The 72,089-nt window shown below is 34.1% G+C and overlaps 3 protein-coding genes and 1 long non-coding RNA gene across 5 annotated transcripts; 3 read left to right on the top strand and 1 right to left on the bottom strand.

Annotated features, from left to right (window-relative positions):
- Nucleotides 1-15,919: 15,919 nt before the first annotated feature.
- Nucleotides 15,920-16,519, bottom strand: LOC114755990 (uncharacterized). Its single transcript, XM_028944899.1, has one exon. It carries the CDS (start codon nucleotides 16,517-16,519, stop codon nucleotides 15,920-15,922), a length of 600 nt encoding a protein of 199 aa, XP_028800732.1.
- An 18,704-nt stretch (nucleotides 16,520-35,223) lies between these two features.
- On the top strand, nucleotides 35,224-55,593 carry LOC114755980 (uncharacterized). The gene is made up of 4 exons (XR_003741383.1): nucleotides 35,224-35,234; nucleotides 37,369-37,371; nucleotides 38,046-38,203; nucleotides 55,580-55,593. It is a non-coding gene; the product is annotated as an uncharacterized LOC114755980 (long non-coding RNA).
- A 948-nt stretch (nucleotides 55,594-56,541) lies between these two features.
- Nucleotides 56,542-61,297, top strand: LOC114755979 (ankyrin repeat domain-containing protein EMB506, chloroplastic-like). The gene is made up of 8 exons (XM_028944887.1): nucleotides 56,542-56,552; nucleotides 58,112-58,551; nucleotides 58,785-58,864; nucleotides 59,078-59,176; nucleotides 59,265-59,363; nucleotides 59,449-59,547; nucleotides 59,633-59,731; nucleotides 60,881-61,297. Exons 2-8 carry the CDS (start codon nucleotides 58,149-58,151, stop codon nucleotides 60,983-60,985), a joined length of 984 nt encoding a protein of 327 aa, XP_028800720.1. The 5' UTR covers nucleotides 56,542-56,552; nucleotides 58,112-58,148; the 3' UTR covers nucleotides 60,986-61,297.
- A 640-nt stretch (nucleotides 61,298-61,937) lies between these two features.
- Nucleotides 61,938-69,912, top strand: LOC114755998 (peptidyl-prolyl cis-trans isomerase FKBP62). 2 transcript variants are annotated; one of them, XM_028944906.1, is made up of 13 exons: nucleotides 64,991-65,188; nucleotides 65,286-65,372; nucleotides 66,262-66,522; nucleotides 66,606-66,680; nucleotides 66,764-66,844; nucleotides 66,960-67,154; nucleotides 67,238-67,324; nucleotides 67,411-67,586; nucleotides 68,439-68,561; nucleotides 68,653-68,799; nucleotides 68,905-69,032; nucleotides 69,168-69,288; nucleotides 69,577-69,912. In XM_028944906.1, the coding sequence occupies exons 1-13, from the start codon at nucleotides 65,008-65,010 to the stop codon at nucleotides 69,625-69,627; spliced, it is 1,713 nt and encodes a 570-aa protein (XP_028800739.1). In that variant the 5' UTR covers nucleotides 64,991-65,007; the 3' UTR covers nucleotides 69,628-69,912. The 2 variants fall into 2 exon arrangements, with proteins under 2 accessions (XP_028800740.1, XP_028800739.1); XM_028944907.1 differs by lacking the exons at nucleotides 64,991-65,188; nucleotides 65,286-65,372; nucleotides 66,262-66,522; nucleotides 66,606-66,680; nucleotides 66,764-66,844 and adding an exon at nucleotides 61,938-61,945 and having other exon boundaries at nucleotides 67,068-67,154.
- The last annotated feature ends 2,177 nt before the right edge of the window (nucleotides 69,913-72,089 follow it).

Below are 72,089 nucleotides of genomic sequence, written 5' to 3'. Positions count from 1 at the left end.
CATCTGTCTCGTTGAGGCTTCGGCAAACAGAATTAGGTCGTCAGCAAAGAAAAGGTGTGAAATTTCTAGTCCATCATTCTTAAATTTGAGCGGTTTCCATCTTTGGGCTTGACATTCAGTTAAGATCAAATGTCCTAGCCTCTCCATGCAAAGAACGAAAAGGTAAGGGCTAAGTGGGTCACCTTGTCTCACCCCCCGTGATGGCTTAAAGCTTGTACCTTCGGCTCTATTCCACAAAACCTTCAAGGTTGATGTACTTACACATTACATAATGATCTCTATCAACCTATCCGAAAGCTCGATAATTTCCAGAGTATTCTTCAAGAAAGTCCAATCCAGGCGACCATAAGCTTTCTCTATGTCCACTTTAACGGCCACTAGACCTTTCCTACCTGGCTTGGTCCTCATCAGATGGATAGCCTCTTAGGCTATAATAATGTTATCACAACTTGATCTTGAAGCGATGAAGCTACACTATTGTGGTCCAACTAACTCATTCATGATATATTGAAGTCTCCTTGCAACTAGTTTAGTGATAATTTTCAGACTAATATTACATAGAGCTATTGGACGCAGTTCCCTCAAGGAACTCGGGTGATTCACTTTGGGAATAAGCATTATATTAGTTTGGTTTATTGCTTCAATCCTTCTTGGTTCTCTAAATACTTCCTTGACCATCTCACACAAACTGTTAGCCACCTTATCCTAGAGGGCCTGGAAGAAGTGTGGTTGTAGACCATCAGGACCCGGAGCTTTGAACACTCCCATAGAGAAAGCTGCATTCTTAATCTCTATATCAGTTACCTTTCTATTGATCCAGTCCACTTGTTGTGGCTGAAGAATAGGGAACAGATTGGGCCAGTGGGGGTCTTCTAGAGTCTGTCCATCTTTGGTGCATAGAGGTCTTCATAGTAATTGATTGCCATCTGGTGTAATCTTTCTTCCTTTATAACCCATGTTCCTGCTTCATCCTTTAGATCCTCAATTCTCTGTTTTTTCCTCCTAAACATTGTTGAGGCATGAAAAAATCGGGTATTCTTATCGCCCCATTGTAGCCATTTACATCGAGACTTCTGGTAGCACATCAACTCTTGTAGTAGGATCTTGTTATAGTCAGCCCATAATTTTCTCTATAATCTGTGAAGACCGTGGTTTGACCTTTGCTTCCTGACCCTTTCAATTCCTTTTAGTCTCCCCAGGATCTCCTTTTTCCTCTTGGGAATGCTACCTACCTTTTCTATGTTCCATTGCAAGGCCATATTTTGAAATTTTTCCACACCACTGCACTAGTCTTGATTCTGCTAGGCTTGGGACACGATCTCTGGAAAGTCTTTCTCTACTGTCCATGCTGCTTGATATTGAAGTCTTCTGTTTACTTTTATGGGAATTTCCCTCCTATCACAGGAAATTACTATCAGTTTGTGGTCTGACTTGTAGGCTAGATCATGTTTCACAACAGTATGAGGAAACATGTTTTCCCATTGGAAGTTGCAAAAAACCCAATCAAGCTTTTCTTTAATGAACTCTTGTTTCCAAGTAAAATGGTCATGAGGGTCGCTTAGTTCAATCAGTCCTGTTGCTTCAAGATAACTATTGAAAGCATCCATTGAATTCATGTTTGGTACAGCCCCTCCAACTCTGTCTCTTGGGTGCCTGATCGCATTAAAGTCTCCTACTAACAACCAAGCATCTATAGTATGCTCAACTATGGTCCTCATGGTCTGCTGCAAATTTCCTCTCTTAAGATAATTTGGCTCCCCATAAATGAACGAAACAAAACCACACTGATTTGAATTTTTTCTTCCCACTTTACAGTGCAGCAGTTGTTCCGTAGAGGAAATGCACTCAACATTTATGTCTCTTTCATTCCAACAGACCCAAATTCCTCCCGCAAAACCCGTAGCTCCTACTCTGATCCAATGCGAGAAACCAAATTTTCTAACCACTCTGTCAACTCTTTATCCGCTTATACAGGGTACAATGATACACAAAACATCTACGTTATTCCTTCTTACTATATCTTTAATGAGTTGAGGGAAGGCTCAGCTTCTGGCTCCCCCACAATTCCAACTAGCCACAATTATTTAAAACAAATAAAATGAAGGAAAAAAGACGGGGTACTCATATGATCTCTCCTGTATTGGGCACATATTCATCTTCGTCCCAAATATCTTCCGCCAGTTTAGCAGTATCTTCTTCCTCCCTCCCTCCCTACCAGTCCTCCTGTTTGGCCATTCTGGGTGTCTGATGGTCTGGTATTCTGGTAATCAATATACTTCTCCCTTCCTTCTGTCTCCATGTTTTTGGAGTGTAAAGTGTTCTGTATCTCAACTCTATTTCCCTCCATCTTATTTGGTTTACTGTTCATTTTATCTGATTGGGCTTCATCTTTAGATCCCACCATTTGACCCATTTGTCCTACAACTACCTTGTGGATCCTCTGACTAGCCATTTTGGGCTGGTCTTTGCTCACTCGGCCTACCTTCTCCACCACCTGAGCTTTCTTTGCTTCCTTGGGCTTGTTGACCATGACTGGACCATTTTTAACCAATATGTTGGGCTTCTCATTTTCTTTACCCTGTGGTTTATGCATTTTTTTGACTTTCAAATTCAGATTACCTCCCTGCTCCCTTCTATTTATATTTATAGAATCTCTTTGTAGGTTCAGAGTTTTCCTCTTTTCAAGCGGCATCATCTCAGCACCCTCGCCACTAGTTTTCGCAGGAGTCTTCTCTTTGGTATGGTTCACTTCCTCTCTGTCTCTTTCCTCATCTTCGATTTCTGTGAGGACTACAAATCGTGATTTGGGCAGCTGCATTTCGGCTCTCCTGTTGCCTTTCGTAATCAATCCTGTCTCCGTATGATTTTCCCTCAGACCCCTTGCCCTGATAACTGAGACTTCTTTGTCCCAGAGACAAACATCCATGGACCAAAAGGTCTCTTGATTCTCTGTTACAGTGCCATTGGTTCTTCGTTCCGGTGTGCTTCCTCTGATGATTTTTCCGATGAGCCCCGTTGGTGGTTTTCTGGGTAGGAGGAGCCTGTCGCTATTTAAGAGTTTTGGCAGATCAACGCATATCGAGGCATATCGAGCGCATTCTACCTTGTCCCCTGCATTCTCTGCTAGCGTGTGTAGAGGTCCACTTGAAGAGGCTGACCGATTCTATCCCCAAGTCGAAACATGCAATGTTTATTGTAGCACATCATAGGGATATTAGGGACTCTGACCCACGAGAAATTCCTTCGGAGCTGGTTTTTGAAAGGATCGAAATAGGGAGTCCATCTCTGCACCAATATACTATGCTAGGCTATTACAAAATGTTTTTGAAAGGCTCGAAATAGGGAGTCCTTCAGAGCTGGTTGGTGAACTTGACTATATAATAATTATTGGGGATATCTATTAGCTCAAAATCTATAATGCCCCAAAGTCGTGTGAGATGAGTTTTCAGCATATAAAGATTAAATTGTTTTCCCAGTACCGTGATAACCAAGGAGTAATTCCATGGTTTACACCATTCATTGTATTCCTCTTGTGTGATCAGAACTACTGGGTAAACCTTCATCAGTTCTTTTACCTCTTTAGACGGCTCCGGCATCTTCTAGAAGATTTCATTGTCTTCCACGAATAGCTCCTCAGTTTCCAACCATTCCCCTATGGCGTCTTTGACCGGCTAGTGCTGCAAACACATATAGAAAAAGACGCAAATAGAAAAACTCTCTATCTAGGTTTTCTCTCTCTTGGGAATTGTGCTTGCTTTTGAACTGTGATTGTGTGTGTATAGAGGACACAGGTCAATGCAAAAACCCACTGGACCGGCTAGTCGAACTGGTTGAAGCTGACCGGAAAAAGAAAAAGAAGCTAGCTGAAGCTATGAATACCATGATAGACGACCAGATGAAGGACGAAGAGGTGGAACAGGGGGCTGAGGAAACAGAGGAGACACCTCAAGGGGTACAGACTAAGGAAGCTACTCCGAAGGAAACAACCAAAGCCCCGTCATACAAACAATCATTGATGGGGTTTAATAGAATCATAGCAACCCTTTATTTGAGCACCCACTCGTGCTTTGATTGTTATTACTTCTGTAGGAGCTACATGTGGCTTGCGGCAACCACTAGAATATTACAAAATGATCTAAATAAGGTCATATCTTATTCAACTTACCCAAAAAAATTTTTGACTAATTATTCATAGGTTTGATTTAGGGTTGGTGATTCATTCCATGTCAAATGACCAATTGGAGGAGGTTCCTTCACTGCTTGATAGTTGATGGAAGGCACACTTTTATAGAGTCAGATGGAGGATTATCTTATCTTCCTTACTGAATTGGTGTGCTCTACTATGACAATGCAGGCATCATATTCCTTGTTTGGAAGTTTATGCACTAGAGATTCCTAATATACCTACTAGAAAATTAGCATGTTTATTATCCAATGTTGTCTCAAAATGCCCAAGATTTATTATCCATGCATGTTTTCTTATTACTTACTTATGATATATGTCTAATGCCTCTTGAGTTATTTTCTTATCAGTATCCATACTCATGAGTTATGCAAATAACTTGTATTCCGTACTTAGTATGAAGACAAAAATAATTATTGAATCAAAATTGTAGTCCTTCTTATCATCATGGACTATTTATTATGTTAAGGTACTTTCTAAGTCAAAGACAACCATTACTAAACCAATACTAAACCATCACTAACAGTCAAATTCTTTGACATAAAGTTAAGATCATAAAGCGTCAATTTGAACTTTGAATTTTCAACTTAGTAGTGATTACTTACCTGTTATTTGCCTAACAAACCCAAATGTTGAGGTACTTTCAACTTAGCCAATTGGGAATCGCTACTAATAGTCAAATTCTTAGTAGTAGCAGTTTGAAATTAACGGGCAAATTTTTTACTAAGTTGAAATTTTGGTACGACAACCCAAATGTTGAGTTTTAAAACATGTTTGTACAACAACCATGTCACGTTTTCAAACTTTTAGACAAATTTGTATCTAAAAAAAATTTCAGATGTGTAGCACTTTTGTGTGATAATTTCTAAAATAAATTTACATCTTAACTCTATTTTAAATTAAAACAAACTCATTTGTTAGTTCTTACATACAAATATGTCAGTCATCTCATATTAAAGTACTTAATCAGTAAAGCATGATCCCCTGGAAATTGCATTACCTTTTTACAGGATGTATGGATCATTCTAGCAAACTTTTCATGTTATTACTTTTTAGCTTATAGTGAAGTTCAATATTTTAGTAAAAACCTTATTAGCTCCCACATTACGAGTAGATGGAATATTATTTTGTTTAAATTCCTTATTGGACGATACAATTTAGCACCTCCAAATTAAATCCTCATGGACATGAAGACTAAATCTGTTGGTTGGATGATACATTTCTATTAGCATGCATATTTGAATTCATAAGAATTGAACTAACTTTTGTTGGCTTGATATTGGATTATTTATTAAGTTAAGGTGCAAATTTATCTTATAAGTTTTCACTCATAAGCAATAGGCACTTAAGTTTTTCAGTACAAATTTATCTAGAAAGTTTAAAATCGTATTAATATTATCCCATAATATTAAAAAACTAACGTTAACAGTTAAAATAATAACATTAATCATTAACATTTTTAACGGTAGGGTCCCTACTATAATTTTAAATTTTCAAGACAAATTTGTACGGAAAAAAATTTAGGTGTCCATCATTTCAAAGTGAAAACTTTTGAGACAAATTTACACCTTAACTCTTAATTATTGCTCCCTCTGTTCCTTTTTATAAGAAATAATTTATTTCACAGTGATGTCCCTAAATATAATAAACAAATTTTTTTGTCTAAAATTTGTAGTATTTTCACTTTTCCTCCATTAAGTATATGCCACTTATTATCTCTCTACAATAAATTTTCACACATAGTCTCTCATGTGTCCTCCCTAAAAAAAAAAGGATATAATTGGAAATATATATATCTCATACATTTATTGTTTTTAACTAAATGTTACTACTATTTTGAACTGTTTGATTTTGATAGTTGTTTCTTATAAAAACAAAGAAGTTATGGAATATTGGAATAATTTGCATGTATGATTAGAAAATCATTTTCGTGTTAAAAACTAAAAATGAATTTTAAAATAGTCTCGCGTTAGTTTCAGATACCGTTGGCTTCCGGGGTTGTTTATGTTTGTTTTTTCTTTCTTTTCTTTTTTATTTATTTATTTGCCAATCTTTTCTTTTTAAAAATGGAAAATACTAACTTAACTAATGGTTGCAACTTGCAACTATACAAGTCTTTTTCTCTTCTCTTCACTTGATCCAAAATATGAGTCTAATTTAATACTCACATCAATAACATTTAATATTTTCCCCATATTTTGCCCTTATATAAAAATTAAACCTCTTACAGTTGTTAGAAATTTTTTGTGAATTGTTTAATATAGTGTTGACTTTTGGAAATTTTTTAAATTGTTTAACATATTCAACAATATAACTTTTTTTTGGGCTCACAATCTTATAACTTTCTTTTTAAATATATTCCGTAATTTAATACTTAGTATAAAAACTAGATAACTAATTTGTAAAAAAATAAATTTAAAAATTTTTGTTACTCTTAACTGAATTTTTAATTCTTTGTAATTTAATTATTTGTTTCCTTAGGTTTCAGTCACTGCTGATTTCTTTTTATTTTAAAATTTTTATATTTAATGATCTCCTTACACCTTACAGCTTACAAGTAACTAATTAGAGTATTAGACCATTGGTGCGTTAGATTCTAAAAATATTCCGATATTTTTTTTACCATCCTAAATAAACTTAAATTTAGGCAAGGAGCCGTTGGGTTATATGCCTATGAAAGTGAAACACGTGGCATTGGGTCGTCAGCGTTTTTTGAACTGAACAGAACTTAAAATTGCAGGTGGCCGTTGGCAATTTCGATTCCCGTAACAGAGGTGTGCAGCGAAGGAACATTGCCCCAAAGCCTGCGATCCCGCAATTCTATCCCTCTTCACTGCCTCTCCTCCTTTCTCTTCTCCGAGTTCGGATCACGCCTCGTTCCATTGCAAGAAAGCTCTGCAACCCAAGGAGTCTCGTTCATCGCCTTCTTTTGGGTCATTACCGTGAGGAAAGTTCATTTGAAATAGATATCTGAAAGGTACGTTTTCAATCTCAGTTTGCTCGTTTTGCTCTGTTATAAAACGAAGGGACATCAAATTGCTTGTTACCATGCAAGAGTGATAGTATGAGGAACAGAGAGATTGAAGAGGGCACAGAGAAGAGTAATTCCAAAGTGCTCGTCACGTACGTTTCTCTGTCTTCTTTTGTGCTTCTTGGGTGCTCTTATCCGACAGTGCTAAATGATTATTATACTCTTTACTGGGTTGCTCGGTGCTAGCCAATAGTTTCTCAGAGTATAGTTCACATTATATATCTTCGTTGTCTATCTCGGTTTGTTGCCTCAGCATGAATTTCGTTGGGTTGTTTATATTTACTAGTAATATAGGATTAAGATTCACGATTGAAGAAGCAGCTTAGTTTCATTTCTAATTGTTCTTGGCATTGGACAATCATCAACTCTTGCATGTAAACCGCAGATCCTCTAATTTCTGTGGCTTGTGCGGTAAGCCAATATTGTAATTTCTTGGGCTCTGATTCTGTTATTGTAGGAATCTCTTCTTTTGGCCCTTGTGCTTGGTAGTTAGATCTGTTCTGTGCTTCTTGCGTGATCTTATCCTGGTGACAGTTGTTCTGTGAAGAGCTATCTAGTGCTCAATGAATATAAAATGGATTTGTCTTGCAAGTTAGCTCTGTGATGGTTCATTGATTTTCATGGCAATCTAATTTCAGGCACATGGCATAAAGTGGGATCATCACGAAAGCGAAAGTTTATGGAGCAGGTAAAAGTGATCTAAGCTGCTAGACTAGAATGTTTGTTTTCTTTTTTTCTGTTGTGGGTGATTCACATATATAAAGAATTCCCATTTGGGCTAACCTATCTATGGTTTGGGAAAGAAAGTAGAGAATGTATCCTTACCACTTTGCCTGGCAACACTTTATGGTCCAAACCTTTTGACTCATATAAAAATGAGAAATGGGTTGGTTTGTACCCTGAACTTACTCTCTCTAATCTAGGACACCTTTGACCTTTGAGACTTATGACGAGGTAGCTTCTTAGTGTGACAGATTGAGAGAGACAACATGTATGTATGCGAAGGATAATTAAACCATATTAAACCATAGAAATCCTGGACTTGGCACTAGGGTGAGGAAAATCAAATCTTCTTCTTAGTATGAGAGATTGAGAGAGACAACGAATGTGCAAAGGCTAAAGGCGAAGCAGAAGGTGAAGGAAGAGAGGCACAAATTCGATAGTGAAGGAAGTTGATGGTAAAGATGAGAGGTAGTGTTACAATGAGGGTAGTGAGGCAAAGGTGCAGTCTCGTCTCATACTTACATAGCTTAGGCATTTTGGCTTTTATATAATAATTTCAAACTATAATTTTGGAAGAATGACAAAAATTGCTCGCAATTAAAAAAAAGATTGACAAACTTTTGACTCATAAAAATGAGAAATGGGTTGGTTTGGTACCCTAACCTATATAAGGTTCAGGAGGAAAGTAAGGAATTTTCCCTTCCGTGTCAACCAGAACCTAGAATCCAGGACACCTTTGACCTTTGGAGTCACTTATGACGTTCGAAACCCCAGTCATGATTCTTGGCACTGGTATCCTTGCTTCTTAGTGTGACAGATTGAGAGAGACAAACATGTTTGTGTATGCGAAGGATAATTAAACCTTAGAAACCCTTGACTTAATTTTAGGCACTAGTGTGAGGGGGAAAATCAAAGCTTTTTCTTAAAGAGATGAGCGGTGGTGTTACAATCTCGCAACATGAGGGTAGTGAGTGAGGCAAAGGTGCAGTCTCTCGTCTTTCATACTCACAGGTGCATTTGGATTTTATATTATGATAGGTTAATTTCAAATTATAATTTTAGAGGAATGACAAAAATTGCTGGCAATAAAAAAAGAAGATTTGACAAAAATTAATAAATTTAGGTGGGATAAAATAAAGAGACTTCGTTAAAAACAAATAAAGTTGTTTAAATTTTTTTATTACGATTACTTATTATGAAAATTTTGTTTGGAAAAATATATAAATTCAGTCCAATTCTCTGAATTTTAAAAGAGTTTTAAATAATGGGTGGCATGTGAGCCCACACACATCTGTCCTTCATCCAGTGACCTGCATCTCGTTTCTTTTGACTTCTTTTGTACTTGTTGTCCTCCCTTCAAACTTCCCCAATCGATAAGCAATAAATCTTCCTGTGAATAATCCAGATTTTAAAATTATTTTAACAGGTTCAAAGTATATATTGAATGAAAATAAATTCTTAACTGGTTGGTTTCTAAGTTGAAATATTTGCTTGACATGCTTATATTTTCTAGATCTAAATGACCTTTAGCTTCGAGTTTATGTTAGGATTAGTGATGTTCCTAAACTATAATTCTTGTCTCTTCTCTCTTTATTTATAGTAATCTCTAATTGGGTCTTTTCTGTTTTTCTTATTTCAAAAACTATGTATGGTGGTCTTTTTGGTTCTATGTTTTTTTCAAACTCCTAAATAATTCTGCACGTCTATTAGTTCTTTAACAATTAGATCAATATAAATTTATTTGTTATTGTTTAATTTAACAATTTGAGAATTTTTTTTACAATTTATGTAAATATTCAAGTTATGAAGCCGGCCTTGTTTTTGAAAGGGTAGCTAAAACGTGCTATTAATATAAACATGTGAATATCATCATTCAATGTTTGATATAATCTAGAATATGTCTAAAGATAGTCATGATTTTTTTTTGGTAGGATTTTATTCAACATGGCTAATGAAGAGAATTATTAGATAGAATTTAAAGAATTCAAATTGCATATTTATCATACAACAGTTTTTAATGTTAGCAATGTTCATGAGGAAAATATGATAATCTTCTAGTTTTTGTTAAATTGAATGAGACAAATGTGGAATAGGAAGTTAAAATATCTAAAGTTATGTCCAAATATACCAATATCATTTATTTTTATACTGATGTATATGATATTAATAGAAAATAATATTTGGTTCTTGAGCATTACGATTATACTTTAAATTACTTTTGTCAAAGAAAAACAATATGGAAGAGTTTTACTTTGATGACAAATCCCACAAGGTTACTGTTAGGTAATAAGGTATGCATGAATTTATTATTTAAAAATTTTATGAGAGCATATATGTATGTGTGTACATATATTATTTACTCTGGATTTTCTTTTCTTTCTCTATGCAAGGATATGATTCAATGTTTATATGATATGCACAAGTTAAGAATAATTCATGACAATCTACAGCATTGATGCTGATAATGAACAAATGCAATTTTCTGTAAAAATATGCAACTTTTAGAAAAGTTAAAACAGCTTAGAGGAAGAAGTACTCATTTTCATCCAAATAATTATATTCGTAACTAGTAATATGAAGTTTTTCATTAATATTATTTAACAGAGTTTGAAGTCAATAAAGGTAGCTATTACTGGCAACATCCGGAGCAGATTTGGGGTCATACAGCTAAGGGCTAAAAGTGGATGTTTTTTAATTTAGGGTGTATATATTCTTTTTTTACATCATGAAGAAACATCCATTTAGTTGTGCTTTTCCTTAAAGGATGTCTCTGTCCATTTAGCAGCAACAACACAGAGACATCCTTTAAGCAAAAGCACAACTAAATGGATATTTTTTCATGATGTAAAAAAAGAATATATACATCCTAAATTAAAAACATCCACTTTTAGCCCTTAGTCGTATGACCCAAATCGTTGCTCTGGACATTGTCAGTAATAGCTACCTTCATTGACTTCAAACTCTGTTAATAATATTAATGAAAAACTTCATATTACAAAGTATAAACAAATGTTTAAAAAAAAACAAAAATTTTATTAAACTACTTACGAATACAGTTATTTGGATGAAGATGAGTACTTTTTCCTCTAAGTTGTTTTGACTTCTCTAAGTTGTATATTTTTGCAGAAAATTACATTGATACCACAATGATATTTAATCCTAAGGTTACTAGGAATTATTCTTAACTTGTGCATATCATATAAACCTTGAATCATATCCCTGCATAGGGAAAAAAAATTCAGAGTAAATAATATATGTACACATATACATGTATGCCATCATAAAATTTTTAAATAATAAAGTTCATACACATCTTATTAAATCTAATAGTAACCTTGTGGGATTGTCATCATAGTAAAACTCTTCCATATTGCTTTCTTTGACAAAGTAGTCTAAAGTATAATCGTAATACTCAAGAACCAAATATTGTTTTCTATATTAATATCATACACACAGTATAAAAATAAATGATATTGGGTATGTTGACATAACTTCCTCTTCCACATTTTGTCTTATTTAATTTAACAAAAACTAGAAGATTATCAAATTTCCCTCTTCCACATTGGTAACATTAAAAACTGTGGTATGATAAATACGTAATTTGAATTCTTCAAATTCTATCTAATAATTCTCTTCATCAGCCATATTGAATAAAATCCTATCCAAAAAAAATCATGACTGTCCTTTGGACATATTCCAGATTATCAAACACTGAATGATATTCTATTTTATATTCAAGGTTTAATAGCACGTTTAGCTGGCCCTTTTGAAAAATAAAGTTAGTCTCATAACTTGAATAAAAAAAAATCTCAAATTAATTTAAAGTGAAATTATATACAAATTAAACGATAACAAATGACAATATATTGATCTTAATATATTGATCTAATAACAATATATTGATCTAATAAATTGTTAAGGAACTAAAAACGTGCAGAATTATTTAGGAGTTTTTGAAATAAGAAAAAGAGAAAATATCCAACTAGAGATTACTATAGAGAGGGAAAGGTAATACAAGAATAGTTTAGTCCTAAACCCTAATATAAATTCGAAACTAAATGTCACCCAGATCTAGAAAATAGAAGTATGTCAAGAAAATATTTCGACTTGCAAACCAACCAATTAAGAATTTATTTTTATTCAGTATATACTTTGTACCAGTTAAAATAATTTTTTTAAATTTGGATTATCCACAGGAAGATTTATTGCTTATCACTTAGTGATGGGGAAGTTTGAGGGGAAAACAACAAGTGCAAAAATCTTTAAATTAACAATGTCATGAAGGTTAGATAGACATCAGTTGGCCACATTTATTATCATGTAGGTTACGGGTAAACTTTGCTAGACAAATATCCAAGAATCTATGCACATAGCAAAAAAAAAAAGCTACGAAATTAAGAATAACAAAAGAATAGAGACAAACTCAAGAGTTGACAAGAAGAACGAAGTGTAGAGGGAGGGAGGGAGGACCGAGTGAGCACAAATTCAGTCACCGGAGAGAGACGGTGGTGTCAACTGCTACTGCCGAGGTGGGTCTGGCAGGTTTAAGGGTAAAATGTTGAGGGAAGAAAGCAGGATTGAGGGTGAATGAGTTTGAAGGGCCTATTGAGTTTGAAGGTTTGGAGCAGACGACTTTTAGGGGACTATGGAATATGGAATTCTACGAAGAAAAAATTGTAGCCTTGGCTTCTTTATACTTCTATGCCATCTTCTTTTTCTGCAACTCTCTACTTTGTTTCCATTCTCTTGTTATTTCTTCCATGCCATCTCCTTTTTACTGCAGCTCTTTGTTTTGTTTCCATTCCATGCCATCTCCTTTTTACTGCAGCTCTTTGTTTTGTTTCCATTCTCTTGTTATTTCTTCTGTGTCATCTCTTTTTTCTGCAGGCTCAGCTTCTCTCCTCTACTACCATAAACAGTAGAGGAAGCAATGTGCAATGGCTCTAAAATCCTAAGCCCTGAATTAAAGAAAAGGGGGAAGCCAATCTCGTCTTTGATGCGGTGATTGTTAGATGTATATTGGGGATATTTTCATCTTAAAAAACTTATTTGTAAATAAACAAATATTCCTGTTTAACCTAATTCTCTGCTAAAAAAGCCATAATAAACTAAGTAATGAATCCCATTAAATAATTTTTTTAACAATAGTTAGATCAAATTTTTTATATTCATTAGTATTTAAAAATATTTAATTATAATTATAAAGACATAAAACAAAAAAAAACATATAATCATATATGATTGTAAAATTTGACACATAGATATAAGAAATTTGATCTACATTTTCTCCATTTTTTAAAAAAGTATATATCTTCAATTCCTAAGTAATTCCTATGATAATAAAATAATATTTAACTAAATTAGTCAAAATTAATTGTTACACATATGAAATCAGATTTATCAAAACTATAGAAATTACGTTAACATAAAAGTCCAAAAAAAAAATGGAAGTTGAAAGATATTAATAAGTTAGGTCAATAAAATATGAGATATTATGATTTATTAAAAGATAATTATATTTATTAATTTCATATTTTCATTGAGAATTTCAGTAACTACCCAAATCCTTAATATAAAAACTAAATAACTAATTTGTGAATTAGTTACTAAGTTAATTAATAAATAGATATTGTCTGTTTTAACATACATTATTAATTATGTATATCTGAATTACCTCTTGATAGTAATTTCATATAAGGATTATTTGAAGGCAAAATGAATAAATATTGAAGACAAAGTAAATTGAGATATTATGTTTAGGACCAAATTAAATTTTCAACTAGCTCTTATATTAATAATTAGAGGTGATATATTTTTAAAAGCTTTTTACTAAATAGGGTTCACTACTTGATTCAGAACTTGCGTCTTAGAGCCGCAACACATCATTCCTTCGGCGTTTCCACAAAATATTCCAAACGTATTGCTGTTTATCAGTGGCAGAGGGGCAGCCGAGGGTAATGTCAGCGGAGGGAGAGTCCTGTCTTTTCTATCTATATATTGTTGGATTTGTCTCCTACTAAAGAAGGCTTTCCACTAATTATTAAACAAGGATTTGTCAACCTTTAATTTTGTTTCAAGTTGTCCCTATCTGGATTTTGTTTGATTTTTCTTGACACTATAGATACATTGTTGGATTTGTTCATAAAACCACAATTTAGGGTCTTTTATAATCTTTCCATATTTTAAATAAAATTTTACATTTTTACATCTTGCTCTTTGTCTAGACTGTGCAGATTAAATGATTAATCATATTTTGCTCGAATGGTTTGTGGAGGAAGAGTCCTGTCTTTTCTGATCCATTCGATATGTGCAATTTCTTTTTATGGCCTTTTTCATTCTTTCTTTCTTTTTAATCACTGGATTATGCGTGTTCCCATCATTTCTTATTCTTCCCTTGTCTTTCTCCCCTTCCAGGCACTCTCTAGTTATGCAATACTTTTCCTACCAACTTCTTTTGTCATTGGATCAGCAAGCCTTTTTTAATTAGGCCTGCCCATCAAGCTGGTGTCTGCGTTCCTAAGTTCAACTCATTTTTAAATAGCTGTTGGTTTGTTATGGCTTTGCCCAACTCATTTTTAAATAGGCCAAAATGTTAGGCTGCGAGTATGTGTCCAACAGCCAACTTGCCCAATTTTAAATGGGCCAAAATTGGTTAATGGGCAAGCAAGGCTAGGCTGAGTGTTTAAATGGGCCAAAAACGATTTTGTATAAGAACGGACAAAAAATCATATATTTTTACCTAAATAAGAACTAAGCAGAAAAGGTTTATTAAAGTGTAAAAACCCATATTTTAGTACCCCGTCAATGTTGCGAACAAGGGTTATAAGAACTGAACAAAAAACTATATTTATCAAGAGCAAGTTCAAGATTAAAGGGGTATTTGAAAAAAACCAAACTATGATTTGGAAAATAGCTTCTGGGAGAAAAATGATTTTTGAGAATAAATTTTGAAAGAATAAATTTTCTGAAAAAAGTGATTCTGTTTGGATAGTTGTTGTCAGAAGTGCTTTTTTATATATGAAAAAATTACTAAAAAGGACATAAGTTTAAATGATATTTATTTCATAATATATGTTTTATTTGAAGTATTATATATGTTAATAATATATATTTTTCCAACATAATAAATGAGACATAAATAATGTAAATAATAAATAATTATTGTGTATATATATTTATAAAATAATTAAATATACGTTTTAGGAAAGTGATTTTATTTTGCTAATGAACAAATATTATTATAATCAGATCCTTAAATGAAAACTATGGCATAAATGCATGGTTATGGCACGTACAACACTAGGAGTGAGCAAAACCGAATCGTAACCGAAAACCGAACCGAACCGAATTCAATTTCGGTTTTTCGGTTCGGTTATTTCAGTTTTCGGTTATATATTCGGTTTTTATTTTTTAAACAATTCGGTTTCGGTGTTCGGTTCGGTTAGTAGAAAAAAATTTCGGTTATAACCGAATAACCGAAATAAATATATCATATAGTTATATTTAATAAATATTATCATAATAAATATATATATGTGGGTATATATGAACTTTTTAAATATATTTATATTCAATAAATATGGTTGTAATTGTGTTTTATTATTATTTTTAATTTAAAATCATTTTTCATATTTATATATTGTTAATCGGTTAACCGAACCGAAATTTTCGGTTAATTCGGTTTCGGTTAGTTCGGTTATTCAGTTTCGGTTCGGTTTTTAAATTTTACTATATTCGGTTATTCGGTTAGTTCGGTTATTACCGATAACCGAACCGAAAAACCGAATACTCACCCCTATACAACACTGATCAGATAAACTCCTCACAAATATTTAAAACTACGTTAACTTGTCTCACAATACTGGGAAAACAGGTGGCGAACAATTGATGACCAAGTCCAGAATGGCTTCCCAATCATCTTACCATCATCACGGAGATCTTCCATAGAATTTTACAGTTATAACCTGTTGGTCTGAAAGCTTCTACGGCCAACATGATATTGTGTCCCCCTTTCCCAAGCTTTGCACTTTGTTTTCACTCTCATTTGCGACGTCAACGGTGGGGCTGGTAGAGGATGAAGCTGGAAGTAAACTTTGATTGATTTGCCTAAAGGCATGACATTTGGAGTTGGTAGGGACGTCGTACGGGAAGCTCAACGTGGATGGTGGCGACTCAAGGTTGTCAGTGGCGAGCACAATGGCATTCATGCTATGCATTCTGTGGGTGTTCTCTATTGAGGGCTTCAACATGGAAGACCAAGAATTTTGCCATACTTTGAGCACGTCGAGGCAGGCAGGTAGTGATGGCCGAGGTGTGACATTGTTGACGACGAGCCGAGTCAATGAAGGCTGGGAAGAGGAGTAGGGGGAGTCGAGCTGGTTCTGGAGTTGCAGCTCCAAATATTCGTTTACTTGCCGGGCTTCAACTGCGTCGTTGACGGTGTCGTTTATGGGCTTAAGGGTGGTAGGGTTGATACCTATTCTGATGAGCCTCTTCTTTGGCAAGTGATGTGCTATCACCGACCATCTGTACATGCAGAATGGGAGAAGAGGCTTTCGTGCTTTTTCACTATTGGGAGCCATTTGACAGGAGTAATTATTACTCCCATGACCATTTTTCATTCTTCAGAAGCGACCCCCTATGCTTATTCTCAAACCATGGTTTGCTTTGGCCAAAACCAAGGTTTTGCCGTAAACTATGGTTTTTAAAAAAAGTGGGTGTTTGGCAATCAGCCTCCTCAAACTATGGTTTGGGGCCCTGAAACACTTTTGGAGCAATTGCCAAACACTCCCTAAGCGTTTTAGTTTAAAATGGGGTTGGCTAGGTTTGGGTGGGCAACAATCTCTCAAGCTAAGTTGTACCTATTTCTACCTACACAAGCGTGATTTCTTGTATAAGAACTTATAGAAAACCATATTTTTAAATGGGACCTATTGTGTTGATGGGTAGGCTTATATATATGAGTTACCCATATTTGAACAAGCAAGGACAAGTTTAAGATTGAGTATTTATGCTAGGGGTGTTCAAACTGTCTCGTCCCAATCGGATGGGACAAAAAAATTTCCGAGACTGGACAAAAGACTGAGCAGGACAGATGCAAGACGAGGTTGTCCTGTCCTGGGATATATAATTTTAAAAAAAATTTTACAATATGACAGATATGCCCTAAATTTATTTTTCTAACATCATTCAGCCATTCCAGATTCTCCCTGCCTCTCACAATTCTCTAGACTGTCGATCACTGAGACTGAGCTCATTCTCACCAACTCGTTACCTCATGACTTCTCCCTGCAGCGAGCTGTAGCAGGTCCAAATCTTGACTCCCAGCAGTGCTCAATCGTCGTCGTTCACAAATTTAGTGGACTCCTGAGTTAATCTCCCCGCCTCACACGTTCGCTTGTATGTCTCCCCATGCCGTCATGAGAAGCTTAATCCTTCTTACGGCTTCGCTAGTACGCTTGTGCTTTAGCTAAAATTGGCGTAGGGTGGTAGCTAGGGCTGCACATGGGCAGGGCTGGGCAGGGCAAGCCCCTTGCCCGATGCCCAGCCCGAAAGATGAACGCAGCCCGTTGCCCGGCCCTGCCCAGTAGAAGCCCTAATCATTTTGGGCAGGGCAAGGGCGGGCTGGGCAGGGCGGGCTTTTCTGCCCAGCGTAATGACACAATGCCCTATGTCATATGTAAAAAAAAAAAAATCAATTATCATGTTTTGAGACAAATGAGAGGAAAAAAATTATCACGAATGAGTCTATCACTCATATATATATATATAAGGCCTATGTAGTCTTATTCTTTAGCTTTTGATTTCTTATGGGAGGTAAAAAAAATATATTTAATAATTAGAATATTTAATAATTAAGCTAAATCAGTATTTCAATTTCTTAGTTTATCCATATAGTTGGTGGATTCTTATAATCATGTGAAAGCACAAAATTTGAAAGGTGGTTTTATTTTTTTTTTTTGTTTTAAAAAATTGGATGTAAGAGAAAAAGAAGAACATTTGACTTGGAGTAATTTAGCATATTGAATCTTATATTTTGATATTTAGCTCTTTTATATAATTATAATTTTTATGTTCCTTTCATTTTTTCTAATTTTACCTATTTTTTTTAGCTAAAATAAAAGAGATAATTGCTTGAAATAATATTATCTTATATATATAATTATATATTTTTTCGGGCAGGGCCAAATGGGCAGGGCAGCATACCCTGCCCGCGGCCCTGCCCTGCCCGTGAATCAGCCCGGCCCGAAGATGCCCATTTTTGCTTGGGCAGCTTTTTACTGGATTGGGCTGGGCATTTTTCTTGCGGGCTCGGGCAGGCTTATTGGGCATGCGGGCCTCATGCACACCCCTAGTGGTAGCTTCCAGGAACTGTCATTGAACATGTTTCAAAAAAAAAGAAAGAATGGACCATATTAGGAAATTTATGTTAAATGAAGAAATATCATCGCACAGAATTTTTATAGATGGACTGCTTACGCTTTTTAGTTTTTCCAGAGGCTTGTTATGCAGAAAAGTGGGCTAATTTGTTACAAATTAAAAGTATTGTCGATTAAATCAAAGGCCCAAATTTTAAAATAATCATAGTTTTTGATTCACTTCTGTTAGGCCAAAAAAAAGAAGGAAAAAAAAAGAAATTTTAATTAATGACAAGCTCAATAAAAAATAGAAGGCCCAAAACAAAGGGGCAAAAAAAAAAGAGGGACGGGATGGATACGGGACAAAAGTCCTGTCCCGTCCTTGTTCACCTGGACAGGACCAGGACGGGCCTATCCTGGTCCCATCCTGTCCTATGAACACCCCTAATTTACGTCAAAATGGGTTGGCTAGGTTTGGATGGGCAACAATCCTCTCAAGCTCAATTGTATCTACTACACAAGCAAGATTTTTCATATAAGATACAAAAAACCATACTTTTTAACCACAACAGGTTGGGTAACATGAGGTCCCTCTCATATTATGCGTATCTATTTCGCATGTTGCTTATGCAATAAAAGGAAAAAGGACAACAACATGGTAGTTGGTTTATTACAAAATCTCCAACCAGTTGGTTTATATATCAGTTGATGTTTCAATCCTATTTTCCTTTTCCCTCTAAAGGACACCTAAAAATCTCTCTTACTACACACCCCATCAACAAAATCGATAAAAATTACGAACATAATAGAAAACAATGTATAGAACTAGTTTCCCTCCAACATAAAACACGGGTGTCTTTTCTCAATAGAAAAAGACACATAAAGTTTTTATATACTAAGCATATTTTCTTTTCAATGAAAAATCAAATTCATGAAAGAAACGGCAATAATATAGTATATGAGGGGAAAAATCTGTTTGCGAGATGTATAGTGCCACTTTATTATATATGCCTTGTGCCATGAAATAGTATCACAGACTTCTTCCGCACACAAAAAGCTCTAGATAAATAGCAGCAAAAGCTCTCAGCCTTTTTCCACATAGCAAAGAAAGCATGGCAAGCTCTCTCAAGCATCCTCAAGCTCTAAAAGACAATTCACAGAACCAGTTCCCAATTACATCCTCAAGCTCTAAGAAAACAATCATATTGACATCGTTACAAGCCAACAATAGAAATGAAACTAAGAAGTTAATCCTCTAAGACAAAATTAAACCGAGACAGACAATAACCCATAAAATGAAAATATATTTTGAGAACCTATTGGGATAAGAGCTGGCAAGAGAAGCACAGAAGAAGAAAGAGAAACGTACGTGACTTGTTCGGAGATTCTTCTCTATGTCTGGATTCCTTCCTCTCTTTGCACTTTTCAACCTCCCTCTGCCTCTCTGCTCTCTCTTTTAGTTCCTTATTCTATCATTCTGATGGTAACAAGCAATTTGATGTTCCTTACAGGTCTTGATATCAAATATTTCACATGATAAACATATTTTCTTTTGAACGAAAATCAAACTCTATTTGCAAGATGGATAATTCTCACCTACTCCTATAAGCTATCATTTTCGAGATGGATCCACATTCCCTAAATGGACTTGCTCCCACTTTTAGCCTTTGTGCCTGAAATTATAATGTCATAAAATTAATGAACCATCGCAGATTTCAGCACAGAGGCTTAATCCTTTAAGACTAAAAAACCCAAAGCCGAAGAAACAAACTGAGATGGACAATGACCCAGAAAATGAGGATATAAAATTCGAACTATATTTTCTGAGAAACTATTGGATATGACCAAGCAACCCAGTAAGGAATTGATTTTGCACGCAAAAAGCACAAAAGAAGAAAAAGAAACGTACGTGACTCACACTTCATAGCTTCTGCTCTATATGTCTCTTGTCTTTGAGCTCTTCAATTTCCCCTTACCATCAATCTGACAGTAACAAGCAATTTGATGTCCCTTTGTTTAGGCTATTTATGACAGAGAAAAATGAGCAAATGGAGATTGAAAACATGCCTTTCGGATTTCTATTTCAAATGAACTTCCTCACTGTAACGACCAGAAAAGAGAAGGCAGTATACGAGTTTCCTTGGTTTACAGAGCTTTCTTTTAATGGAACGAGGCATAATCCGAACTCGAAATCGAGAGAAGGCTCAACGTTGTTTTCTATTTCAGGGCTTTTGTACGTTAGAATTACACAACTGGGAGATTTTAAAAGCAATGTTTCTACACTCATAAGCGATGGGCACTTGGAAATTTTTTAGTACAAATTTACCCTAAAATTTTAAAATCGTATTAATGTTATCTATACATTAAACAACTAATGTTAATAGTTAAAATAATGACATTAATCTCTCATATACTTTAACTTTCAGGATAAATTTGTACTTTAACTTTAAATTATTATTCCCTCTGTTTCTTTTATAGGAAACAATTTCTTTTATTGTGTTTGTCCCTATATACAAGAAACAAATTTCCTTTGTCTAAAATGTCTAGTATTTTCACTTTTACCTCCATTAAATATATGCTACTTATTATCTCTCCACAATAAATTTCACACATAATCTCCCATGTACCCTCCTTACAAAAAAGGTATAATTGAAAAAGTATTATATATCTTATACATTTATTACTTTTAACTAAATTTAACTACTATTTTAAGCTGCTTAATTTTGATAGTTGTTACTTATAACAATGAACTTATGGAGTATTAGAATAATTGCATGTATGATTAGAAAATCATTTTCGTGTTAAAAATGAAACTTAAAATGAAATTTAAAACAGTCTCGCGTTAGTTTCGAATACCGTTGGTCCCCAAGATTGTTTACGATTGAGTTTTCTTTTTTTTCTTTTCTTTTTTTTAAAATTTATAAGCTAATCTTTTCTTTTTAGAAAGGGAAAATTTTGACTTAATTAATGGTTGCAACTTGCAAATATATAAGTCTTTTTCTTTTCTATTCACTTGATCCAAAATATGAGTCTAATTTAATAACATCTATATAGCATTTAATACTTTCCCCATATTTTGCCCTTATATAAAATTAAAACCTCTTATAGTAGTTAGAAATTTTTTGTGAATTATTTAATGTAGCGTTGACTTTCATATAGTAGTTGGAAATTTTTTAAATTGTTTAACATATTCAACAATATAACTTTATTTTAGCCCACAATCGCATCACTTTCTTTTTAAAAATTAGATAACTAATTTGTTAAAAAATAAATTTAAAAATGTTTGTTACTCTTAACTGGATTCTTAATTCGTTGTAATTTAATTATTTGTTTCCTTGGATTTCAGTCACTGCTGATTTTTTTATTTTAAAATTTTTATATTTAATTATCTCCTTACAACTTACAGCTCACAAGTAAGGGCCTGTTTGGATTACCGTTGCCAATGGTAAAAAGCACAAGGGAAAGCGCGAAACTGAGGTTTGTAATTTATTGTAACTCAGAAGATTGTTTGGGTGGGGCTTCTTTTCTAACTGACTTATAGAAAAAAGTAACTTTTCTAACTGACTTATCCAACGCAATCTGGATCAACTTTTCTAACTGACTTATAGGAAAATCATGCAAAACTTACGATCTAATTAGTTATGTGATTCCATTTACTTTAATTAGAGATCAAATAAATTTTAATTTATATTCATGTTTGTCCATTATGTATATTTAATTAATTATCTATATAATGTATTTTCAAATTTTTCTTCGTAACAAATATTTTTATTCTATAATTTCACAAATAAACTATTTATATTTTATCATAATAATTTTATGTGTTTTTTAAACTATTATCACATTAAAAATATAAAATTTCAAAAATTACTCCATACCCTTTTCAGTCATTTTATAACTAAACTAAGTTTTCTATAATCATCCAAACAACTTTTAACTTTTTCAACTGACTTTTTAAAAGCACCCATCCAAACATAAATTTCATTGCACTAACTGACTTTTACTTTAACTTCAGTTACAAAAGTTAGTTGGGTTATAAGTCAATTTTGCCCAACGCCAATCCAAATATACCCTAACTAATGAGTATTGGACCATTGGTGCATTAGATTCTAAAAATATTCCACTTAAATTTAGGCAAGTAGCCGTTGGGGTGTATGCCTATGAAAGTGACGCACGTGGCATTGGGTCATCAACGTTTTTTGAACTGAACAGAACTTAAAATTGCAGGTAGCCGTTGGCAATTTCAATGCCCGGAGCAGAGCTTTGCAGCGAAGGAACATTGCCCCAAATCCTCCAATCTCGCAATTCTATCGCTCTTCACTGCGTCTCCTCGTTTATTGTCTCCGAGTTCGGATCACGCCTCGTTCCATTGCAAGAAAGCTCTGCAACCCAAGGAGTCTCCTTCATCGCCTTCTTTTGGGTCATTACCGTGAGGAAAGTTCATTTGAAATAGATATCTGAAAGGTACGTTTTCAATTTCAATTTGCTCGTTTTGCTCTGTTATAAAACAAAGGGACATCAAATTGCTTGTTACCATGTAAGGGTGGTAGTATGAGGAACAGAGAAATTGAAGAGGGCACAGAGAGGAGTAATTGCAAAGTGCTCGTCACGTACGTTTCTCTGTCTTCTTTTGTGCGTCTTTCGTGCTCTTATCCGACAGTGCTAAATGATTATTATACGCTTTACTGGGTTGCTTGGTGCTAGTCAATAGTTTCTCAGAATATAGTTCACATTATATATCTTCGTTGTCTATCTCGGTTTGTTGCTTCAGCGGGAATTTCGTTGGGTTGTTTATTTATTTAGTCATATAGGATTAAGATTCACCATTGAAGAAGCTGCTTAGTTTCATTTCTAATTGTTCTTGGCATTGGACAATCATCAACTGCTTGTAATGATATTATTATTGTAGGAATCTCTCCTTTTGGCCCTTGTGCTTGGTAGTTAGATCTGTTCTGTGCTTCTTGCGTGATCTTATCCTGGTGACAGTTGTTCTCTGAAAAGCCATCTAGTGCTCAATGAATATAAAATGGATTTGTCTTGCAAGTTAGCTTTGTGATGGTTCATTGATTTTCATGGCAATATAATTTCAGGCACATGGCATAAAGTGGGATCATCACGAAAGGGAAGAAGGTTTACGGAGCAGGTGAGTGATCTAAGCTGCTAGACTAGAATGTTTGTTTTCTTTTTTTCTGTTGTGGGTGATTCACATATATAAAGAATTCCCATTTGGGCTAACCTATCTATGGTTTAGGAAAGAAAGTAGAGAATGTATCCTTACCACACTTTGCCTGGCAACACTTTATGGTCCAAACCTTTTGACTCATAAAAAAAATGAGAAATGGGTTGGTTTGTACCCTGAACTTACTCTCTCTAATCTAGGACACCTTTGACCTTTGAGACTTATTATGACGAGGCAGCTTCTTAGTGTGACAGATTGAGAGAGACAACATGTATGTGTGTGAATGATAATTAAACCATAGAAATCCTGGACTTGGCACTAGGGTGAGGAAAATCAAATCTTCTTCTTAAGTATGAGAGATTGAGCGGCACTAGGGTGAGGAAAATCAAATCTTCTTCTTAGTATGAGAGATTGAGAGAGACAACGAATATGCAAAGGCTAAAGGCGAAGCAGAAGGTGAAGGAAGAGAGGCACAAATTCGATAGTGAAGGAAGTTGGTGGTAAAGATGAGAGATAGGGTTACAATGGGGGTAGTGAGGCAAAGGTGCAGTCTCGTACTTACATAGCTTAGGCATTTTGGCTTTTATATTATTGTAGGTTAATTTCAAACTATAATTTTGGAAGAATGACAAAAATTGCTCGCAATTAAAAAAAAAGATTGACAAACTTTGACTCATAAAAATGAGAAATGGGTTGGTTTGGTACCCTAACCTATATAAGGTTCAGGAGGAAAGTAAGGAATTTTCCCTTGCGTGTCAACCAGAACCTAGAATCCAGGACACCTTTGACCTTTGAAGTCACTTATGACTTTCGAAACCCCAGTCATGATTCTTGGCACTGGTATCCTTGCTTCTTAGTGTGACAGATTGAGAATTAAACCTTAGAAATCCTTAGAAATCCTGGACTTAACTTTAGGCACTAGTGTGAGGGGGAAAATCAAAGCTTTTTCTTAGTATGACAGATTGAGAGGCAACATATATGCAGAAGTTAAAGGCGAAGCAGAAGGTGAACGAAGAGAGGCACAAATTTGGTAGTGGAGGAAGTTCGTAAAGAGATGAGAGGTAGTGCTACAATCTCGCAAAATGAGGGTAGTGAGTGAGGCAAAGGCGCAGTCTCTCGTCTTTCATACTCACAGGTGCATTTGGATTTTATATTATGATAGGTTAATTTCAAATTATAATTTTAGAGGAATGACAAAAATTGCTGGCAATAAAAAAAGAAGATTTGACAGAACTTAATAAATTTAGGTGGGATAAAATAAAGAGACTTAGTTAAAAACAAATAAAGTTGTTTAAAGTTTTTTTTAAAAATTTTTTATTATGATTACTTATTATGAAAATTTTGTTTGGAAAAATATATAAATTTAGTCCAATTCTCTGAATTTTAAGAGAGTTTTAAATAGTGGGTGGCATGTGAGCCCACACACGTCCAGTGACCTGCATCTCGTTTCTTTTGACTTCTTTTGTCCTTGAGTGCTGCAACACTAAGATGATAGCAAATTTAGGGTTTGATGAATCTAAATTAATTAATAATTATCATGGTATTTATTGATTTTCTTTTTTCTTTTTTGCACTAATGATATTAGAGATAGATAGGTGTAGATTTGGCTAAATATTTGAAGCAACTAAAGTTAGAGTTTAGTTGAAAAATTTATGGGATATGATAATGGGGTTATTAGATTCAAATTTTTATCAGGTAGTTAGATTTATTTGGAATTATATTGAAAATTGACAACTTAATTTTGAGGGCTATGTTAAATTATGAATATTTGTTTTTATTTTAAGTGTTTTTTTTTAACAACACACACATTTTTATTAATGAAAAGAAACAAGTGGCAAAGCTAACAAGGACAAATACACAAATTATCCAGTGCTTACACTGTCGGTAGAATTGCTATTTTATTATTTAATTCTTTTTTCCTATATATTTAAGTTTTTTAAATTGAGCGTTTTTTAATAAATTGAGGATATTGTTATTATTAATTAATAAATAATAAATTCTTAATAATTTTAATTATTCCAATAAATGATGAAAATAGATATTTCAAAAATATGATTGGATTATAAAAAGTGAGTTGTGGTAGTAAACAAGTTAAAAACAGGATGTGAGTTTTTATTGTATAGTAAAACTATAACTATTTTTATTATGAATTTAAGTTTGATGAACGACATTCTAGTGGAGAAGAGCGAAGAAAGAAGGGGAAGAGAAAAGTAAAAAAGAGCTCAACACTCAATATTATACTCAATCTGGTATTATTTATAAGGCTCATTTTACATTACAAAATGGAAAGATGTGTTGAAATTTGATTTCCGTTCTCTTCTACCTTTCAGTTTACTACGACAACTCAATTTTTATTATGGCTTAACTTTAATTGGGGCTTGAATTGGATGCAGTGACATTTTGGCAAAAGAGGGAAGATGGAGAAAGAGCGAAGGGGAAGAGAAAGGTAAGAAGGAGAGAGGTAAAGGCTTAATACTCAATATAATTCATAAGGAGGTAGCTCAATACTTGTCAATATTAAGATGCGTTGAAATTTGATTTACTTATTTAATTTATAATATGAATGGCCCCGTTTATAACCTCAATTTTTTAATCGGATATGAGCTATTCAATGGGCTAAATAATCCAATATGATGGAAGGTCAACGAGCGGTCCGTGTTGAAATTTGATTTAATTTATCATTTATAATCAGATATTGATCGGATAGGATGGAAGGCAATGGAAGGTGAAATGTGTACTACAATATAAAAATATGGCCACTTATAATCTCAATTTTAATCATATGATGGAAGGTGAAAACCTTGCAAACTTGCTTGCCTCTTGAGTCTTTCTTACTAAGGCTAGAAAATGGATGCGCATCATTCGCTCATTGTGCAAACTCGACAAAATAAGATGTTCTGCTACTAAGATGTTTCAATTTGACATGTCGTCTCTTACCTGCCTGCCCATGAAGGCAACAGTGTTGCTGCCTTTTTTAGTAGGTGCTCAGATTCCTGTGAGGTGTAAATTATAATTTTAAGTATAGTCTCTAACCTTTTGATCTATTCTTCAGTTTCAAATGGATCCAGGTTACCTTCAAATTTAGGATAATCAAACTTTATCAAAATCTTCAGAGCAAGGTAATATGTGCGAGGTTGTTTTGAGAAATTGCACTGCTACTACCTTTCAATTTAGTGCCTCTAAGGTTATATCTTACTCGACCACCAGGAGCTTTATCATCAACAAGGCCATTTTCCTTTTGATGACTATTATGTTGATGTTGACGATTACTGTCTTCAATAGGAGCTTCCATCTTCATTCTCTGATCAATATTCACAATATAATCTCGTAACTCTTACAAAATATCTTAGCGAGAAGGAGCATCATGATGCAGTCTCGTAATTCTTGCCAAATAATGTTATCTTAGTGAGAAAGAGCATCTTGGCATGGAGCTAGGGTTGAGTTACTAATCTTTTGAGTGTTTCATCATTCTCCTCTCCTACGTAGGATTTTAGGTCACTTAACAACCTAATTTTTTGAACTTTTTGAAGACTTTAGTTCTGATACCAAAAATATGACACCTCACACCTAATAAAAATACTTTATTAAAAAGTTCATAAGTAAAAGCATCATAGGTCAGTCACAAACAATCCCTAACATAAATTAAACAAAATAAAACATTGAAATCTTATACTTGCTTGTTGAAGATTTAATGTGGTCCTAAACATAATATCTCAATTTACTTTGTCTTCAATATTTATTCATTTTGCCTTCAAATAATCCTTATAATATCATCTCCTCCATACCTTCAAATTCATTATTCTCTCAACCCCTCAACCTGAACCTACCCTTCAAACCCATTCTTACTTTAGCGTCTCCCCCTTAACCCTGCTTTCTTCCCTTAACGTTTCATCCTCAAACTCACCTTTGGCCCTAGTTTGCAAATAGCCAGACCCACCTCGGCAATGGCAGTTGGCACCATCGTCTCTCTCCGGTGACTGAATCTGTGCTCATCCAGTCCTCTCTCCCTCTGCGCCACTTTGTTCTTCTTATCGACTCTTGAGTTTGTCTTCATTCTTTGCTACATGTGGGTAGATTCTTGGATATTTGTCTGTCCAACAAAAAAAATATTTATTTATTTTTTTGGCATCTAGCAAAGTTTACCCGTAACCTACATGATAATAAATGTGTCCAACTGACGTCTATCTAACTTTCATGACATTGTTAATTTAAATATTTTTGCACTTGTTGTCCTCCCTTCAAACTTCCCTAATCACCAAGTGATAAGCAATAAATCTTTCTGTGGATAATCCAGATTTTAAAAAATTATTTTAACAGGTACAAAGTTTGAATAAAATAAATTCTTAACTGGTTGGTTTGTAAGTCAAAATATTTGCTTGACATGCTTCTATTTTCTAGATCTAAGTGATCTTTAGCTTCGAGTTTATGTTAGGATTAGTGATGTTCCTACACTATATAATTCTTGTCTCTTCTCTCTCTCTATTTATAGTAATCTCTAGTTGGGTCTTTGCTCTTTTTTCTTATTTCAAAAACTGTGTATGGTCTTTTTGGTTCTATGTTTTTTTAAACTCCTAAATAATTCTGCACGTCAATTATTCTTTAATAATTAGATCAATATAGATTTATTTGTTATCGAATTTGTATATAGTTTCACTTTAGATTAATTTGAGAATTTTTTTTTACAATTTATATGTAAATATTCAAGTTATGAAGCCAGCCTTGCTTTTTGAAAGGGGCCAGCTAAAACGTGCTATTAAACCTTGAATATAAAATATGTAAACATGTAAATGAAGAGAATTATAAATTCAGTGTTTGATATAATCTAGAATATGTCTAAAGAGTAATGATTTTTTTTGGTAGGATTTTATTCAACATGGCTAATGAAGAGAATTATTAGATAGAATTTGAAAAATTCAAATTACGTATTTATCATACAACAGTTTTTAATATTAGCAATGTTCATGAGGAAAATTTAATAATCTTCTAGTTTTTGTTAAATTGGATAAGAAAAATGTGGAAGAGGAATTTAAGTATCTAAAGTTATGTCGAAATATACCCAATATCATTTATTTTTATACTAATGTGTATGATTACAATTATACTTTAGACTACTTTGACAAAGAAAAAACAATCCTAGTTTTACTATGATGACAATCCCACAAGGTTACTGTTAGGTTTAATAAGGTATGCATGAACTTTTTATTATTTAAAAATTTTATGAGGGCATAGCATACATGTATGTGTGTACATGTATTATTTACTCTGGATTTTTTTTCTTTCTCTATGCAAGGATATGATTCAAGGTTTATATGATATGCACAAGTTAAGAATAATTCATGATAACCTTAGTCCATTAAACATCATTGTGGCACCAACCTCAGGTATTGATGCTGATGATGAACAAATGCAATTTTCTGAAAAAATATGCAACTTGGAGAAGTCAAAACAGCTTAGAGGTACTCATTTTCATCCAATTAATTGTATTCGTAAGTAGTTTAATAAAATTTTTGTTTTTTTTAACATTTGTATTTGAAGTTTTTCATTAATATTATTAACAGAGTTTGAAGCCAATGAAGATAGCTATTACTGGCAACATCCGGAGAGAGATTTGGGTCATACGGCTAAGGGCTAAAAGTGGATGTTTTTAATTTAGGATGCATATTCTTTTTTTACATAATGAAGAAACATCCATTTAGTTGTGCATCCATGCACAACTTAAAGGATGTCTCTGTGTTGTTGCTGCTAAATGGATGTTTCTTCATGATGTAAAAAAAGAATATGCATCCTAAATTAAAAACATCCACTTTTAGCCCTTGTATGACCCATATCTCTGCTCCGGACATTGCCAGTAATAGCTACTTTCATTGGCTTCAAACTCTCTGTTAATAATATTAATGAAAAAAACTTCATATTACTAGAATAAACAAATGTTTAAAAAAATAAAAATTTTATTAAATTACTTACTAATACAATTATTTGGATGAAGATGAGTACTTTGCATATTTTTGCAGAAAATTGCATTGGCTCATCATCCCCATCAATGTCGTAGATTGGTACCACAATGATGTTTAATCCTAAGGTTGCTATGAATTATTATCCTTAATTTGTGCATATCACATAAATCTTAAATCATATCCTTGCATAGGAAAAAAAAAGGAAAATTCAGAGTAAATAATATATATACATACATACATGTATGCCCTCATAAAATTTTTAAATAATATTTTTCATACACACCTTATTAAACCTAGCAGTAACCTTGTGGGATTGTCATCATAGTAAAACTCTTCCATATTGCTTTCTTTGACAAAGTAGTCTAAAGTATAATTGTAATACTCAAGAACCAAATATTGTTTTTTATTAATATCATACATACCAGTATAAAAATAAATGATATTGGGTATATGTTGACATAACTTTAGATATTTAACTTCCTTTTCCACATTTTGTCTTATTCAATTTAATAAAAACTAGAAGATTATCAAATTTTCCTCTATGAACATTGATAACATTAAAAACTGTGGTATGATAAATATGTATCTAATAATTCTCTTCATCAGCCATGTTGAATATGTCCTTAGACATATTCCAGATTATATCAAACACTGAATGATATTATTATACACTTGTTTATATATAGCTGGCCCTTTTGAAAATAAAGTTAGTCTCATAACTTGAATATTTACATAAATTGTAAAAAAAACTCTCAAATTAATCCAAAGTGAAATTATATACAAATTAAACGATAACAAATGAATTTATATTGATCTAATTGTTAAAGAACTAATAGACGTGCATAATTATTTAGGAGTTTGAAAAACGTAGAACCAAAAAAGGTCATACAAGTTTTTGAAATAAGAAAAAGAGAAAAGATCCAACTAGAGATTACTAATAGAGAGGGAAAAGTAAGACAAGAATAGTTTAGGAATATCACTAATCCTAACATAAATTCAAAATAAAGGTCACTTAGATCTAGAAAATATTTCGACTTACAAACCAACCAGTTAAGAATTTATTTATATTTAATATATACTTTGTACCTGTTAAAATAATTTTCTAAAATCTGGATTATTGGGGGAAGTTTGAAGGGAGGACAACAAGTGCAAGAATCTTTGAAATTAACAATGTCATGAAGGTTAGATAGACATCAGTTGGCCACATTTATTATCATGTAAGTTACGGGTAAACTTTGCTAGATGCCAAAAAGATAAATAAATAATATTTTTGGTTGGATATCCAAGAATAACAAAGAATGGAGACAAACTCAAGAGTTGACAAGAAGAATGAAGTGCAGAGGGAGGGAGGGAGGACTGGGTGAGCATAGATTCAGTCACCGAAGAGAGACGGTGGTGCCAGCTGCCATTGCCGAGGTGGGTCTGGCTGTTTGCCAACTAGGGCTAAGGGCAGGTTTGAGGGTGAAATGTTGAGGGAAGAAAGCAGGATTGAGCGTGAGATGTTAAAGGTAAGAATGAGTTTGAAGGGCAGGGTTGAGTTTGAAGGTTTAGAGCAGACGACTTTTAGGGGACTATGGGATATGGGATTCTACGAAGAAAAGATTGTAGCCTTGACTTCTTTATTACTACTTCTGTGCTTTGCCATTCTCTTCTTTTTCTGCAACTCTCTGCTTTGCCATTCTCTTGTTATTTCTTCCATGCCATCTTCTTTTTCTGTAGCTGTTTGTTTTGTTTACATTCTCTTGTTATTTCTTTTGTGCCATCTCCTTTTTCTGTTGCCCCTCTGCTACGGATAAACAGCAGAGGAAGCAATGTTGGCTCTAAAATCCCAAGCCCTGAATTAAAAGAAAAGGGGGAAGCCAATCTCGTCTTTGATGCGGTGATTGTTAGATATTGGGGATATATCATCAGCAAATTCTATTTTCATCTTAAAAAAATTATTTGTAAATAAAGAAATATTCCTGTTTAACCTAAAAAAATTCTCTACTAAAAAAGCCATATAAACTTTTAATAAATCCCATTAAATAATTTCTTTAACAATAGTTAGATCAAATTTTTTATATTCATTAGTATTTAAAAATATTTAATTATAATTATAAATCTACATTTTAACAAGAAAAAACTTATAATCATATATGATTGTAAAACTTGACATATAGATATAAGAAATTTGATCTACATTTTCTCCATTTTTTTAAAAAAAGTATATTATCTTTCAATTCCTAAGTAATTCCTATGATAATAAAATAATATTTAACTAAATTAGTCAAAATTAATGGTTACACATGAAATCAGATTTATCAAAACTATAGAAATTACGTTAACATAAAATTTCAAAAAAAAATGAAAGCTGAAAGATATTGATAAGATATTATGATTTATTAAAAGATAATTATATTTATTAATTTCATATTTTCATTGAGAATTTCAGTAACTACCCAAATCCTTAATATAAAAACTAAATAACTAATTTGTAAATATAATTAGTAACAAACTTGTTACTAAGATATTATTAAAATACATTATTAATTATTTTATATCTGAATTCTAAATTTATTAATTATTATTAATCTATTTATAAATTCTAAATTTATAAATTTCAATTTGATAATAAATAAAAATCTTCTATTAATCTTGATAGTAATTTTTTAATATGTTTAATAATATAAGGATTATTTGAAGGCAAAATGAATAAATATTGAAGACAAAGTAAATTGAGATATTATGTTTATGATCAAATTAAATCTTCAAAATCAATATTGAAGACAAAGTAAATTGAGACATTATGAGATATTAATAATTAGAAGTAATATATTTTTAAAAGCTTTTTATTAAATAGGGTTCACTACTTGATTGAGAACTTGCGTTTTAGAACCGCAACTCATCATTCCTTCCGTGTTTCACAAAATATTCCAAACGTATTGCTGTTTATCAGTGGCAGAGGGGCAGCGAAGGGTAATGTCAGCGGAGAGAAGCTGGGCCCGATTTTGCTGACACTATATATTGTTGGATTTGTCTCCTACTAAAGAAGACGAAACTAATTATTAAACAAGGATTATGTCAACCTTTAATTTTGTTTCAAGTTGTCCCTATCTAGATTTTGTTTGATTTTGCTTGACACTATAGATACATTGTTGGATTTGTTCATAAAACCACAATGTAGGGCCCATTTCAGGGTTTAGGGTCTTTTATAATCTTTCCATATTTTAAATAAAATTTTACATTTTTATATCTTGCTTTTTGTCTAGACTGTGCAGATTAATCATATTTTGCTCGAATGGTTTGTGGAGGGAGAGTCCTATCTTTTCTGATCCATTCGATATGTGCAATTTCTTTTCTATCTGCAGGCAATTTCTACTTGACTTCGTGCGAGTTAATTTATGGCTTTTTTCATTCTTTCTTTGTTTCTTTTAATCATTGGATTATGCGTGTTCCCATCATTTCTTATTCTTCCCTTATCTTTCTCCCCTTCTAGGCACTCTCTAGTTATGCAATACTTTTCCTACCAACTTCTTTTGTCATTGGATCAACATCAGCTATCAAGCCTTTTTCGATTAGGCCTGCCCATCAAGCTGGTGTCTGAGTTCCTAAGTTCAACTGTTGACGAGTTTATTATGGCTTTACCTAGCTCATTTTTAAATAGGCCAAAATGTTAGGCTACGAGTATGTGTCCAACAGGCAGCATCTTGCCCAATTTTAAATGGGCCAAAATTGGTTAATGGGCAAGCTTATGAAAACAAGCAAGAGTTGAGTGTTTAAATGGGCCAAAAATGGTTTTGTATAAGAACTGATAAAAAATCATATCTTTTTACCTAAATAAGAACTAAGCAGAAAAGGAAAGCGCAAAAACCCATATTTTAGTTCCTGTTAGTGTTGCGAACAAGGGTAATAAGAACTGACAAAAAACCATATTTATCCCTGAAATGTCCTACCTTTAACCCCTCAGAGTACACATTCGTAAGCGTTTATGGTTCAAGTAGATCATGACATGAGCCCGTGGATTTAAAATTTCAACATAATTACTTGGGTTACTATTCACTGTTTAAGTTCCAACTTACAGCGCAACTTCAAAAATTTATAACTAATTCCATAAAAATCGTATTGAGGTGTTCTAAAATTTTACGGAAATCTCCTTCAATTCTCTTTAAGGAAAAAATATCAAAATCCTTGTCCAATTCGTACAGTTTAATCAATAAATATTACTGTTTATTTTGTAAAATCTGGAACTTCCAGATTCTGTGCCTCAATTTTGGAAATTCGTATCTCCTTGTGTACACATCCAATTGAGGTGATCTACCTCTCATTGTAAAGCTTGGGATGTGTACTATGAGTCTGTCAAATCTCGTGACTTAGCTCATTTTAAAACTGGAGCTACAAACTCACTGCTCCAGGACCTACATTTTATCCCTTAACATCTCTTTACTTTAATTCTTTTTATTTTTTTGGCATATATAACATGGACTTACTCTTTCCCATTCATGCTCATACAATTCATGCCATAAATATTATAATTAATTATTGGCATCATAGGCATCCATAACATAATTACATAATAGAAGAATTACACATTGAATATTAATATCATTCATTAATATGAACAATTCTCCACTTTCTTCTCCTTGCTTCTCATGCCATTATTGCTCATTGATGATTGACCTAAATGGTTGGTTAGGGAGGGGGTGAGATTCGGAGAAATCTCAGTAGCAAACAATACCATATTAATCATGCTAGATGGATGCTAATGCACTACACGAACTTGTTTATTCTCTTGTTACTTAGTGACATATTAGCATGCTCAAAGCTAACTTCTTGATTCATGACCATGAAGACATAATCTACTCATCATATAGCAATTACAGCTACTAAAACATATCACAATAACATTCAATAACATGTACAACGGCAACACATAAGCATACAACATCAAGCAATGACAATAGGTAAGTTCACTACCTTACACCTCAAGCTTTCCTCTTACGTTTCCTTCGACTCCCTTGACTTTCCAACCATGTAGGCATTCGGTTAACATCACCAAACATCCTTTTGGATGTTCCAAAGGTCATAAAAATAGTCATAATGTTCATAAATCTATTAGGCCTAAGAGACTATATAATGTTCATGACTAGCTCTCTTGAACCTCAACCCTTTCTCTTGCTTTTAGGGTTTTCTTTCTAGTTTTTCTAACATAAATCTCATCATTTTCTATCCTTAAGATCCATTTCTTGTCAATTAGGATCACTTTAAATGGCCTTAGATTCAAGAAAATCAAATCTGAACATTTTGCTTTGCGGGGGTACTGTTCACGCAGAAATTCCATAATTTTTACTCAACTTTGAAAATTCATAATTAATTCTAGAAAAATTAAAACTAAGTGGTTTCAAGTCTCACTGAAAACTCCTTAAGTTCTCTTTGAAGGAAAAATAATTTTAGGAACCAATTCTATGTTGAAAAGTACCATAATTGTACGAAATTCGACACTCTTCTAAAGGTTAAACACTATTTTCATATTTCAAACCCTAACTTTGAAAAATCACCATAAATCGTTACATATCCAAATGAAGTGTTATATACCCATGGATTTAAAGCTTATAGAGTGTAATTTAATCATACCAAATTTCAGAATCAGATACAAAGAGTAACTTATTCGAAATAGGTATCAAATCAGATGCTATAACCACCGCATACCTTGATCTTCTAAAGGTAATTTAATCTTGTTCCTTCTTCTTGGCCTTCACCCCTACGTTTTTCTCTCTAAATTTTGGTAGAGTTTTCCCTCTACAAATGGCTGTCAAAATGCTCTTCCAATGTGGGGTATTTATAACCAAAACTTTGGCTTTAATGAACCAAAATGCCCTTGGTGCCTAATAGGAAGAGTAAGGGCAATTTTAGAACTTCAAGTTGACTTTTACATCATCATTGCATCATCTTCTTGCATCATCCTTCTAGAAGATGTCAAGTGTCACAAATGTGGTGGAGGAGAAGGGAGATTAGATCCTAGCCACTGGATCAAACTTGTTCCCTAAGTTTCCTCTTAATTTACTTGGCCCACGTTTCTCCGACTTTCTTTATGGCCTTCCGAAGCTCAGAAAATTCTTCTGTCTACTCCATAAATTCCCTTTAATTCTAGAGAGTATTTATGAATTTTCTCAGGCCATAACACTTCCTGTAAACCTTGTTGCATAGGATTCATTTTGGCTGTGGGACTAATTTTATAAATTAGTACAACCTTTCAACCATTTAATCTTATTTTTACATACATTTTTGAGGTCTCTTGCTATTTTAAATAATTACCTCAAACGGTATATTTTTTACCGGCCATAACCTCATAGATTCCATTTAAGCCGCCTCAGGGGTATTTTTGTTTTTTTCTCTTAACAGAAAAGCCTTAGTTATTTCCTATTTTCTAGGATTTTTTTGGAATTCTTTGTATACTCTTCCATTTGTACCCCTGTTGGTCATAACTTTTTGAATTTACAGTTTAGTCCCTACTTGGACTTAACTTCATACAATCCTCTCTTTGAGGTTTCTAACTTAACCCTTAGCCTGTTTCTACTCTCTTTTCTCTTTTTGGGCCCTTAAGGCTTTACTGGAGCTCTAGCCTTGATTATAGTTGAACCCCTAAAAACTTTCACTTTGCAGTTTAGTCCCTAAAACTGCTTTGATTTCCTGTCTCATCTTTGGGACTTCTGCTCAAAAGGGGTTTGGTAGCCTATTCAATTCAGGCTATTTCTGGTACTTTTAGACCTAAAAGTTGAGATGTTACAATCTCTAAGTTCGAGTGTTGCGTGTTCATATTGAGGTATGGGTCCAAAAGGCGGCATCTTAAAGATCAAGAATTCTCACTATTTCTTAGATTCAATAATTCAATGGGATCTTTCATTTTTACATTCTTTCCATTAAGAGAATTTGAAGTATCCTACTTTGTAGTAAGAGCAAGAGCAAGTTCAGGATTAAGGGGGTGTTTGAAAAAACCAAACTATGGTTTGGAAAATAGCTTTTGGGAGAAAAATGATTTTTGAGAATAGATTTTGAAAGAATAAATTTTCTGAAAAAGTGATTCTGATAAAATGAGAGTGTTTGGATAGTTGTTGTCAGAAGTGCTTTTTTATATATGAAGAAATTACTAAAAAGGACATAGTTTAAATGATAATTACATAAAAGATATATTTCATAATTTATGTTCATTTGAAGTAATAAATATGTTAATAATATATATTTTTCCAACATAATAAATAAGACATAAATAATGTAAATAATAAATAATTATTATGTATATATATTTATAAAATAATTAAATATGCTTTGAGGAAAGTGATTTATTTTGCCAATGAACAAATATTATACAAGCCATTTATCAGATCCTCAAATGAAAACTATGGCATGATTATGGCATGTACAACACTGATCAGATCAACTCTAACAAATATTTGAACAATTGATGACCAAGTCCAGAATGGCTTTCCAGTCATCTTACCGTCATCACAGAGATCTTCTATGGAATTTTTACTGTTATAACCTGTTGGTCTAAAAGCTTCTTTGGCCAACATGATATTGTCCCCCTCTCCCAAGCTTTGCACTTTGTTTTCACTCTCATTTGCGACGTCGACGGTGGGGCTGGTAGAGGATGAAGCTAGAAGTAAACTTTGATTGATTTGTCTAAAGGCAGAGTTACCATTACTATGACATTTGGAGTTGGTAGGGACGTCGTACGGGAAGCTCAACGTGGATGCTGGCGACTCAAGGTCGTCGGTGGTGAGCACAATGGCATTCATGCTATGCATTCTGTGGGTGTTCTCTGTTGAGGGCTTCAACGTGGACGACCAAGAATTTTGCCATACTTTGAGCACGTCAAGGTAGGGAGGTGGTGATGGCCGAGGTGTGACATTGTTGAGGACGAGCCAAGTCAGTGAAGGCTGGGAAGAGGAGTAGGGGGAGTTGAGCTGGTTTTAGAGTTGCAGCTCCAAATACTCATTTACTTGCCGGGCTTCAGCTGCGTCGTTGACGGTGTCGTTTATGGGCTTAAGGGTGGTGGGGTTGATACCCATTCTAGTGAGCCTCTTCTTTTAAGGTGGGTGTGTTCCAGTAATTCTTGATGTCTGTTCTCTTTGGCAAGTGACGTGCTATCACCGACCATCTGTACATGCAAAATGGGAGAAGAGGCTTTTGCACTTTTTCACCATTAGGAGCCATTGACAGGAGTAATTATTACTCCAATGACCATTTTTCATTCTTCAGAAGCGACCCCATGTGCTTATTCGCAAACCATCGTTTACTTTGGCCAAAACCAAGGTTTTGCCGTAAACTATGGTTTTTAAAAAAAGTGGGTGTTTTGGCAATCAGCCTTCCCAAACTATGGTTTGGGGCCCTAAAACACTTCTGGAGCAATTGTCAAACACCCCTTAAGTGTTTTAGTTCAAAATGGGTGGGCAACAATCTCTCAAGTTAAATTGTACCTATTTCTACCTACACAAGCGTGATTTTTTGTATAAGAATTGATAGAAAACCATATTTTTAAATGGAACCTATTGTGTTGATGATGGGTAGGCATATACAACCTATTTGGATTTTTAATTATTTTATTCGTACGCACCAACTTGTTACGAAATCATATTGATAGCCTCTACTCGTGTCCTAGCTCGTATGAGAGCTAGATTTGCCTCAATTGTTTGTCTCTTGCCTTCAGCTTTACTCAAGTTAGCTTCTGCTATTTCAAGAGTTTGCTGAGCTTCTTGTGGATCAATATCACTACCCTTCTCCGCATCATTTACTAAAATAGTGATCTCATTATTGCCTTTATATATATGAATTAACAAGTTTAAGATTGTATTTACACTAGGGGTGTTCAAATTGTCCCGTCCCAATGGGTCCATCTCGGTCCTGATCACTTTGGGATGGGACGGGACAAAAAAATTTCTGAGACGGGACAAAAGACTGAGCGGGATGGGACGCAGGACGAGGTTGTCCTGTCCCGAGATATATAATTTTAAAAAAATTTACAAATATGACAGATATGCCCTAAATTTATTTTTCTAACACCATTTGGCCATTCCAGATTCTCCCTCTTGGCCTCTCGCAATTCTCTAGCCTGTCGATCACTGAGACTGAGTTCCTTCTCACCAGCTCCTTACCTCGTGACTTCTCCCCGCAGCGAGCTGTAGCAGGTCCAAATCTCGACTCCCAGCAGTGCTCAATCGTCGCCGTTCACATATTTAGTGGACTCCTAAGTTAATCTCCCCGCCTTACACGTTTGCTTGTATGTCTCCCCATGCCGTCATGAGAAGCTTAATCCTTCTTACGGCTTCGCTCTACTCGCTTGGGTCCTGTGTTTTGTGCTTTAGCTAAAAATTGGCATGGGGTGGTAGCTTCCAAGAACTATCATTGAACATGTTTCAAAAAAAAAAAAGGACCATATTAGGAAACTTATATTAAATGAAGAAATATCATCGCAGGGAATTTTTATAGATGGACTGCTTACGCTTCTAGTTTTTCCAGAGGCTTGTTATGCAGAAAAGTGGGCCAATTTGTTACAAATTAAAAAGTATTGTCAATTAAATCAAAGGCCCAAATTTTAAAATAATCATAGTTTTTGATTCACTTCTGTTAGGCCAAAAAAAAGAAAAAAAGAAATTTTAATCAATGACAGGCTCAATAAAAAATAGAAGGCCCAAAACAAATAGGCAAAAAAAAGAGAGGCACAGGACGGACACAGGACAAAAGTCCTATCCCGTCCCTGTTCACCTGGACAAGACAGGGATGGGCCTATCCCAGTCCCTTCCCATCCTGTGAACACTCCTAGTTTACGCCAAAATGGGTGGTTGGCTAGGTTTGGATGGGCAAAAATCGTCTCAAGCTAAATTGTATCTACTATGCAAGCAAGATTTTTCGTAAGATACAAAAAACCATACTTTTTAACCACAACAGGTTAGGTAACATGAGGACCCCTCTTATTATTCGTATCTATTTCCCATATGCTAATCCTATGTTGCTTATGCAATAAGAGGAAAAGGACAACAGCATGGTAGTTGGTTTATTACAACATCTCCAACCAGTTGGTTTATATATCAGCTGATGTTTCAACACTATTTTCCTTTTTCCCTCTAAAAGGACCACCAAAAAATCTCTCTTACTACATACCCATCAACCACCCCCTCTCACACAATGGATATGTTAATAAATTGCAAAGCGCATAAATGGACACCAAAAGATACTGCTGAAAATAAAATCCTCTCTTAAAGGAGGAACAAAATCATTTGGCAATATATTGAAGCATGATCCAATAGAAAATATTGGATCAGAGGTCAAGATCAACAAAATCAAGAAAAATTACGAACATAATAGAAAACAATGTATAGAACTAGTTTCGCTCCAACATAAAACACGAGTGTCTTTTCTCAATAGAAAAAGACGAATAAAGTTTTTATATACTAAGCATATTTTCTTTTCAATGAAAATCAAATTCATGAAAGAAACGGCAATAATATATTATATGAGGGGAAAAATTTGTTTGCCAGATGCATAGTGCCACTTTATTATATATGCCTTGTGCCATGAAATAGTATCACAAACTTCTTCCGCACACAAAAGCTCTAGATAAATAGCAAAAGCTCTCAGCCTTTTTCCACATAGCAAAGAAAGCATGGCAAGCTCTCAAGCATCCTCAAGCTCTAAAAGACAATTCATAGAACCAGTTCCCAATTACATACCACAGAGATCTAAGAAAACAATCATATTGACATCATTACAAGCCAACAATAGAAATGAAACTAAGAAGTTAATCCTCTAAGACTGGATTAAACCGAGACAGACAATAACCCATAAAATGAAACTATATTTTGAGAAACTATTGGGATAAGAGCACGCAAGAAGCACAGAAGAAGAAAAGAGAAACATATGTGACTTGTTCGGAGATTCTTCTCTATGTCTGGATTCCTCTCTTTGCACTTTTCAACCTCCCTCTGCCTCTTTGCTCTCTCTTTAGTTCCTTATTCTATCATTGTGATGTCCCTATATACGTTACAGGTCTTGATATCAAATATTTTTCACATGATATACATATTTTCTTTTGAACAAAAATCAAACTCTGTTTGCAAGATGGATAATTCTCACCTATTCCTATAAGCTTTCATTTTCGAGATGGATCCAGATTCCCTAAACTTTTAAGCCTTTGTGCCTGAAATTATAATGTCATAAAATCAATGAACCATCGCAGATTTCAGCACAAAAAGCTAATTTGTAATCCTAATAATAGAAAAATCCATTTCATGTTCCTCATATAATAATAAAGCACGCAAGAGATTCTACATTAACAGAACAACTGTCACCAAAAATAATTGCACGCAAGAAGCACAGAGGAGAAATAGAACAGTTATAATTCTCATGGCAATAAGAAATTTGATGCCAAAAAAGCAAGAATGGCAATTTCTCATCAAGCTTGAAACCGATGTGCATAAAGCAAACAATCGTATTGACTAAAAAGTTCATTGTTAAATGCCAAGCGAAACAAAACTAAGCAGCTTCAAAGGTGAATCTTAATCCTTTAAGACTAAAAAACCAAAAGCCGAAGAAACAAACTGAGATGGACAATGACCCAGAAAATGAGGATATAAAATTCGAACTATATTTTCTGAGAAACTATTGGATATGACCAAGCAACCCAGTAAGGAATTGATTTTGCACGCAAAAAGCACAGAAGAAGAAAAAGAAACGTCCGTGACTCACAATTCATAGCTTTTGCTCTATGTGTCTCCTGTCTTTGAGCTCTTCAATTTCCCCTTACCATCAATCTGACAGTAACAAGCAATTTGATGTCCCTTTGTTTAGGCTATTTATGATAGAGAAAAACGAGCAAATGGAGATTGAAAACATACCTTTCGGATTTCTAGTTCAAATGAACTTCCTTGCCGTAACGGCCAGAAAAGAGAAGGCGGTATACAAGTTTCCTTGGTTTACAAAGCTTTCTTTTAATGGAACGAGGCATTATCCGAACTCGAGATCGAGAAAAGGCTCAACATCGTTTTCTATTTCAGGGCTTTTGGTACATTAGAATTACAGCACTGGAAGATTTTAAAAGGCAATGTTCCTACGCTCCTCCGCACCTCTGTGTTTCAAGCATCAAAATTGACAACGGCTACTTGCGATTACTAGTTCTGTTCAGCTGATGACCCCATGCCACGTGTTTCACTTTCATAGGTACATTCCAAACGATTACTTGCCTAAATTTAATTTTATTTAGGAAGATTTTTGTCTAAAATTAATATCAGAACATTTTCTAGAATCCAATGCACTAATGGTCTAATTATTTACTTTTGTGTTACTTATTGTTAGAGGGAGAATTTTTTTTATTTTATTTATATAAATCATATTATTAAATTTTTATATGAATATAAAAATAAATTTTCTTTAAAAATGTGTATATATATTAAAATAGATTCAATTACGTTGAAATTTTTTCTTAATTTCAATAAAATGAAAGTCACTTATAAATATAAAAATATTTATAAAAAATTTTAAAATCACAAAATGAAAGGCAATACTCCCTCGTATCCATATAGCATAGGGGTGTTCAACCTTGTACCCATCTCGGTAGACCTGTACATGTCTCAGTCTTTTCGGGACGGGATGTACCCATCCCGAAATGGACCGGGACAGGATAGTACCAAGACCAGGACACAAAGGAGCAAGGACGGGACAAGACTCGGGATGACCCTCGCGGGACATCCCGTCCTGTTTCATCCCGATCCCAACCCCTTTTGTTTAAAAACATTTTTTCATTATTTTCTTTGTTTACACCCTTTAATTTTAATTATTTTGAAACTAATGTGTGTGCATATTAAATTTGAGCTAGAATTTAGTTTATGGGTTGGGTTTTTCTTTGCTTTGAGAAAATTTTTATTTTTCATTTTAAAAAGCTTAAGTAAGAGTTATCATAGACTATGTTTTTACATTTTGACTAAATTTTAAATAAGTCTTCACTTAATGTTGGTATCATTGCATACTAAGTTTTTATAGATGTTTTGGTCTTCTTCTTTTTTAATCAATTTGCTTTTTAGGTTTATGGATTAATTTAGATTGTTATATACAATGATTTTTGTCATTGTTTTTTAAAGATTAATATGTTTGAATAAATTTTGCAAGCTCATCCATTTAAATTTAAAGGATATTTATTGTACGCTAAATTTATTTATATACTAGTAGTTCATTTTATGTTGTTTATTTATATTTACTTCAAGTTTATTGTTTATTGTTCCCCCATTTAAATGATTTACATTTGTGTCAAGCTTATTTTATATTGCTCATTTGTGAAAAAATTATAGTTGTGAACAAATTTGCTTTAGTTTTCAGGTTCTATTTTTTAAGCATAAGTTGTGATTCAGCCTTCTTTTTAACTAAATTATAACTAGACCTTTTTTTAAAAAAAAAAAAAGTGGTTGACTGGAACATCCTGGTCCTGTCCCTGTCCCGATCAGAATCGAGATAAAACCAGGATGGGACAGGATGCGGGATGCAAATGGTGTCCCACCCCATTTTTCTGGACGAGACGTGGATGTCCTGATCCCATCCCATCCCGTAAGCACCTCTATAGCATATCGAATTAAGAATATAGTGCAAAAGAAATAAATTTGTTCAAAATTTATTTCTTAAAAATATTCATATCAATTATTTCACATAGTGGTTGTGAGGGAATCATGCTGGGAAATAACACATTAAATTTTTTAATTTACATCTTATAACTAATTATATTCTACAATTAGATTCAAATAATCAGAAAATATCTACTAATTCTAAATCCAACCTGAAAAATAATTATATTAGATTCTACAGTCATTCGATGGGTTTAGAATTGGAGTTCAGGCGACCGGTTTCCTCTAATTTGAAAAAAATAAGCCATTAACTCTGTTTAATTTTGAGATGTCCGTCTTTCAAAAAATTGTAATGTCGGGACTAAGAAATATCTGCAAATCGGCTCTTGTTTTACTCAACCATGTCCCAGGTCATTATTAGTGTGATCGTCTCTGATTCGACGAGGAGTTGCCTCTGATCTTGCCTGCCCTTGGGGTTCAAAGCGATTTGATTTGGTTGGTGGATGTGACTCAGTTTTTGGGTTCCATATGAATGAAATTGAAGGGCTCAACATTGTGCCTCTGATTACCACAAGTCTCAATTCACACTCTAATTGTAGATTGCATTTCATAGTTAGGGTTCTTAGGAGAGTTCCACTTTCTACTTAATTTCCGCACAGAAGGATCGATCTCAAGTAATAGGCCAATGAATCATATTGGAAAATCATATTTGTTCATCGCCGGCAAAAATAAACTAAAACTTTCTATCTGGGTCATCATGCTAGGATTCCTTCCTTGGTGAATGTCGGTGTTGTTTGACATTTAAATCTATAAGATCTTCACATTTCTAAATTTGTCAATGTCCACAAAGTTTTGGCCTTGGTTTCTGGAAGTGATTCTACGATTCTGTTCACCTGCTCCTATCTCTTTTTATTTTTTCTAGCATTTAACACATACATATGTGATATTTAACACCTATTTTGGTAATTGTTTTTGACATTTTGTCAAGGTGCTTTTACTTACTTGCCTTGGATTCTATTGAAACTAAGCACTTCTTCTTGCTCATTCATAGAGAAGTTCCAGGTTTTGTTGAGAGGACAGATCCTCTTATCAAGGTATTTTTTTTTCTTCTCCTTCTCACATCCATTTTTGATCTGTTCATAGGAATAAATTTTGGTTGTTTACTTCATAGCCACTCTTCTTGATGTCTAAGTGACGTGCAAATGAATGGTTCTAGTTTGCTTATTAGTATTTTTTTTCAAAGTTCTACTGGATCAAACCTAAAAGTCTGCAAAACCTGGAAAACCCTTGCTATAAGATATCAATGTGCAAGTGTGAGATATTCCACAAGTGTAAGACTCTGTGTTTGATAGCTTGACCATAGTGATGTTAATTGTGGTTACATCTATCTTTGTTCCATTTCTTATATATGTTATTTATCCGTTCTTACTTTTTTTATGCCAATGTTGGTGACTAGAGATACTTCAATTATCCTGGGATAGGAAGGAGTAGGTCTTGCTTCATATTTGTTAGTTCAATTTTGGTTAGGGTAATTTTGGATTAGTTCCTAGGATTTTTAGGTCATTTTACTCTTTCAAAAAGTGGATTTTACCCATTGTTTGCCTGTACTAGTGGCCCAAAAAATTCTTGGATTTATTGCCCCAAAAAATTCTAGTATTCGCTTTTTTATTCATGCAGTTACTATGGTAACAACTAGCATTTTCATTATAGTAACCCGTTATTTGGGACACCCACTTGTGCTTTGATTGTTATTACTTCTGTAGGAGCTACGTGTGGCTTGCGGCAACCACTAGAATATTACAAAATGATCTAAATAAGGTCATATCTTATTCAACTTACCCTTAAAAAAATTGACTACACATTATTCACAGCATCTCCAACTATTCAATTTAGCTTCTTTCAAAGCATTATTATTCGTAAGTGCAGGTTTGATTTAGGGTTGGTGATTCATGCCATGTCAAATGAGCAAGCTATGTTCAATTGGAGGAGTTCCTTCACTGCTTGATAGTTGATGGAAGGCACACTTTTATAGAGTCAGGTGGAGGATTATCTTATCTTCCTTACTGAATTGGTGTGCTCTACTATGACAATGTGGGCATCATATTCCTTGTTTGGAAGTTTATGCACTAGAAATTCCTAATATACCTACTAGAAATTAGCATGTTTATTATCCAATGTTGTCTCAAAATGCCCAAGATTTATTATCCATGCATGTTTTCTTATTACTTACTTATGACATGTCTAATACCTCTTGAGTTATTTTCTTATCAGTATTCCGTACTCACGAGTTATGCAAATAACTTGTATTCTATGCTTAGTATGAAAACAAAAATAATTATTGAATCAAAATTGTAGTCCTGCTCATTATCATGGACTATTTATGTTAAGGTACTTTTTGAGTCAAAGACAACCATTACTAAACCAATACTAAACCATCACTAACAGTCAAATTCTTTGACATAAAGTTAAGATCATAAAGCGTCAATTTGAACTTTGAATTTTCAATTTAGTAGTGATTACTTACCTGTTTGCCTAACAAACCCAAATGTTGATGTACTTTCAATTTAGCCAATTGGGAATCGCTACTAGCAGTCAAATTCTTAGTAGTAGCAGTTTGAAATTAACGGGAAAATTCTTTACTAAGTTGAAATTTGGTATGACAACCCAAATGTTGAGTTTTAAAACATGTTTGTACCACAACCATGGAAGTGGGATATAAACTTAGTTGAAATGAAATATACATTAATATAACAATGTGAAGGTACTAAAATACCCTCAGACCAAAACAACAACTAATGATTTGATGAAAAAGAAACAAACTACAATATTCTAGTCATTAAAAAAGGAAATTGATGAAAATTATAGAATTGAAGTACTGAAGATTAACTCCCAAAATTACAACAATGTAAGCGGCAACATTACAAGCTAAGTCACCATTTGAAGAACAAAAAAATGGAGAACCGAAATAGAAAGTGGAATTGGGAAGATGACATCTATATTGGTGAGTACAAAACCATGAAGATGAGATCTATTGGTGACCATGAAGATGAGACCTATTGGTGTTAGCTAAAACAAACCAAGCTAACATAGTCTGATATCCAAAGCTTGAAGGTAAGGCCACTCATTCATCAACAAATCATATTAGGACTCTTATCTTTGAATACCAATACTAAGATAACTAAAAAAGTCATTACTAAACATGCCTTAATGGATCGTAGTCTGATTCTATTTCTGATGCACAGGATCCTCTTAGAGAGGCAAGTGTAGAGCATACTCAGAATCTCTAATGACAAAAGAAATGTATTATAAATGAGGCTTTCAGAAGAAGAGAGAAGAAAATTAGAGAGAACTCATGAGGAAAACACACTAGTATATACAAAAAAGTTGTTACAACTGCCTTTGCCTCTGCCTAACTATGGGCAGAAGGGGGTTTATATAGAGACCCTAGGATCATAACATAACATAACTTAATAGTAAAGACTCTAGAAACCATTATTTCGACATGACATAAAAGGCAAAGAGGCCTTTTAATAATTACAACAAGACAAAACTACTTTAATTATTACAACAAGACGAACTACTTTAATAAAGATAAAGTTAAAGTAGACATAAAGGAGGTTCCTATATGATTATAGTCTACCATAAACTTTTGCAGATGGGTTCATGGCTTTGGAGACAGGATCATGACACCTTCTGGGTCAGAGTCATTAGAATCACAGTGTCTTCTTGTGCAGTAAATTCTTCAAGTTTTGCAAGTAGAGTCTCATTATCATCATTCATCAGCTTGGTTAGGATCTTAGGATTCTCCTACAAGAAATAGAAGTTATCAGAATCATCAAACTCGGTTGAGGGAAATGGAGTTCTTGGGTTGCTTCTGTTGAAGGAGGAACTTGTGACATATTCAGTAGAGGTGGAAGTCTGACAGCATTCATGATGAAATTTCTATAAAATTCTTCAAGATTTGAACAGCTAGCCTGTAGTAAACTAGGAGAACTTGGAGGGAAAGGCCCAAGAGAAAGACATAAGTGTCTTCTCCCGTGTCTGGTTCATTAAGTTCAGTTAATGGCTTTCCAATTTTCTCGATTAATAATCTTTCATCTTTTGGCCATAAAGGAGTAGTGATCAAGAAAATCAGATGGTTGTCTGTGTAAAGCTTTTCTATCAGCATCTCTACCATAAGGTCTGTAAAAAGTAAACAAACAGAAAAATTTCTTTTATTTAGAGGATAATGCCTTTTAGAAGATTATCAAGGATGTTCCAAAGTCTCCCTCTCTAGTAGGAAAGAGGAGCGATCATCTCAAAAAGCATCTGGGTTATGGCACAAGTGTGATTGGTTGAGATAGACCAAATATACCATAAAAAGTTCTTCTGGTATGGGTCCTTTGATGATGGGTATGGTAAGGTATGGAGTGTCAGCATCAAAGTGCTAAGGATATAGATGGATTCCAGTTCACAGAAGATAGAGACTGAACATAGTGCTTCTAGTGAGGTTTTAGACATCTGTAGGAGTTTTAGGATAGGATCCAAGAGTGGTGGCTCTCATTATGTGAGGCATTTCTGGTTCAAAGATGGTTAGAATGAAAAAAGGTTAGTGTGTGGAGAGAGTGACAAGACCTTTGGAGGTTGAGAAGCTTTCTGAGGTCTTGAGAAAAAATCTGCAATGGTGTTCTGGTGGTCTTAAGGGGGCTCTCATTATGAGAGACTGAACATAGTGCTTCTAGTGAGGTTTTAGACATCTGTAGGAGTTTTAGGACAGGATCCAAGAGTGGTGGCTCTCATTATGTGAGGCATTTCTGGTTCAGAGATGGTTAGAATAAAAAGGGGTTGGTATGTGGAGAGTGATAAGAGCTTTGGAGGTTGAGAAGCTTTCTGAGGTCTTGAGAGAAAATCTGCAAAGGTGTTCTGGTGACCTTTCAGGTGATGGACAGTGAATTTATAGCGAGAAACTCCTAAGCTTCTCAACCTCCAAAGCTCTCGTCACTCTCCACACGCCAACCTTGTTTCATTCCATCTTTGAACCAGAAATGCCTCACATAATTAGAGTCACCATTTTTCCTCCTGGATCCTGTCCTGAAACTCCTATAGATGTCCAAAAAATCCTTGCTAGAAGCACTATGTTCTACTGGCTCCACCTTTTCCTCATGAACACTGGAATCCATCCATATCCTTAGCACTTTAATACTGACACTCCATACCTCACCATACCCATCATAAAAGGACTCATACTAGAAAAACTTTTATGGTATATTTGGTCTATCTCAGCCAATTACACTTGTGCCATAGCTTTTTCAGCCTTACCCATCTACAACCATCTGAATATGATTTAAGAAACCAAAACTCTTCTCTTACCACCCTTTTTTGAGATGATCGCTCCTCTTCCCTATTAGAGATGAAGACTTTAGAAAATCCTTGATGATTATAATATCTAGAAGGCATTATCCTCTAAACAAAAGAAATTTTTTTTGTTTATTTACTTTTTACAGATGTTATGGATAGAAAGCTCTCTACACATACAACTATCTGATTCTCCAAATCACTACTCCCTATGGCCAAAAGATGAAAGGTTATTTAATAGAGAAAATTGGAAAGACATTAACTAAACTTAATTAACCAGACACAGGATAAGACACTTCATGTCTCTTTTAGACAACCTCCAAGTTCTCCTTGTACACCATAGGCCAGCTATTTAAATCTTGAAGAATTTCAGAGAAATTTCATCATGAATGCTCTCAGACAAATATGTCACAAGTTCTTCCTCCAACAGAACAACCCAAGAGCCTTACCAAGGAGACTTAACAAATCCAACTCACTCAACCTGAAGGACTCTATTTTCCTCAGCCAAGTCTTCATTCATAACATCTATTTCTTGCAGGAGAACCCCAAGATCCTACTGCAGAAGAAAAAAACCACAAAATTCGATCCAATTTATTGTAATCGATTAGTTAACATGTTGGTTAACCGTATTCTGAAACATAGAAAAAAATCATTGGCTTATCAAATTATCTATCGAGCCATGAAAAAGATTCAACAAAAGACAGAAACAAATCCACTAACCAAGCTTATGATAATGAGACTTTGCTCGCAAATCGAAGAATTCTACTACACAAGAAGACACTGTGATTCGGATGACTCTAACCCATATGGTGTCATAAACCCGTCTCCAAGCCATGAACCCATCTGCAAAAGTTTACGATAGACATAACCATCTAGGAATCTCCTTTATGTCACTCAAAAGATAGAGGGACCTACGAGGAATCTACTTTATATCACCCATCTACTTTAACTTTATCTTTATCAAAGTAGTTCATCTTGTAATAATTAAAATAGTTTGTCTTGATGTAATCATTAAAGTCATCTTTGCCTTTATGTCATGTTGAAATAATGGTGTCTAGAATCTTTACCATTAGGTTCTGTCATGTTATGGTCTTAGGGTTTCTATATAAAGCCCCCCTTGGCCCATAGTTAGGGTAGAGGCAGTTGTAACAACTTCCTTGTATAATACTAGTGTGCTTTTCTCATGAGTGCTCTTCTTCTAAAAGCCTCACTTATAAATGTCTCTCTAAGAGGATCAAGGCGTGTTTAGTGATGACTTTTCCAGTTATCCTAATACTGGTATTCAAAGCTCATTGATGAGTTGAGAATGAGTGGCCTTACCTGGACTAAAGCTTTGGATATCAGACTATGTTAGCTTGGTTCGTTTTAGCTAACACCCCCGAAGTAAAGCAGATCTTACGCTAGCAGGAGAGAACTATCCATCTTGCAAACACATTTTTTCTCATATTTGGTAAATGTTATTGCCATATCTCTTTCATGGGTTTTATTAAACAGTAAAAAGTATTTGACATTAAAACTCTTTGATAGGGAGGTTAGTTAAACATACAGACCAAATATTTAGAAGAACTAGTCGGGAAATAGGAAATTCTTATTGAAATTCTTATTGATAGCTTTGCTCTTTGATGATACTACTTTGATGAATACATAACCCCTTTTTTTTTTTTTTTACAAAATATAGTTTCTTTTCAAAATTATTAGTTAGAAGAAGTGGTCAATTATCTTTGCTTCTTTTTTATGTTATCAGTGATTCTTTGGAGTGTTGGCAACATCTTTGAACACCTTTCTAGGTTGTGTTGCAACTTTTATATTATGCATTCATATTAATAGTTGGCTTCTCATAATCTTTTTTTTTGTTTTTTTCTTGGTTTTCGCAATAATTGACCACTTTAGGCGTTTAAGGAACTTAACTTTTTTTTCTCTTTTCTATCATGGATAAAGAATTAACCACTCCACTCAAATAAGCTTATAATGTAAGATGTACTAAATAATAAGGTCTGAGTTAGACGATGAATAGTTAGTGCCCTTGGTGAAGAAGATGGTCTTTGCTAAGTAGAAGAAAGGCATGGAATTAGACGTACATATATCTAAGCTAGCCTATACTCTGTTGACATTGGCCTATCTATAACGTCTGGGACTCTCTCGTAGAATCTTCTTAAAACCTCTAAGACTTTGGATGTTTAAGAAACTTAACCTTTTTTTCTTTTCTATCGTGGATAAAGAATTGGTGAATATTTTAGTGTCATTGGTGAAAAAGATGGTCTTTGCTCATTTTTTTAAGTAGAAGAAAGGCATGGATTTAGATGATGTACATATCTCTAAGCCAGCCTATATTATGTTGCCTATATTGTGTTGACATTATTAGCCTATCCATGGGAGTTAGTCCTAGAGTCTCTTCAAAATCTTTGAGACTTAGTCTAGATTTACAGGTTTTACCATGTCAAGGTGATCAAACGGCTCTCCTAACCTTGCTCAGAACCACCTGAGGATTTCAACCTCTAGACCTAAGGTTCATCAGTCATCGAGAGATTATCTCATAGGAACATGATCAAAAAGAAAGAAAGTTTATAAAAAACTTATAAAAAACATATTTCATTCATAAGAAGTGAATATAAACACTCGATGCCCTCTGAAAATATTATAAGCTTGTTTATATAGACTTACTGACTCATTACAAGACAAACTCGAATAATTACAATCCATCTACTTTCAGTAAGCATGCTTGTACGAAAGGTAGATTCTTAATGGATAAGGCTCAAAGGTATTGTGTCATCCATGTAGCCGACCCCACCTAGTGGGATAAGGCTTTGTTGTTGTTGTTGTTTGTAAAAGTAGATTCTTAATGGATGATAAGCATTCTCTTTACTTAAAGATAGACTCTTGACTTAGTGATATGTTGGGGTCCTCATTAGAATCATTGCCAAAATTGGTGTCTTATTCAAAATATCACTAAGTTATGAGCCTATCTTTAAGTAAAAGAAAAGGCTTATTCATTAGGAATCTACTATGAGTACAAACGTGCTTATTTTTGTTGAGTACCTTTACTTTATGCCAAGCATCTTTTTATTCATGTGCCTCTACTTTTATAAAGTAATTATTATTCAAATTTGTCTTGTAAGCAGGTATCTGGTATTTTAAGGGACCATCGAGTGTTGTATTCACTTCATATAAATTCATATGTTTTCTATAAGTTCTTTCTAAACTTTCTTTCTAAAAAGCTTGTAAGCAAGCATCTGGTATTTTGAGGGGCCATCGAGTCTTGTATTCACTTCATAGGATTCATATGTTTTCTATCTGCCCATAGATTCAAGTATACTCTATACACTTGCCTCATATGAGAATCTCATGCATCAAAAAGAATCTCTGGATGACTAATGAACTTTATAGGAGTTTTATAAGCTAAGGTTCTAAGGGGGTCTGAGTAAGATTAGGAGAGCCATTTGACTTACCTTGATATGGTAAAACTTGTAAACTTCTAGACTAAGTCTCAAAGGTTTTAAGGAACTTACCTGTACGGATAGGGTTTAGAGATGGATGATATCTAAATCATCTAAATCCATGCCCTTCTTTTACTTAAAAAATAAGCAAAGACTATCTTCTTTACCAAGGACACTTAAGGCATTGATCCACTATTTACCATCTGACTCAGACCATATTATTAGTAAGGATCTCTTACATTATAAGCTTTTTGAATGGAGGTCAATTCTTCATATCTAAATTATCCATGATAGAAAAGAAAAAAAGGCTATGTTCTTTAAATACTTGGAGGGGTCAATTTTTTTTTTTTTTGATGCACCGGAAAGCAAACCTGGAGGGGTCAGTTATTGTGAAGACAAAGAAAAAGCAAAACAAGATTATATAAGGAGCTAACTATCAATACGAATGTACTCTTAAAATCTACAGAAAGACAACTGAGAAAGATTTCCTAATAATAGTTATAGACATAATAAAGACGAACCAACACTCGAAAGAATCACTGACAACATTATGTTGTAAAAATAAAAATAAAAAAGATTCCTACTAATAATTCTGAAAAGAATATATTTTGTAAAATGAAACGCGAGTTACGTTACTAGAGTTGGGGATGCTCGACTCTATAAAGCATTGCAAATCTCAAAATAGTATCATCAAAGAGCAGAGCTATCCATGAGAATTTCAATAAAAATTCCCTATTTCCTGACTAGTGTTCTCTACTTTATTCTCCAATTCTATCATTTATGATTATCAACAATGTTTGGATAACAACAATATAAGTTCTATCATTCAAGATTATCAACAATATTTGAAAGCATCAATATAAAATATGTATGTTTTAACTAACCTTTCTATCAAAGGGTTTAACGTCAAATATTATTTTACCGTTGAATAAAAATTAAACTCATGAAAGAAATATGGCAACAACATTTTACCAAGTATGAGAGAAGAAAAAAAAAATCTGTTTGCAAAATGGATAGTTCTCACCTGCTTCATAAGCTTTTTTCACTTTCGAGACCGATCACATTCCCTAAATGGACTTGATCCCACTTACCTTTGTGCCTGAAATTATAATGCCATAAAATCAATGAATGAATCATCGCAGATTTCAGCACAGAAAGCTAATTTGTAATCCTAATAAGAGAAATCCATTTTACGTTCATCACATAAGTATTCATTGAGTAGTAGATAAATTGCAAAGGAGCGCCAGCAGAACAACAACAATCACCAAGATAAGATCGTACAAGAAGCACAGAAGATAAAGAGAACAACTATCATTGTCATGGCGACAAGAAATTTGATGCCAAAAACAGAGTCTAAACAAATAAACAAAGCAAGAATGGCAAGCTCTCTTTGCATCCCTCAATCCTGAAATCGATGTGCATAAGCTAAAAGAAGAGATTCTACAATAACAAAACCAGTGCCCAAGACATTAACATACCGCTTAGATCTAAGCAAACAATCATATTGACATCATTACAACCGAAGAAATTAGAGGATTTGCAATTTATGAGAAAGAGTTGAATGTCAAATGCCAAAAACAATAGAAACGAAAACAAGCAGCTTCAATCGGTGAATCTTAATCCTCTAAGACTAAATAAACAAACCCAAAGAAATTCATCCAGAGGCAACAAACCGAGGTAGACAATAACCCAAAAGATGAAGATATATAATGAGAACTATATTCTAAGAAATTATTGGGTAGTGCCAAGCAACCCAGCAAAGTGTATATTGATTTAGCACAGTGGGATAAGAGCGAGCAAGAAGCACAGAAGAAGAAAGAGAAGCGTACGTGACGCACACTTGGGAGCTTCTTCTCTGTGTTTGGGCTTCCTCTCTTTGCGCTTTTCAATCTCCCTCTGCCTCTCTGCTCTCTCTGTTCCTCATATTATTCTGATGGTAACGAGCAATTTGATGTCTCTTTGTTTGGGCCATTATAAAAGAGAAAATCGAGCAAAGAGGGGATTGAGAACATACGTTTTAGATTTCTATTTCAGATGAACTTCCTCACTGTAATTGACCTAAAAGAAGGCGATGAATGGGTCTCGATGGATTGCAAGGCTTTCTGGCAATGGAACGAGGCGTGATCTGAACTCGAAGAAGAGAAACAAGGAGACGCACTGAAGAGTAAGAAGGCTCAACGTCGTTTTCTTTTGCAGATTTTTGTTACGTTAGAATTGCAACATCGGAAGATTTTAAAAACAATGTTCCTACGCTCCTCCGCACCGGTGTTTCAAGCATCAAAATTGCCAACGGCTACTTTCAATTGTAAGTTCGGTTCAGTTCAGAAAACGTTGGTGACCCAATGTCGAACACGTGTTTCGCTTTTTTATGGGCATATGACAACGGCTACTTGCCTAAAGTTAATTTTACTTGGGTGGTTTTTGTCATTTCCTTTAATGCCTTACAATTAATATCAAAATATTAATTAGTTACTCCTTTCATCCTATTTGACAACAAAAAAATATATATAATAAATAAAGATAAACTTAATGAAATTTAAAGTTTTTCTTAATTTTAAGTTTTAAAATTCATTCAACACCTTAAAATATTTTTTTAGTGTATTTAATATCCCAAAACATTTGGTACTCCTCTAGTCTTATTTATAGGGTAGAGAGAGAAGACATTTTTTGGTCCTATTTATAGGGTATTGAGAGAAATTTTTTGTGTAGAAGTACAATTTTACCCCTAATTTATTATTATATTGACTTTATTTACATAAAATATAATGTATGTTAAATAGGGATAAAGTTAAAAAGTTATTAAATTTTAAATAAGAATTAATCAAATTTAAGATTTTTCTTAGTTTATGTGAAACATACTGAAAATACCTTATAAATAGGATAAGAAGAGTATTGTAGCACTCTAAATTAGATTTGGATGTGTATGGCATCTTAAAATAATAGGCGCAAAACCACAATAAAAAATAATTCAAAGTATAGGATACACTTGGAAAAAATATTTCAGTATATTGAATGCACATTTAACCTAATTTCAATGAAACAAAAGGGTCTAGTTGGAATAAGGAAAATAGACAAGAAGGGAGTGTGAATCTTAATGAATTCGATTTAAAAAATTGAGAAAATATGGTTACAAACTCTTAATTAATTTTTCTTATTTTTTGTTTTACATTTTTTTCTTAAAATTTTATAAATTATGATCACACTTTTCTAATCTTTTTAAAATTGAACTTATTAAAAAATTTTCTCTCCTCCATTTTCCTCACAAATAAAAAATCATTATATATCAACATTTTAAGATCACAAAATTATGCAACAGAACAACACTCCCTTGCATCAGTTTGTTAAGCAAATTAATGAATAATTAAATCATAAGGAATTAATAATACAGTGTGAAAAGAAATAAATGTGTTTAAATTTATTTTTTTAGAAATATTCATATTAATTATCTCACATAATGGTTGTATCAATGGGAATAGTGCTGACCTAATTAATGAGCATAAACCCGCATATTTTCAATTAATATAAAAAAAAAGAAATTAGTAGTCATCTGGTTCTTAATATATGACCTAATTGTTGAATTGAATTTAGTCCTAAATATAAGATTTATTTCTCATATTTATCAATTTTTCTTAAATCACCCTTATGGATACTCTCTCAACCTTAATCAAGTAAAAAAAAAAAGGAAGAATATTAAAAAAATGATTATGGTATTTTAGGAAAAGCTTGTTATATTTTTTTTATAATTAACTAACTTACCTAATTTTTTAATCTAATGAAATGAGTTAAATAGGTCTTACATTAAGGATCGGAGGAGCACGTGTTAGACATTTTGTATAATCTCGCACATTAAACTCTAAAAAATGAAAATAAATCAATTGAAATAAAAAAGATTAACAAAAACCCCTACTGGCGTCCATTTGTGATTTTGTGAAGCCAAACAATATCAACCATCACTTTCATGGTAAGAATCACTTCATACAATAACACCCCACAACTCTCGCCATAGAGAAGATGGCTACAAGGAAGTGGTATGGTTCCTTCCGAAGGGAAAGTTTAAATTTTGTAATTCCTTTTTGAGTGAAAATTTTCTAATTCTTTTTATATAATTTGATGTTTTATTATCTTTCTAGTATCTTGCTGACATGGAGAACTCTGGTAATGAGAGTTTTTTTTTTTATCTTTAATATAAAAGTTATTTACTTAATTTAAATAGATGGAAGAACTTCAATAAATTATTTAACTATAACAAATAATATGATGGTGTTTTTAAAATATCCTTATATAATATTATATTAGTTTCTAAATTATATAAATTAATTTAGTTTTATAAATTATATAAAATAATTTAGGAAAAAATCATAAATGTTAAAATTCAAAAGAAAAAAATTTAGAGATTATAAATACTTTTAAATAAAACGAAATAAAATTCTCTGATTTTGTATTTCGTAAATTATTATTAAAAAAACAGCTCATAAGTTCCAAACAAAACCTCAATTAATTGCAAAGCTCTTATCCGACCCTGTACTCTGAGAATGCCTCGAGGTCGGGGGAACGTCTTTAACTCCTTATCGTTATCGCAGGCCGTTGCCGTTCTTAGCAGGGAACCCCTCTCAGTCTCGCTCTCATTCCTCACTTCCAATTTGTATCTGCCTCTCCTTTTTACCTGCTGCTCCGGCCGCTGCCTCCTTCGTTTTTAATTCCGAACCACCGTCCCACGTTTCTCTGTTAGCCACCGCCGCCAACAATATCGCTATGGACGAGCTGAAGCTTTATTAGGTATATTTGTTTCTCACACTTCGGCCGACTTGATTCTAAAATGCTCTCTTCTTCTTTCCTAGTCAAGTCTACTGGTTGAACAATTGGTTTATCTTCACCTCTCGTTTTGCCCGTGCGATGTGTTTTCCCTTGCCTTTTGTGGCTCTCATCGGTTACAATTAGCATCTCCAGCTGCTCTCGGGCGGCCTTTTGTCGAACCGTTATATGCTTAATTATTGACATGACATTTTAAAATGTAGTTAAAGTGAGAAATGATTAAGGTCCAGCAGATAATCTCTAGTGTGGTGTGCTCATATAATGCTAAACGGCCAAATCGCTTCTATTTTCTGATTTTTACTTATTGCATATATCTTGGTCATTTTCGGTAACATGTCCAATGTGTACGTGCCTCCTGGGGAATGGAACCTCTCGTTTGGAGGAGGGAAAATGACTCTCATGCTATGCTGGTCCCATCTGCATCGTTCAAGTGATCTATTGATTCAAAAATGCCATTATAAGAAAGCACCTATGGCCAAAATAATTCCCAAGTACACTCTCGAGCATGACATTTTGTATGCCCTCAATCGCAAGCTCTACAAGTTGAAAATCTCAGATCTCTTCAGCTCTTGCTGCCATTAAACTTGTTCAAATTCAGAGTTTGAGGACAAGCTGGTTTTGCGCTCTTATTTTGTTAAGATGTCAACATTATGCTCTTTGTTTGTCAGCCTAAAATACATTCCTTTTTCACAAATTCAATCTCCCAAAATTAAGTTGAGACCCCTAGGTGAAGGTTACCCAACTATCCTCATAAACCAGCTTTTGTAGAGAGAATTAGGACAGAGATGAGAAGTCACATATAGGGCATCACCATGTGGGTACACCTGTCCATCTTGAAATGACTTGGACTTTTCACAGGCGGGGCTAGGCAACAAGTTGCAAAATGCATCCCGTTTATCCTTCAAACTGGGTATTGGGTAGGGGGCCCTTTCCCTGCCTGTGTAGAGTCCTACTTCGAGGTTGCAAGGGTTCAGCTCCACCCAAACCAGCACCTTGGTAGAAGCACTTTACCCTCACTGCTTCAACCCTCTCTTTTTCATCTCCGGCTGGTAAGATCTCCATTATCCCCATTCCATTTGTGGTGGCCAGCCAGTTCTGACATCAGTGAGGAATTTGCTGACCGTTCCTTGAAGGTTTCTATTGCTGAAACCTGGGGCTTGATTTCAGTAAGTTCTCTTGAGGTTAGAGATTTTTTCTTGTAAGGCTTGAAGCAACGAATGGCTCTGTCCTTATTTCCCCACTTCTGTATTTCCTGTAGGGGTTGTATAAATGGTAATGGGTTTTGCAGCATCTAGATGGGGTTTTTCTTAAATGGGTTCTGATAATGCATGAGCTTGAAGGCTCCATATATTCCTTTAATGGGTTCCCCAGAAAGCCCTTTTATGTGTGCCAATCAGACTAATTTGGTGATCCCAACTCCCTCTCCTGTTATGTTCCTTGAATTCCTTCACATTAAACTGTGCCTAAGTGTTCATAGATATGATATTTAAGAGTTTCAACTGACAAGAATATGTAATTTCCAGGTTTTTATTCTTTAGTTCTTTTCAGGGAGATGCAGAGATGAGTTATTGGTCATCAGCATCTGTTTTTAGTAATCGACCCATTCCGTTGTCTCCTGCAAGCACCAAATCTTATGTTACCATCATAAGTGGCACTGGTTTTATGTGTAGTCGAAGCCAAGGGAGGTGCTATCTCTCTGTTTCTGATAACCATTGTAAAATCAGGAGGCTCGGGATTTCTGGGGTACTTAAATCTAGACAAGGATTGACAGATTTTCAGGCGCAACAAGGAACTTGGGAAGAACCTGATGATGGCAGCGGCAGTGAGTATGATGAAGAAGAAGATGAGCAAACAGAAGACGAGAACTATGGCTTTGAAAGTGATTGGGAAGAGGAAGAGATAACGTCGTCAGCTGTTAATGGTGTTAGTTCAGTGGACAACTGTGAGGAGGATTTTAAAAAAGGCACTTTTTCTATTCCTATGTTTTTCATTGTTTTCATTTTGTTTTTAAACCTTATCTCTTTTGCTGTCAGACTTGGACTTCATGCTTTCAATATATTGTGGTGTAAGCAAAGAAGCTCCAGATTATGGAAGTTCTCAATTAAAGGAAAATGATTAAAGAAGGCTGACGAGTAGCATATATTTTTCCCCTAGACAATTTTCTATCTCTAAAACCGTACATTTTCATCCTTGCAGAGGTTGAACAGCTTTTAGAGCCTGAAGAAAGAGCAGTCTTGCAACAGAATGTTACTCCAAACTTGGAAAAAATTTCAACAGTATGTCAGAAACCATGCTTATTCGCACTGACTTGAACTTCTAATCTGTCGTTATAGTTGGAAAACTATACGCAGAACACACATTTGAAGGCCTACATACTACTTGCTGCATTTTAAGCATCAATAGATTTATCCAAGTTTCTTTTGTTTAAGAAAGCTGTGTGTTGAAAACTGCTTTTTGGGTCACTTAGCTCCCTTATCTCCATTCTCTAGGAAAAATGGAGCCCACTGCACACTTTAGCGCTATCAACACAGATAAAATGTATGGATCAACTGCTTGAGAGTGGTGTTGGTATTGATCTTAAGAATAAGGTGTGCTTCTTCATATTTTGGTTTACAAATGTGTGATGGTGTACAACAGTGTTTGCATAGATTTGATTTAGCTTATTTGATCAAGCAGGAAGGTCTCACTGCACTTCATATAGCTATCATAGGAAAGAAAGAAGCTGTAATAAGCCATCTTTTACGGAAAGGTGCAAGTCCTCATGTCAAGGACAAGGTAAGGGTACATCTTGACATAGCTTCCAAAGCTGCTGACTGCTTTTCAAAGAGCATTGGTATTCATATAGTCATTGCTGTAGTAGGATGGTGCTACCCCTCTTCATTATGCAGTTCAAGTTGGTGCCAAGCAAACTGTAAAGTTATTGATCAAATATAAGGTTGACGTCAACGTTGCAGATAATGTGAGTCTTTATTAAAAGAGAGATTATTTTTTTGTTCATAGAGATATTTTTCATGTCTACTCATTGTGTATGACTGAATTTTTAGGAAGGATGGACTCCGTTGCACATTGCTATCCAAAGCAGAAATAGAGATATTGCAAAAATTTTGTTAGTCAATGGTGCGGATAAGACACGGAGAAACAAGGTAACTTTGTTTTACATTCCGCTGAAGCTGTTCTTATGGTTCAGACCTGCTACAAATCCGTTTGTATTTTCTACCATTTAGATTTATTCTTAGCATTATTCAGTGTTGGAGGTTCTTGTTGGTCCATCGCTTCCTTTGTGTTTTGAATTCCTGTTCGTTATGGGCTCTTTGGACTATTTATTAACTTCTGCATTATAGAGTACTAAGGCATTATCACTTTTGCTGGCATGCCTGTATTTGTATCCATACTAGATACAAATACAGATCGTTACAGATTGGTGAGATTCTGCTCTAAAACCATGGTATTAATATTATTTGCTGCAATTATGAAATTTGGTTTTAGTATATAGAAATTGATACGTTTTCTCAATTTAATTCTGATAGATTTATCAAATATATACACATACATATATAACTTTAAAATGTTATATGTAGGTTGTGCATGAGTTCTAAAGTGAGGATATTTTGATTTATTTTATTTTACAATTTGGTGATGTCAGCTGCTCCCTTTCCTATGTAAATCTTCATTTCGTCACTGTCTATGAGAAACCTGAAATGAACTCTGTCGCTAAAAGAGTATCCTGAGAACTGATTCGTGATTGAACTGTTTAGATTCATAGATTCATATATCCAAATAGAAATAGTGGTACAAAAGAAAGTAGCTGTATGTGAAACTTACGCTTATGACTCATCATTTTCTTTTTAATCTTTCATGTATATACTACTCCTCCTGGGACAGACCTATTTAACTAATTTAATTAGATTAAGAAAGTTAGGTAAATTAGCTAATTATAAGAAATATGACATGTTTTTCGTAATTAACAAAGTTAGGTAAATTAGCTAATTATAAGAAATATGACATGTTTTTCGTAAAACACCATAATTATCTTTCTTAATATCCTCTTTTTTTCTCCTATTTGATTATGGTTGACGGAATATCAATAAGTGTAATTTAAGAAAATTGATAAATATGAAAAATAAGCCTTATATGTGGGACCAAAATCAACTCAACAATCGGGTCTTGTATTATATTAAACATCCAAGGAGTACTATGTATTTTTTTTTCTGGATTATACAGATTTGGCTTGAACTGATTCATTGACTTCTACTTTCTCCTTTGAGTAATTTGATTGAATGATTGTGTTTTAGGATGGGAAAACAGCATTGGATCTAAGTTTATGTTACGGGAAGGACTTCAAGTCTTATGAACTTGGCAAATTATTGAAGGTAGTTCCAGCTGACACTGATTTTTGATCCGCAAGGAGATTCAACCAAAGCAAAGATTGAAGGTTCCGACGCATAATACATCTGCTGCTAGTTAGTACTGTAATAATCTCTTTGTTCCTCCATTTTTGGAGATGATTGTCCGATATTGACCATGAAAGTTTTGATGGGGCAGTCCATTGTCTTATAAATTAGAGGTTGGTTGGTAATTCTAAGGACTCCCAGGAAAATATTAGATGCCTCATATGTATATTGACGTCATTTTATAGAGTCACCCAGATGAAGAAACAAAAATAGAAGGGTGTACATTAATTAGAATGTGCATGAAACTGTTGAAGCCTATCTATATCTAAGGTCCTTTTAATTCATAAATGTCTACTTTCAGGCTAGATCGATGATTTAGTTTGGCCTTTTCTTTACACACACACATATATATGCGTATAAAAACAAGCACGCACACAAACGTACTATCAACGTTAGGGCAAAACAAAATATATATACATATATATATATATAAAGACATACTTTTCGTCTTAATATAATTTTTTTAAAAAAATTTCAAGTGCTAACGAGGGACAAAAAACTGGATCGGACCATAAATTAGTTGAGGTAGTGTCAATAAATCAGATCGAGATTAACTCGGAATGAAAACGGTTTTATTAAAATAATTTAATTTAATTAAAAATAACAAAATATAACAACATTAATAATTGCTAATAACAAAATATAGGAAGATACAATAATAATTTGATTGTAACAATAACAAAGCACAACAACATTGAAAATTTTGATCTTCACAATTCCTCAATAACTAAAATTAATAATCATTAATATGGAAATCATCATTAAAATTCATTCAAATCTATGGTCACTAAGATATTAAAAGCTAAATGAGCAAAAATAAGACCAATAGTAATATAGTCATCTAAACCGGCTCATCAATGATTTTCATCGGTTCACTCTAGTTTGACTAGATTGATACCAGTTCAAGTTCTTGCCGTTTTGACAATTAAACCGAACTGGACCACGGGTCAGTTTACCCATTTTTCGATTGAATTGGCCAATTCAGTCCAGGTTTTTTGTATTATGATTTTAGGGCATTTTAACACCTTAATCCTAAAATACAACACACTTTTTTATGCCAAAAATTAAACATACTTTCACCTCACCCTATCATTATATTCTATAGTATTAACATTAATGTTACACACAAAAATGTAGGAACCACGTGTGACCCTACTCAAGGCGACTCACAACTAGTGTGTGTCATGCTTATGAGATATTTTAAACATATTTTATCAGAAAAAATCTTAAACATTATTAAATCTTATTTAAAATTTAATAATTTCACAACTTACATCTCTCTAATATATATATATGTATATTTTATATTAAAATAGAAATATACGAAATAAAACTAAGGGTAAAAGTATATTCATATATGAAATTGGTACCTGTGTGCGTGTTTTTTCTTTTTTTTACTTTTAATTTGGATACTTCAATGTTTTTCCTCTTAATTAAATTATTAATTGCTCATTTGGTTTGATTACATGAAATTCTAATGTAAATGACTAATTGAGGATTCGTTTGGATTTATTTTTTTAAGGGCTTATAAGTATTTTTATGTAAGTCAAGACAAAATACTTATCACTTTTTTTTTGCATTCCATAATCAAAACTCCTACAATCATTCCAAACAAATCCTCAGGTATCTAGTTTGGCTTATGTAATATGAAAGGGATTACATTTTGTAATACTAACTTGAAAAGGAAAAGACGTTTCTTTTGCCAACAAGAAGAGACATTATTTACCCTTACCTCCATTATCTTTAATTCTTTTTGTATAAATACATTTATCTTTACTCTTACGAAACACACTTGCCATAATCACCATTCACAGTTACTTACCTTCCATTCCCAATTATTATATTTCTATTGATTCATTTCACAACTAAACCAGTCATTTGGCTTTGGTGGCATTATTAACTCTTGCATAGGAGGTTAGCGGAGCAAAATCATAAGGAGATAAAATTAAAGAATTTAATTAAAAAAATATAAATACCAAATTAAAAATTGGAAAAAAATAGTGCGTGAAAATTGTTTTTTAAAAAGATTTAATTAAGTAGTCCAAAGATTAAAAAAATTACTACTCTCTTTCTCTCTATTTTATAAATAAAACGGCGAGTATGTCATTTTTTTCCCCAAAGAAGCAAACTTAGGAAAATGACCCCAAAAAAAGCTTAAAATTTTAATTTTTTAATTTAAAAAGCTAAGGGTGGAAAATAATTAGGACGGAAGTACATTTAAACTGAAATTTTAAAATTCAAGAAAAATAACAAAAATGTCCCTCTATTTTTTTTATAAAAAAAAAAAAGAGTTCAACCCCTCGCTGAAAACCACACTGACGGTCACGTGCGTAGTGGTTGCCACCGGCAAGGAAGTAAATTCAAAGTGAAATTTTTTTTTTTTACCATGGGGAATTATTTGGGGAATGTGGTGAGGTGAGATCAAATCTCACCACCCCATGATCATTTGGCCTAACCAAAAACATAGATGACTATTGGACCACCAATGATTTCTTAACAATGTAATAAAAATAAAAAAGTTAATTCCTTCACTCTGATTCCAGCTTGTAACAACAATTTATCTAGAAATAACAAGTCTTAATTGGACAATAACAAGTATAAACTTAAAATTAGCAAGGTGTTTTTGCCTGATACATAATGAAATAACATGTAAATTAATTAAAAATTATAACAATTTATTTGAGAAAGATAAGTATTAGGAAATACAAGTCTAAATTTGGGATTAACAATGTATTTTTTTTATACATAACAAGAAATAACACATGAATTATTAAAAATGATATTGTCATTCTACAATCAAGACTTGTCATTCCGCAGTCAAGATTTATCATTCCTAGATAAATTGTTGTCATTTCTAATTAATTCACATGTTATTTCATGATATGCATTAGGAAAAAAAAATACCTTATTAATCTCAAGTTTAGGCTTATCATTTTTAATCAAGACTTGTTATTTTCAAATAAATTGTTGTCATTTTCAATTAATTCACATGTTATTTCACGTTATGTATTAGAGGAAAAAAAGCCTTCTTAATCTCAAGTTTATACTTATCATTTTACAATCAATACTTGTCATTTCCAGATAAATTGTCAGCACAAACTAGAGTCAGAGCAAAAAAAGTTATCTTTTTTTCTTTTTTTGCATTATAATGCTAAAAAATTATTGGTGGCCCAATAATCACCGATTATTTTGGTTGGCTCAAAGGACCAGGTGGTAGGCTAGGGAAAAAAATAAACCTACTGGCAGCCACCACGTTGATGGTCGACGTTGGCATCGACAGCCAACCGTCGGCAGGGGCTTGCTAGCAATAGTGGCCTCTGACGAGGGTTGAAGTTTAAAAAAAAAAAACAAAAGAAACAAAAAAAGAAAAAAACAAAAAAAATTTTTTTTTATTTTAAAATTTCATTTGGGTTTGCTTTCCTTCGTGTTATTTTTGACCCTTAACTTTCTAAATTTGGAATTACCCCAACAAACTTTTGCGGGAACTAATACGGTCTCGTCTCTAACTTGTTCATGTAATTCACAAATGTACGCTTCACTTTTTACGATTTATAGTTAAAAAAAAAAAAGAACGGTCCATATCAATTTCCAAATCAGCACGTCCCCACACGACCCAAATGAACCTAACCACACGGAGTCCTCGCCCCCTCCGTCCCTATTCATAGTCTTCCTCCGGCGATGACCATAACAAAAAGACCATAACAATTAAATTAAAGGGGAATATCTCTGGAACCATCTTGACCCTTCATTCTCATCACCAGCGCTCACTTCTCGGTCTAAACTCTAAACCCTTCCTGTTAGAACTCTCTAGAACCCCCTTTCACTCTCCTCCTTCCCCTCCATTTAAAAAGGCCTCTACTTTCTTTCACTTTGTTTCAGCTCCTAGGTTTTGTTCTCTGTTTCTGTGTCTTCTCGAACTTTCGTTCCTTCATCGCGGTCTGCTGTGTGCCTGAATTCTCGCGCCACAGATGGATGAGGATTTCGATATGCCCCCGCCGGAGGAGATGAGCGAGGACTTCGATCTTCCTGATGACAGCATCACTCTTAAGGTTGGGGAGGAGAAGGAGATCGGCAAGCAGGGCTTGAAGAAGAAGCTGGTCAAGGAAGGTGAAGGCTGGGACACACCTGAGGTGGGCGATGAAGTTGAAGGTAGTGTTTTGATTTCATTTCTTGTGTAGACATGATGTGCTTGGTTACTCGCATTCTGGCGTCGTCCTGATTAGTTGTTGTTTTGCTGTTGTGATAGTTCATTACACGGGAACGCTGCTTGATGGGACCAAGTTTGATTCAAGCCGCGACAGGGGAACCCCCTTTAAGTTTACGCTCGGACAAGGTGAGTGCTGCATTTTGCTTTTTAAATTATCATCGTGAAAGCTGTAGGATCTGGTAATCGATATACTTGGAACATGGCGTGTCAATTATAAAGTCATGAATTATGAGCTTTCTAACAATTCAAATTCAATTAATTCCATGGAGTAGATTGTCAACGTGACAATGCAATTGCCTCAATCTGTATTTTGTGGGATCAAAAAATGAATCTGACGTCGTATGGCTTCTTGAATTGATTGTATGATTCTAGGAATCCTTCCATATGAAATGTAGAACATTATGAGAGGTTCTTAAACTTCGACAATGGTTGAATTTGGCGGGGAATTGGGTGTACATAGCGAGAAAATCCAAATATATGCGTTCTCAAATTTTTTTGCGGTTCGTTTATATTTGATTTTCTCTGACAGTTTTGTATTTGAATTATATGTTCCTACAAAATGAAAGTCATACCAAGTAGTATACGCTATTAGCAGGGTCTTTGTTCTGAATTGTATGCCATTTAGTTTGCAAAGTGCACTGTGTTATAAACGCTAGTTTATCTGTTGCTCTTACATTCACATCTATTTCTTTAGAAATCTAGGCACCAACTATTGAAGTGGGCAATGGCCTTTCACAATCCTTAGCACGGAATCGCGTAATAATCCAGATTTATCTGCTGTTTAGCTATGTTAAGACTTCTGTTACACAGTTCTCTTCGATGGATTTGGTTTCAAACTTTCCTCAATTCATGTAACAAATTGTGAAATACCTGAGCCTTCCAAACTCCTGAATGCAAGTCAGGTGTTTGGTAGTGGGTGTAAGTGTAAAGTTTTCTGCATAAAGCTATCATGTATTATCAATATGAGAGTAGTAATTTCTGGAATGGATTTGAAGTTGACATTGGGCAATTGCAGGACAAGTAATTAAAGGGTGGGATCAGGGTATTAAAACCATGAAGAAAGGTGAAAATGCTGTTTTCACCATCCCTGCTGAGCTAGCATATGGTGAATCTGGTTCTCCTCCAACCATTCCTCCTAATGCTACACTTCAGTTTGATGTTGAGCTTCTGTCTTGGACCAGCGTGAAGGACATATGTAAGGATGGTGGCATATTTAAGAAAATCCTTACTGAAGGAGAGAAATGGGAGAACCCAAAAGATCCTGATGAAGTTTTAGGTAGGCACTTATATAAATGTGTGTGTCTATATATTATTTTCCAGCTTCGAAGTTCTGACTATGCTCTGTGCCCATGGATTTAGTCAAATATGAAGCTCGGCTTGAAGATGGAACGCTTGTATCAAAATCTGATGGAGTAGAGTTTACAGTGAAAGAGGGTTAGTATTTGCATATCTGCTAATGTTTTCTCTCAAACTTGCTTATGTTGATAATCTGATGACTAGTGTTTATCCTGAAATAGGTTTTTTTTGTCCTGCCTTTGCAAAGGCTGTGAAAACCATGAAGAAGGGAGAGAAAGTGCTCTTAACTGTGAAGCCACAATGTAAGTTGTCTAAAGAACTCTCCAGCCATGTGTCTAATATTTTGATATTCTCTTGCTTTTCTTTTATCTTCGAAGGATATACTGTGATATATTTATTTATTTTATCTTGTTGTAGATGGTTTTGGTGAGAAGGGTAAAGCAGCACATGGGGATGAAGGTGCTGTTCCACCCAATGCATCCTTACAGATAACTCTTGAATTGGTATCTTGGAAGACTGTTTCAGAAGTTACTGATGATAAGAAGGTCATTAAGAAAATCCTCAGTGAAGGGGAAGGATACGAGCGTCCAAATGAAGGAGCTGTTGTGAAAGGTGAGTACCAGTTATGAAGCTTATATTTTTGCTTCCTTAAATGTGCAATTCCTGACAGTGTTGGCAATTATGGGTGTGCCTAGTGAAATTGATTGGCAAACTGCAAGATGGCACTGTCTTCTTGAAGAAGGGCCATGATGAAGAGCTGTTTGAGTTCCAAACAGATGAAGGTAACTGAAATACCCGAGTGTCCTGCTCCATTTTCCTTTCATATTTTATTGGGCAGCTAAAGTGAAATGTTCGACGTGCTGAACAGAGCAAGTGATTGATGGACTTGATAGAGCAGTGTTGACTATGAAGAAGGGTGAAGTAGCATTGTTGACTATTGCACCTGAGTATGCCTTTGGTTCATCTGAGTCCAAGCAAGAATTGGCCGTTGTTCCTCCCAACTCAACTGTTTACTATGAAGTTGAACTAGTATCATTTGTGAAGGTAAGTTAAATAAGCTAGACTGACATTTTTCAGTGGTGCATTGATTTTTTTTTTTTTTAAATTAGTGAAGCCAGAGCTGTGGCTCTGAATTTGAGAAACAAATAGTATTATTTATGGGCTAATAGAGATTTTATATTATATGTAAATATGAAAGTCAAAATTTTGACCAGTGAGAGGCATTTTTCCAAAGGGATAATCATATTTTGAAGTATCATAGCATTCAGGGGTATTTAATCTACTCCCTGGCACGGCCTTCATAATCAACTGTTCTTGTAATCTCATGCAATAATATAGTTTATTGGACATATATATGCGGGCTACCATTTGATGAGCACCCAATGCTCATCACCTGATGAGCAATCTAGGCCGTCCAGATTAAATCTGGATGGTCCAGATTTAATATTATTAAATAATTATTTTAAAATAGAAAAAATTATATTTTTAAAGAATGATAGTTATGAGATTGTTTTTATTTTTTATTCTATACCTATCAAAATAATTATTTTTAAAAAAATAAAAATAAATCTGGACCGTTTAGATCTGATCTGAACGGTCCAGATGGGTGGTGAGGAGCATTGGGTGCTCATCAATGCAAATCCTATATAGGCTCTGCTTTCTTGATGTTCTCTTATTTTCTTATGTTTCTCTGAATTTATCATCTATATTTGTTAAACTTGGGGGATTTGGAGCCCTTAACATTCTGCTGTTTTTTGCCTAAGAAAATCTCTCCTATGGACAATCTCAATTATTCTTTTATGTCTATCTTCTGTTAGTGATGTCATCTTCTCTTTGAATTTTTAGTATCTTTTATTGTTGTGAAGTCTGTCTTCACTAACCTTTTATCTTATTCAGGAGAAAGAGTCCTGGGATATGAACACACAGGAGAAGATTGAAGGCGCTGTTAAGAAGAAAGAAGAAGGAAATGTGTTGTTTAAGAGTGGAAAGTATGCTAAAGCTGCTAAAAGATATGAGAAGGTAATCTAATTGAACAATATTAACTCTGGCTTCCCTTTTAATGCATTTTATAAACTTCTGAATCAGTTATGATGCTGGAACCTTACTGCAGGCTGCCAAGTACATAGAGTATGATTCCTCCTTCAGTGAAGAGGAGAAGAAGCAAGCCAAGGCACTGAAGGTTGCTTGCAATCTGAACAATGCGGCATGCAAGTTGAAATTGAAAAATTATAAAGAAGCTGAGAGATTGTGTACCAAGGTATTTCTGCAGTTTTGTTACGTTCTCTAAAATAAAAATGTGTGTGTGTGTGTGCGAGTCCTCGATAAATTCCTGTACAATCTCTGAGTGAATTTTGTCGACCAGGTTCTGGATCTTGAAAGCAGCAATGTGAAGGCACTTTATAGAAGAGCACAAGCTTATATCGAGTTGACTGACTTGGACTTGGCAGAACTTGATATTAAGAAAGCTCTCGAGATAGACCCTGACAACAGGTATGTAGTTCGCTAGATGGCTAGAATTGGTTTCAATGTCAAAGTTAGTTGATTGTAATCTCTTCAAAGAACGGTGTGGGCGCACAGTATTATTGTCAGTAAGGTTCTGACGTAGTCTTCTTGGTGTATAAATAGGGATGTGAAGCTGGAGTACAAGACTTTGAAGGAAAAGGTGAAGGAGTACAACAGAAAAGAGGCTAAATTTTATGGAAATATGTTCGCCAAGATGAGTAAGCCGGATTCAAATGACAGTAATGTAAGCACTGTTAGATCTTTTGCTTCTCTCTATTGATGTTTAGTTATTTGCTGTCCTCTGCTGTGCTAGGATTGAGAAAAGGCAATTTATTTATGGGATGCTGTTAATAATATTTAGAGAGCAAATCATGATTTTGAAGTCATGCGAGTTGAATTTGTTCTTAGGGCCCAGAACGGCATTTTCCCACTTTTTAGTCATGATCTTTCTTTTCTGTTGAAGTATGAGCTTGTTTTCCTCTTGGAATTTGGGTTTCATCTAATTAATGACTGTACATTGGGAACGTTGCAGAAACAAGCGAGCAAGGATGCTGAGCCTATGAGCATTGACAGCAAAGCATAAAACTCCAGGGGAAACACATAAAACCCACGCAATTAGATACAGTGTTTCAGGGGTCTGCTTTTTTCTCTCTTTCATGTTCTTTCTTTCATGTTCCTTCAGTAGACATTGAGATGTTATGGTTTTATATAGCTTTGGAACAATTATAGTTGCTATGATTATGATTGTTTTATTGCTACTCCCAATTTTATGTATCTCTGGTCGGTTGCCTATATTGAAGTTAGGCCAAAAAAGAACCAATTTATGATGAAGCTGTGAGTGAGCAAATGGGCAGCATTTATTGACCAAGGGGTGGCATGTAAGCTACGTTATTTTACCGGAAAAAGCATTCATTTACAAAGATAATTGATAAGATTTGCAAATTCGATACTTCTGAAACTGAAACGGGAGAGTTGGGAGGAGCTACTTCGTTGATTCTCCGGTTTATGCCGTTAACTTGCAATATCGTCGCAATTTTACCTGCTGGTGGAGGACGTTAAGAGTATGTTCTCTTGAATCAATGATCATTTAGTTGTTGATGTGATTACTCATTGTATTTGTGATTATAGTCTTAACCCAAATGTAAAACCTGTGGAAGAAAAATTGTTTAATCATGTGACGGGAACGGCTGAAATTCATGTGTGCATTTAGTACGTTACTGATTTTAAAAAGAAACAATTGTATAATTAATTTATTAATATATAGAAGTAGACTATAAAGCGTGACTTGGAAGACATTACTATGTGGTTTTATCAAGATGCAAATAATGGGTCTTGTTTTTTTTTTTTTTTTTTGAAAGTCGAAATTTTAAGAACATCTATTTTTTATGACTACCCACGACTCCTCTAATATATTTAATGCCTTGTGTTGTTTTCCTATTTTTGTAAAGACGAAATTTTCTGCACGCTATCCTCATGACATCATGTGCTTCTAACTCCCGAATAAAAACCTAATAATTATTTCAAATATTTAATTCGTATTTTTGAAGAGGATAAATATGAATTCAACAACTTAATAGGAAAAATATGTGAAAATGATACGAGTTTCTTGATTCGCTCCTATTTACTTGGCGCATGATTTCATATTTTTTATTCAGTTTACTAACCAACCAATACAATCGTAAAATAGAACTATTTTTTTTATTAAAAAAAAACTACTTAATTTCTCCCTCATGCCTTCCTTTGAAAAACCATTAAAAATGATTTATTCCCTTATCTTTACCCGTCGATTCCTTCTACTAGACTACTACTCTTCTCTAGGCGAACATGACAACCAATAGATGAGAATCAATAAAAGGTGGGAGCCGATGAAGCTTCCGAAGCGCAATAATAGTTGCAAGGTTACGTTTGTGATGAGATAATAGAAGACACTAAAGCCTTTGCGGGCATTGTGAAGTCTCCCATATTGGTGCTTTCTCCATTTTCATTATGGTTTGTCTTCAAGGTTTGATATGTTTTCTCATTTTTATTTTATTTTTGTGTTCTAGATTTATACCCAGAAATAATGAAGAAGGCAAGGAGATGCAGCCAAGAAAAATAACAAAACTTTTCTAGCAACTTGCGACTCTGCCTAAGTAGTTCAAGAAAAATTATCATTGATTGCGCTACCCAATATCTTGATGTTGATTTTATTTTATTTAGCAAATGATCTAGATTTTGTTTTGGTTGAGTGTGAATGCTGAAATATAAAGGCTATGGCAAAATCTTGTTCTTTATCCTGCTTATGATTTGGGTTTTGTTTCAGAATCCTTGGCATATAATCTGCAAAATGGTCGCGGGTGAAAAGCTGCATATATATATATATATATATATATATATTTGGAACTTCAAGAGAGTATAACTTCATTGCATGTGCGTTTCAGTAATTCAATCTTTTGCTCTTGTTTATTGTTCTTGTGCCTATTGTACTGTTTGTATTCTAAGATATTAGCTGCGTAACTTTCATTTAAAGTGTGTTGCAGCTTAAAACTTCCTAAAATTTCTTATCCACCTACATGGGTCTCTCAACGTTTTTCGTGAATACACAAAACGTGATTTACGTGTGATAAGATTACAAGGCTTTGCATGCTGCTTTTTAATTAAGAAAGGTTGGCTTTTTTTATTTGAGCGACTGGGCTATTTGGAAGAAGGGCCATGGGATGCTATGCATGGTATATATAAATAAACTCTCTTTGGATGGGTGACTAAGCTTAATGTTATTGCACATTAACATCACTTTCAACTGATGGGAGTACATCTCTACTTGTTTTTTTTATTTTATTTTTTTGACTTATTTAGTAAGATGTTTTTCTTGGAATATGATGGCGTGGGGGTTTGAATGTCAGCCATGGAGACTAATAAAGGTGACTTTATAGTTGGAAAAACCCAAGTCCCTTTGAAACATTCTACAATGAAGTCTGAATCATCAATCCTTAAGAACTTGAGCTAAAAGATTTTATTCCTCATATTTGCACTAAAGGTTTTTGAAAAAGTAGTTGTTGATACATC

This window comes from Neltuma alba, unplaced genomic scaffold (assembly GCF_004799145.2).
Source record: "Neltuma alba isolate B1F8T4 unplaced genomic scaffold, ASM479914v2 tig00010367_pilon, whole genome shotgun sequence".
Taxonomy (NCBI): Eukaryota; Viridiplantae; Streptophyta; class Magnoliopsida; order Fabales; family Fabaceae; genus Neltuma; species Neltuma alba.
This window is presented reverse-complemented; position numbering and strand designations above follow the sequence as displayed.

Coding starts and splice junctions, on each gene's coding strand:
- LOC114755990 (XM_028944899.1), bottom strand. CDS start 16,519: ATGGCTCCCAATAGTGAAAAAGCACGAAAGCCTCTTCTCCCATTCTGC.
- LOC114755998 (XM_028944906.1), top strand. CDS start 65,008: ATGGATGAGGATTTCGATATGCCCCCGCCGGAGGAGATGAGCGAGGAC. Junction 67,587..68,438: donor AACTAGTATCATTTGTGAAG/GTAAGTTAAATA, acceptor TATCTTATTCAG/GAGAAAGAGTCCTGGGATAT. Junction 68,562..68,652: donor CTGCTAAAAGATATGAGAAG/GTAATCTAATTG, acceptor ACCTTACTGCAG/GCTGCCAAGTACATAGAGTA.
- LOC114755979 (XM_028944887.1), top strand. CDS start 58,149: ATGAGTTATTGGTCATCAGCATCTGTTTTTAGTAATCGACCCATTCCG. Junction 58,552..58,784: donor TGAGGAGGATTTTAAAAAAG/GCACTTTTTCTA, acceptor TCATCCTTGCAG/AGGTTGAACAGCTTTTAGAG. Junction 58,865..59,077: donor ACTTGGAAAAAATTTCAACA/GTATGTCAGAAA, acceptor TCCATTCTCTAG/GAAAAATGGAGCCCACTGCA.